Source organism: Homo sapiens, chromosome X (genome assembly GCF_000001405.40).
Source record: "Homo sapiens chromosome X, GRCh38.p14 Primary Assembly".
NCBI lineage: Eukaryota > Metazoa > Chordata > Mammalia > Primates > Hominidae > Homo > Homo sapiens.
In genome coordinates this window covers 112,504,035-112,576,123 of record NC_000023.11, presented here as the reverse complement: position 1 = coordinate 112,576,123, position 72,089 = coordinate 112,504,035, and the positions used below count along the sequence as shown (strand labels likewise).

General features: G+C 39.9%; 6 annotated features.

The window, feature by feature from the left end:
• Positions 38,944–39,455: an enhancer, noted in NCBI's record as "OCT4-NANOG-H3K27ac-H3K4me1 hESC enhancer chrX:111779897-111780408 (GRCh37/hg19 assembly coordinates)". NCBI's record gives its function as "activates a minimal SCP1, AML or CMV promoter by ChIP-STARR-seq in primed H9 embryonic stem cells {active_cell/tissue: H9 hESC(primed)}" and the evidence as "EXISTENCE:reporter gene assay evidence [ECO:0000049][PMID:30033119]".
• Positions 39,456–39,967: an enhancer, noted in NCBI's record as "OCT4-NANOG-H3K27ac-H3K4me1 hESC enhancer chrX:111779385-111779896 (GRCh37/hg19 assembly coordinates)". NCBI's record gives its function as "activates a minimal SCP1, AML or CMV promoter by ChIP-STARR-seq in naive and primed H9 embryonic stem cells {active_cell/tissue: H9 hESC(naive and primed)}" and the evidence as "EXISTENCE:reporter gene assay evidence [ECO:0000049][PMID:30033119]".
• Positions 39,456–40,479: a biological region, named in NCBI's record as "OCT4-NANOG-H3K27ac-H3K4me1 hESC enhancers GRCh37_chrX:111778873-111779384 and GRCh37_chrX:111779385-111779896".
• Positions 39,909–40,203: a silencer, noted in NCBI's record as "tiled region #9286; K562 Repressive non-DNase unmatched - State 24:Quies". NCBI's record gives its function as "represses a minimal TATA promoter and a strong SV40 promoter by Sharpr-MPRA in K562 cells {active_cell/tissue: K562}" and the evidence as "EXISTENCE:reporter gene assay evidence [ECO:0000049][PMID:27701403]".
• Positions 39,968–40,479: an enhancer, noted in NCBI's record as "OCT4-NANOG-H3K27ac-H3K4me1 hESC enhancer chrX:111778873-111779384 (GRCh37/hg19 assembly coordinates)". NCBI's record gives its function as "activates a minimal SCP1, AML or CMV promoter by ChIP-STARR-seq in naive and primed H9 embryonic stem cells {active_cell/tissue: H9 hESC(naive and primed)}" and the evidence as "EXISTENCE:reporter gene assay evidence [ECO:0000049][PMID:30033119]".
• Positions 40,480–40,991: an enhancer, noted in NCBI's record as "NANOG-H3K27ac hESC enhancer chrX:111778361-111778872 (GRCh37/hg19 assembly coordinates)". NCBI's record gives its function as "activates a minimal SCP1, AML or CMV promoter by ChIP-STARR-seq in primed H9 embryonic stem cells {active_cell/tissue: H9 hESC(primed)}" and the evidence as "EXISTENCE:reporter gene assay evidence [ECO:0000049][PMID:30033119]".

Here is a 72,089-nt window from a genome sequence, read left to right as displayed (position 1 = left end):
GCTCTTGAATTTCATATGAATGGAATCATTCAGTGTGTACTTTTATTGTGACTCCTTTCCCTTAGCATGATGTTTTTGACATATATCTATGTTTTAAGATACATCAGTAGTTTGTTTTTTAAATACTGTACTATATTCCATCGTGTGTGTATATATGTAATATGTGTGTATATGTATATATATGTATGTATATATGTATTACTCCATTTTCACACTGCTGATAAAGACATACCTGAGATTGGGTAATTTACAAAAGAAAGAGGTTTAATTGGACTTACAGCTCCATGTGGCTGGGGAAGCCTCACAATCATGGTGGGAGGCAAGGAGGAGCAAGTCCCGTCTTACATGGATGGCAGCAGGCAAAGAGAGAATGAGGAAGATGCAAAAGCAGAAACCCCTGATAAAACCATCAGATCTCGTGAGACTTATTCACTGCCACGAGAACAGTATAGAGGAAACTGCCCCCATGATTCAATTATCTCCCACTGGGTCCCTCCCAAAACATACGGGAATTATGGGAGTACAATTCAACATGAGATTTGGGTGGGTACACAGAGCCAAACCATATCATTCTGCCCCTGGCCCCTGCCAAAAAACCAATCCTGCCTTCCCAACAGTCCCCCAAAGTCTTAACTCATTTCAGTGTTAACTTAACGGTCCACAGTCCAAAGTCTCATCCCAGACAAGGCAACTCCCTTCTGACTATGAGCCTATGAAATCAAAAGCAAGCTAGTTATTTCCTAGATATAATGAGGGTACAGACATTGGATAAATACAACTATTCCAAATGGTAGAAATTGGCCAAAACAAAGAGGCTACAGGACCCATGCAAGTCCAAAATCCAGCGGTGCAGTCAAATCTTAAAGCTCCAAAATGATCTCCTTTGAATCCATGTCTCACATGCAGGTCACGCTGATGCAAAAGGTGGGTTCCCATGGTCTTGGGCAGCTCTGCCGTTGTGGCTTTGCAGGGTACGGCCTCCCTCCTGGCTGCTTTCATGGGCTGGTGTTGAGTGTCTGTGGCTTTTCCAGGCACACGGTGCAAGCTGTCAGTGGATCTACCATTCTTAGGTCTGGAGGATGGTGGCCCTCTTCTCACAGCTCCACTAGGTGGTGCCCCAGTAGGAAATCTGTGTGGGAGCTGCGATCCCACATTTCCCTTCCGCACTGCCCTAGCAGAGTTTCCCCATGAAAGCCCAGCCCATGCAGCAAACTTTTGCCTGGGCATCCAGGCATTTCCACACATTCTGAAATCTAGGCAGAGGTTCCCAAACCTCAATTCTTGACTTCTGTGCACCCACAGGCTCAAGACCACATGGAAGCTGCCAAGGCTTGGAGTTTGCACCATCTGAAGCCATGGCTAGAACTCTACATTATTCCTTTTCAGCCACAGCTGGAGCAGCTGGGACACAGGGCACCAAGTCCTTTGGCTGCACACAGCTTGAGGACCCCTGTGCCTGGCCCAGGAAACCACTTTTTCCTACTAGGACTCTGGGCTTGTGATAGGAGTGGCTGCCATGAAGATCTTTGACGCCCTGGAGACATTTTCTCCATTGTCTTGGGGATTAACATTTGGCTCCTCATTACTTATGCAAATATCTGCAGCTGACTTGAATTTCTTCTCAGAAAATGGGATTTTCTTTTCTACCACATTGTCAGGCTGCAAATTTTTCAAAGTTTTATGCTCTGTTTCCCTTTTAAAATTGAATGCTTTTACCAGAAACAAGTCACCTCTTAAATGCTTTGCTGCATAGAAATTTCTTCTGCCAGATACCCTAAATCCTCTCTCTCAGGTTCAAAGTTCCACAAATCTGTAGGGCAGGGGCAAAATGCTACCAGTCTCTTTGCTAAAACATAACGAGAGTCATCTTTGCTCCAGTTCCCAACAAGTTCCTCATCTCCATCTGAGAACACCTCAGCCTGGATCTTATTATCCATATCGCTGTCAGCATTTTGGGCAAAGCCATTCAACAAATCTCTAGGAAGTTCCAGCCTTTCCCACATTTTCCTGTCTTCTTCTGAGCCCTCCAAACCATTGCAACCTCTGCCTGTTACCCAGTTCCAAAGTCGCTTCCACATTTTTGGGTATCTTTTCAGCAACACCCCACTCCGCTGGTACCAATTTACAGTATTAGTCCTGTTTTCATGCGTTGATAAAGACATACCTGAGACTGGATAATTTACAAAAGAGGTTTAATTGGACTTGCAGCTCCATGTGGCTGAGGAAGTCTCACAATCACAGCAGGAGGCAAGGAGGAGCAAGTCCCATCTTACATGGATGGCAGCAGGCAAAGAGAGAATGAGGAAGATGTAAAAGCAGAAACCCTGGATAAAACCATCAGATCTCGTGAAACTTATTCACTACCACAAGAGCGGTATGGAGGAAACCACCCCCATGATTCAAAAATTATCTCTTACCAGGTCCCTCCCATGACATGTGGGAATTATGGGAGTACAATTCAAGATGAGATTTGAGTGGGGACACAGAGCCAAACAATATCTATAAATATATCTATACCTAATCTCACAATTTATCCATTCTACTATTCATGAATATTTGGGTTGTTGCCAGTTTTTGGCTCTTATGAATAAAATGGCTGTGAACATTTGCAACAAGGCTTTGGATAGTCATATAAGCTAAATTATCCTGGGTAAATATCTAGGATAGGAACCACAGGAGAGACATATGTTGAACCTTAACAGATAATACCAAATTTTTCCAAAGTGGTTGAACGAATTTAAATTTCCAATAACAACATATGAGAATTCCAGCTGTTCTACATCCTCCCCATCACTTGGTCTTGTCAGTCTTCTTTATTTTAGCCATTTGGTGGGGGAATAGTGGTAACTCATTTTGGTTTGAATTTATCTCTGTTTATATTTTCTTTTGTGGAATAGCCTCATTTAGGAGTTAGTGGCATTTCCCCCTTGCAAGGAGAACCAGTTTTGAAAGGTTGCAACAAATGTAAATACAGACACAGAGGAAGAGGGCCAGGGAGAAGCATCTCTATCTACCCCCATTTTTCACAGATTCTATCACAAAAACCTAACCACCAGTCACTAAGAGCTTAAAATCCAAACCTGTCACTGGGCCATAGAGGTGGAGTGGCTTTTACATGTAGATTACACAGTTTAGTTAAAGATACTGGTTTGGGGAATAAGAAGACTGCCTGAGGACACCCAAGCCCTCTTCAACGTAAAGCAGAAATCCAAACTAGTTGGTTCACAAGACGAAATATTTTATTTGGCTTTCATGGAGTTGTAGTTTTGAGGCCAGCACTTAAAAATTCAGGAATTTCATATGAAAATCATTTACATCTGTCTACAATCAGCTGGAGCTTAGTAGCAGCTGGTTCCACAGTCCTCACTACTTTTTTTTTGCTCTCTGACATAGAGGAGGCTTAGTGTCAGGTTTTCTGATGACAGACCCACAATATTCATTTATGTTACCCATTTTGTACATACAGGCAATTGAATTTGTGGCCTGTTGTAAAATACTGTGATGAAAAGGCAACAGACTCAGACTTTTTCAGGATATCATTTCCTAATAATTTACATGAATGGGAGAGTAGAGAGAGATAAAGTCCTGAGATAAATTGCTGTTCTTATCAGCTCCTTAGTACCCTAAAGTTACAAAGGTACTTCTCTACAATTTTACATAGCTCGAATATGCCAAACTAGCTAGAGAAACTTTTGTAAGCTCAAAGTGGCCCCTTTTCCATTACGAGACAGCAGTGTATTGCGACGTGGAGTTCAGGATCTCATCTTCTAATAACATAGAAGAACTGTGGATGCTCCTGACACAAGACAAGTGAGTTCAGTCTTTTTAAAACACAGCAATCTTTTAGAAAAGATCTTATTCTTGGGACTTTCAGAGGGTTTCATCCCTTCCTTGACCCAGTTGAGAATGACCTACCACTCCAGCTAACAAGGAAGTTAACTGGGAGAGGCAATAGTAGTGGCATCCTTCTTAAGTGTAGAGCAGGGGTTCAGTAGTTCAGTGCACCAGAAGCACATAAAGGGTATGCTGAATTCAAGATCGCTAGGCCATACCCTCAGGACAAGTCCTCTAGGGAGCTTGTTAAAATGCAGATTTTATTCATTAGGTCTGGAGTGTTGTCCCCAGATTCGCATTTCTAATAAGTTCTCAGGTGCTGCAAGTGCAGCGGTCCGGGGACAACACTTGGAGAACCACTGGTGAAGAGGGATAATTCACAGGTTACTATATTAAGGATTTATATTCCAGCAGGGTTAGACAAAAATTATAACACAATAGATTTAATTGAAGGTTCTTAATACATGCTCTCAGTTGCTAATTAGCCTGATTTTTTTTTTCTGTAAACAGCTCAGGAATTGGAAGGGTTTAATAGTTTTTTTTTTTTTTTTTTTTTTTTTTTTTGCTGTTATTGTTGTTTATTTGTTTTTTAGAGGGAGACAGGGCACAAAAGCAATCAGTGAATAATTGACTCAATTGAAACTGAGACCTAAATTCTTCAGTTCTCCCTGGGGAGTCACTTCAGTAGCCAGTCACAAACACTCTACTCTCTGGTTTTGTTGCTAAAGTTTGGAAGTCCCCATGATAGATCGGAAAGTGCTGGGCTTGCATGACATTGGAAGGGACCACTGTTAAACAGCAAGACCAGGCCAGTTCTAAAACTAGAATGGGCAAGCTGGAAAAATGACAAAATGATTCCTTTCTCTCCTTGGTGAGTTAAAAGGTAGGATCTTGCTCTCAAGAACTGCTCTAGAACCTCTCCCTAGGGCATTCCCTCTCTGTTTCTCTGTCTCTGTCTCTCTTTCTCTTATTTTCATTGCAGCCAACCATTCTAAGGTAGCCAATGTATATCTTTTTGTGTTCTTGAAAAATCTGCATTTTTTAAATTTATGTAAATGGTGTTATCAATCTCACTCTGCTTTTCCCAGTTAGATGGAAGATTTTATGATTCATCTACCTTGATAGGTGCACCCTTAACTTCAGCAAGCATCAGAATCACCAGGGGATGTTATAAAAATATAGATTTCTGGTTTACTTAAAATTTTTTTTTCAGTAGGTTCAGGGTAGGGCCTGGAAATCTGCATTTTAAACAAATTTATTGAGGTATAATCAGCTTACCATAAAATTCGCCTATTTTTAAGTATATACCTGTTTTAGTAAATTTGTGGAGTTGTGCAACCATTACCATGATCTAGTTAGAACTCTGCATTTTTTTTAGGATCAATATTAAAGATGGTTTAATGGCACCAGATGAAAAGTATGCCCAAGTGTAGAGGATCATATAAATTTCAACTACAGACCAGAAAGTTTCATATTTTTAGCAGCATAAATGGTAATATTCATTAGTTTAAGGTTTTCAGTTTCTCATTAGTCTTAACAATTTTCTTTTTTCTCCCAGATTTATGAGTCATCCATGAAAATCTTACAGCCTATTCTCATCTTTTACATTGTTGCCTACATTGTGTAAAAACTATAGTAACTGTTTTTAATAACTTTGCAATGTCTAAAAATATGTAAGGACAATGTACCACTGTCATATGGGATTTAGTAAACAATCTAGTTGAGTTAAGAATGTAGCCCTGGCCAGGTGTAGTGATCCCAGCAGTTTGGGAGGCCAAGGGAGGAGGATCTCTTGGCCTAGGAATTCAAGACCAGCCTAGGCAGCATAGTGAGACCTCATCTCTACAAAAAATAAAAATGAAATTAGCCAGGTGTGGTAGAGTATGCCCATAATCCTAGATACTCAAGAGGCTGAGGCAGGAGAATTGCCTGAGCCCAGGAGTTTGAAGCTGCAGTGAGCTACGACTGAGCCACTACATTCTGGCCTGGGCAACAGAGTGAGATGCCATCCTCTAAAATAAAAAAGAAAAGAAGAAGAAGAAAAAGGTTGTAGCCTCAACAGAGAATTGTTTATATGTCCAAAAGAGCACAACAAAAACATCCCCAACAATACCTAAACCTACACATAAAATATAGAATATCTCCAATATTTTTACTTTATATGGCAGCATGCCAATATATGCAAGAGAACATATTGATGGGGCAAAGGGAAAACCGATTTGGGCAATGACTTAATTAAATTAGTCAGGCATTAACATTCAGAGACCAGGTAAACAGCCATTTTAATCAGAAAAGCAATATGAGAAGAGGTCGTATGAAGCTGGGATTTACATACTTCATTCTCTGTTCCCGGTCATTTCATCCACAGCTTGACTGTTGTCAATCATGGCTCTTTGCCTTTGGAGTAGTACTATAAAGGTACAGAGAATGCCCATCTCAGTACCAAAATTTCACCATGAAAAATCATAATAGAAATGACAAAGCTTAAAAAAAAGTATGCTAGATGTCAGAAATATGTACCCTAATAATTTTTAAGAAAGCTTACCATAAATACTTCCAAAAACATAGAAATCTGCATTTTAACAAGCTTCCTAGAGCTTGTGAAGCAGCAGGTCTTTAGATTGCACTTTCAGCATTCTAGAGATGAAGAGTGTGTGTTTCGGGACTCCAACAGACCAGGGCTCAAAGGCCTGCTCTGCCACTTTTTACTAGATCTCCTCATAGCATCCAGCTCCTTTATGCTCTTACTCTCTTACTCCTCACTTGCCCTGTATGCTGGCCTTTTAGAATGTGTGCTTATGGCTCCCACTTCTCTCATTTATCTTTGCTTTCGGCCCTCTCTCACACACACCAACAATCCCCTGCTAGATGAACTCCATCTAAAATGCATATTCCAACTCAGACAGTTGCACATTCTCTGATTCCTGTTCTTTGAACTCACTTTAAACTGCACTTTCTAAACTCTGCAAAGTGAGACCATATGAAGGTTATACAAGCTTCATGTCACAGCATGGCATGTTGATCAGCCAGGGAGAGTGGCGCTGCTTGATTGGGAAAGACACTGTTTCTCCATGTGAATTAATAAGGCTGACCCCAAAAAGCCTTAACTGAATGGTTCCTGAGGAAGAGGTGAGCCATGGGTCTCAGTCAGTCTCCACCTATCTGCAGAGCTTCAAGAACAGTACAATAAAAAATTTGGATCTTGTGACCTCATATATAAAGCATTGTTTGTCAAAACACAAGGAACAATATCTCAAGTTCTGCCTGGGGCCTAATTCAGGAACGGAAACCAAACAGCTTCTGGCTTTCAGGTAGATGCTGGGATAGATATCACTCATAGGTGCAACAGACTCTGGGTCTACAGGCAAAATCCAAAGTTCCAGATTACTATAAAGTTTAACCTAATGAACCATTGAAAATTACTGAGAGATTTATATTAAAGTAAAAATATTTATTGAGCATTTATAATGCACCAGGCACATTAGTTTTTGAGTCCTTGGAGTATATCATTAATATCTAATAAATAAATTCAGTAAAGTTGCAAGCTACGAAATTAATATACAAAAATTAGTATTTCTATATGACAATAATGAACTAGCTGAGAAAGAAATCAAGAAGGCTCCAGAATAAAACCGTGTAGGAATGCACTTAACCAAGGAGATGAAAGATCTCTACAACAAAAACAAAAAACACTGATGAAAGAAATTGAAGTGGACACAAACAAATGGAAAGATGTTCCATGTTCATGCAGTGGAAGAAATAATATCATTACAATCATTGTACTGCCCAGAACAATCTAGAGATTCAATGCAACACCTATCAAAACACCAACGTCATTTTTCTTTTTTTCTTTTGAGAGAGTCTTACTCTGTTGCCCAGGCTGGAGTGTGGTGGCACGATCTCAGCTCACTGCAACCTCCACCTCCTGGATTCAAGTGATTCTCCTGCCTCAGCCTTCTAAGTAGCTGGGATTACAGGTGCATGCCACCACAGCCAGCTAATTTTTATATTTTTAGTATAGATGGGGTTTCATCATGTTGGCCACGCTGGTCTCGAACTCCTGATCTCATGTGATCCACCACACTCAGCCTCCCAACGTGCTGGGATTACAGGCACGGGCCACCATGCCTGGCCCATTTTTCTTGGAAATAGATAAAACAATCATAAAATTTGTATGGAACCACAGAAGAGCTCAAATAGCCAAAGCCATCCTGAGCAAAAATAACAAAGCTGGAGACATTACACCACATGACTTCAAAATATATTACAAGGTTATGTTAGCCAAGACATCATGGTTTTGGCATAAAAACAGACACGTAGACCAAGAGAATGAAATTGAAAATCCAGAAGTAAATCTACATATTTACAGCCAGCTGATTTTCAACAAAGTTACCAAGAACATACAATGGGTAAAGGATACCTTCTTCATTAAATGGTGCTGCGAAAATTGGATTGTCATATGCAGAAGAATAAAGCTGTACTCCTATCTTTCAACATATACCAAAATCAATTCAAGATGGTTTAAAGACTTAAATGTAAAACATGAAACTATAACACTACCAGAAGAAAACATAGGGAAAACACTTCAGGATATTGATCTAGATAAAGATTTTATGTCTAAAACTTCAAAGCACAGGCAACACAAACAAAAGTAGATGAATGTGACTATATTAAACTAAAAAGCTTCTGAACAGCTAAGAAAATAATCAACAGAGTAAACAAAGAACCTGTTGAATGAAAGAAAATATTGGCAAAATATTCATTTGTCAGGGGAGTAATATCCAAAATATACAGGCAACTTAAACAATTAAACAGTAAAGAAACAATTAATAATTTCATTTAAAAGTGGGTAAAGAACATGAATAGACATTTCTCAAAAGAAGACATACAAGTGGTCAACAGGCATATGAATAAAATGCTCTACATCACTTATCATCAGGGGAATGAAATTGAAAACCTTAATGAGATGTCATCTTACCACTGTCAGAATGGCTACTATTAAAAAGACAAAAAAAAATACATGCTAGCGAGGCTGTGGAGAAAAGGGAACCCCCCATATACTATTGGTGGGAACACAAATTAGCACAGCCACTATGGAAAACAATATGGAGATTTCTTTAAAAATTAAAAATAGAACTACCATGTGATCCAGCAATATTTGGTCAAATACCACTACTGACTATTTACCAGAAGGAAAAGAAATCAGTATATCAAAGGGATACTTGCACTCCTATGTTTATTGCAGCACTATTCACAATAGCCAAGATATGGAATCAACCTGTGTCTATCAGTGGATGAATGATGATATGATCTGAATTTGTGTCCCTGCCCAAATCCCATGTAAAATTGTAATCCCCAATGTTGGTGGAGGTGCCTGGTCAGAGGTGATTGGATCTTGGGGGTGGATTTCCCCCTTGCTGTTCTCATAATAGTGAGTGAGTTCTCATGAGATCTGGTTGTTTAAAAGTGTGTAGCACCTCCTCCTTTACCCTCTTCCTCATGCTTGAGCCACGTAAAACATGCTTGTTCATTTTAGCCTTCTGCCATGATTATAAGTTTCTAGATGTCTTCACAGCCATGTCTCCTGTACTGTCTGTGGAACCATGAGTCAATTAAACCTCTTTTCTTTATAAATTACCCAGTCTCAGGTAGTTCTTCATAGCAGTGCAAGAATCGGCTAATACAGAAAATTGGTACCAAGAGTGTTATTGTTATAAAGATACCTACAAAGCTTTGGATCTGGGTAGCAAGCAGAAGTTGGAACAGATTGGAGGGCTCAGAAGATGACAGGAAGATGAGGGAAAGTTTGGAACTTCCTAGAGAGTTGTTGAATAGTTTTGACCAAAATGCTGATAGTAATATGGACAGAGATGGCTAGGCTGAGGAGGTCTCAGATGGAAATGAGGAAGTTATTGGGAACTGGAGAAAAGATCACTTTTGTTATGCATTAGCAAAGAACCTGGCAGCATTGTGTCCCTGCTCTGGGGATTTGTGGAACTTTGAACTTGAGAAAGATGATTTAGGTATCTGGTGGAAGAAATTTCTAAGCAGCAGTGTTCAAGGTATGGCCTGGCTGCTTCTAAAAGCCTATGCCCATATGCATGAACAAATAAATGACCTGAAACTGGAACTTATATTTAAAAGGGAAGCAGAACATAAAAGTTTGGAGAATTTGCAGCCTCACCATGTGGTAGAAAATAAAAACCAATTTTCAGGAGAGGAATTGAAGCAGGCTGCAGAAAGTCACATAACTAAAAAGAAGGGAAGTACTAATAGCCAAGACAATGGGGAAAAGGCTCTGAAGGCATTTCAGAGATCTTCATGACAGCCCCTCCCATCAGAGGCCCTGAGGCCTAGGAGGAAAGAATGGTTTTGTGAGCCAGGCCCAGGTCCCCCGCTGCTCTGTGCAGCTTCAGGACATGGTGCCCTGAATCTTGGCAGCTCCAGCTTCGGCTGTGGCTAAAAAGGGTCACTGTCTCAGAGGGTAAAAACTGTAAGCCTTGGCAGCTTCCACGTAGTGTTAAGCCTGCAGGTGCACAGAGTGCAGGAGTTGATGCCTGGGAGCCTCTGCATAGATTTCAGAGGATGTATGGAAACGCCTGGATGTCCAGGCAGAAGTCTGCTGCAGGGCAGAACTATCATAGGGAACCTCTACTAGAGCAGTGTGGAGGGGAAATATGGGGTAGGAACCCCAACACAGAGTCCCCACTGGGGGACTGCCTAGTGGAGCTGTGAGAAGAGGGCCACCATGAACACTAGATCCACTGGCAGTTTGCACTGTATGCCTGGAAAGACACAGGCACTCAACACCAGCCCTTGAGAGCAGCCATTGGAGATGAGCCCTGCAGAGCCACAGGGGCAGAGCTGCCCAAGGCCTTGGGAGCCCACCGCTTGCATCACTGTGGCCTAGATGTGAGACATGGAGTCGAAGGAGATTATTTTGGAGCTTTATGATTTAATGACTGCCCTGTTGTCATTTGGACTTACATGGGGCCTGCAGCCCCTCTCTTTTGGCTGATTTCTCCCTTTTTGAAAGGGTGTGTTTACCCAATGCATGTACCCCTATTGTATCTTGGAAGTAACTAACTTGTTTTTTATTTTATAGGCTCATAGGTGGAAAGGACTTGCATTGTCTCAGATTAGTCTTTGGACTGTGAAGTTTTGAGTTAATGCTGAAATAAGACTTGGGGGACTGTTGAGAAGGGATGATTGTACTTTGCAATGTGAGAAGGACATGAGATTTTGGGAGAGGCCAGGAGCAGAATAATATGGTTTGGATTTGCATCCCAACCCAAATCTCATATTGAATTATAAACCCCAATGTTGGAGGTGGGAGGTGATTGGATCATGAAGGTGGATTTCCCCCATGCTGTTCTCATGATAGTGGGTGAGTTCTCATGAGATATGGTTGTTCAAAAGTGTGTAGCACTTCCCCCTTCACCTTCTTCCTCTTGATCCAGCCATATAAGATGTGCCTGCTTCCCCTTCACCTTCTGCCTTGATTGTAAGTTTCCTGAGGCCTCCCCAGCTATGCTTCCTATACAGCCTGCAAAACTGTTAGCCAATTAAACCTCTTTTCTTTATTTATCATTTCCAAAAAACTGATACAGATGCCTTTTATGGTAGTCAGAATCCTAACTACTATACATGGAGGGGCCGTATGGCAAGGAGTGCCAGTGGTAAGAGCAGTCCTAGACCAATAGCCCACAAGAAAATAAGAACCTCAGTTCTACAATCATAATGAAGTGAATTCTGGCACAACCACACCGACTTGGAAGAGGATCCTGAGGTCCAAATTAGAATGAAGCCCAGCTGACACCTGGATTTTGACCTTGGGAGACCTTGAGCAGTGAACCCAGCCACACTGTGCCTGGACTTCTGACCTACAGAACTGTGAGCTCTGTAGATAGGTGTTGTTTTAAGCCACTCATAACAAACTAAGTGGCAATTGATTGTGCAGTGACAGGAAATGAATACACAATTTTATGGAGAAAGCTTCTTCCATACTGTCTTCAAACTAAAATTGGTATCAGAATCACTTGGAAGGAATTGTTAAAACACATATTCCTGGGTCCCACCCCCAAAGAGTTTGATTCAATATGTCGGTAATAGATTCATTTAACAGACTCTTCAGATGATTCTTTTACTATTGGGTTGAGAACCATAATATGGGAAGCAAGCTAATTCATTGGTTTCTTCATATTCCTGAAATGCCTCATGGACTGCTTTGAGGTAGAAGAGAATTTTGGTGGGGGGATTGGGGGGCTGTTAAATAGGATGCTAGAGCAGAGTTCTTGGGCTCACAGTACAAGTTCAAGCAGAAGACTGCTCTTTCTTTTAATTTTTAGATGTCAGTTTTTACCTTCCCCCACCTTTCATTTATTTGATATATTAGGCTTTCAGGCAAGATTTCCTTTAAAGGGAGTTTACTAATACTTAGGAAAAAAATGTTGTAAAAACCTTAATGGTGAATTATGCCCTGAAAGTTTATTTATTTATTTTGCCAAGACCTGTCTTTGTGCTGGACAGAGTGTTGGATGTAAGGTGCTGGGGGAACATATATATGGAAGATGTCTCTTATCTTTTTTGCTTACCAATATATGTGCAGTGCCTAGTGAAGTATTTGTCATATACATTTTATAAGGTGCTCAATAAATGTTTGTTGAACAAATAAATGAATAGCACTAATTACATTGTGTTATAATTATTTTACCTGTTGTCTTTCTCGAACAAACTATGAGCTTATTGAGAGCAGAAACCATGTCTTGTTCATTGCTGTAACACCTGCACCTTCCACATGAATTTATACATAGTAGGCACCTAGTATTTGTTGAATGAATAAATGAATACAAATCAAGTATAAAAACTTGTCTATGGCAATATAGACTAAACATAGTAGATCCATAAACAGAACTGGCAGTTGCTGTTTTCTAACCTTGTACTGATTGCACAAGCCGTAAGACCCCCCTTCTTAAAAGAATGAGACATTTTTGGTGCACGGGGATTGGTCAATACTGCTGTGACCTCATCTTTTCCCGTCCTTGTGCTTTGGCAGGCTTGGTTTCCAGGTTTACTGACGAATGTACTGGACTATTGTTTCCTTCTTAGCAAACAGTCAGATGAGATGGATTGTAACTGGAATCTGAAGGGGATACTAGAAAATCTCCTGTGTCTTCTTCATATACAAATACCACTGGATGGGGGAAGTCTCAAACTGATATTCCTCCACTCAGAGTGAGTAACTTGAATTAGATAATCAGGTCCCTTTCGTCTACTATGTAGCTTTAACTTGCTGCCATTGAAAATTAAGGCTTTAGTGAGAGGACATTGTAGATCCTGGTCATTTACTGCAGAGGTAGGTTGGGCATCTAGAGGGCAGTGGGCAACATGAGCTGAGTGAGGGTCCAGAGACAATATGTGTTTGGCAGGGCATTAGCATGGAAGACACCAGCCATGATACCACACTTCTTACACTTTTTATTTTACCAAGAGTCTACTTGGACACAGTTAATAAACCATGCCAGGCCAAATATTTAAGCACCAACTTTGATATAAAAGATTTGGCTGCCTCTGATTGGAGTTACCACTGTATAAGGTATGACTCTACTAACCCTATACTTTCTCATCGTTTTAACCTACAGAGGATTTTTTTTCTTCACTTCTCACAGGTTGTATGAACATTGTCTGTAGGTCAAGAATCATTTTGCTAAGCATTGTACATTATCAGACCTGGGAACTTTATGCTGATTACTGGGGATGTTAGAGTTGAACACATGTCTTGAGAATGAATGGGGACAGCACAGCAGTATAGTTGGGAAAACACACGACTAAAAAATAGGAATCTCAGTTATGCTGTTTATTAGCTTCAGGAAAAGTAACGTACTTTAGCTTTAGTTTTTTCATCTGTTAAAAAAGCATAATAGCACCTACTATTACCCCACAAAGTTGTTGTAAATATTAATAAAGATTATGCATGACAAAGTCTAATGAAAATTATAAGAAGCTATAAAAATGGAAAGTATTTCTCTTTAAAATAATGGACTTTATAGAATGACCATATAATTTCCTTCTAAATCAGAATAAATTTTGAGTTTATATAGTTATTAACAGTTATTAATTGGTCTATAGCAGGCATAAAATGAGAATGTCCTAGGTAAATCCAGACTACAGTAACCCTTGCATTGATATTTATTTCATTCTGTCTTTTCTGCTTATCTCTTTCCTTGGCTCCTCTCTTACCCCTTAACTCTGAAATGCTCTTCTTTATGCTTTATTTCAGGTATCCTATACAGGAAAAGCAGGAAAACATATGTGTGTGACTGTCTGTGTGTGCATGTGTGTGTGCATTCTTTGAAATATCTGATCTAGAAAAAAGTTGAGCCATGAATAAACATGTCATTATTACAACTTAAAGATTCCCAAATAAATAGCACCAATGCTCAGGTTTGGCTAGTGATTGATTATTCAAATGGGCTCCAGATTTGCTCTGGGCTCTTTTTGTTCCCTCCTCTCTAATTCAACAGTCCTTCTACCTCTGACATGTTGCTAAGTATACTGCTAGGCAGAACCACCAAGGGTGTCTGGCAGCCTCCCCAGCTGAGCAGCCAGAGACAGAGGTCTGGGGTACATCTTGGGTGAGTACCCAGTGGAGAAGCAGAGAAGTAGATGATTTTTTAAATAATTTAATTTAATTTAAACTTCCGGGGTACATGTGCAGGATGTGCGGGATTGCTACATATATAAACATGTGCCATGGTGGTTGGCCGCACCTATTAACCTATCATCTAGGTATTAAGCCCAGTATGCATTAGCTATTTATCCTATGCTCTCTCCCCACCCCTGCAACAGGCCCCAGTGAGTGTTGTTTCCCTCCTCGTGTCAATGGGTTCTCACCATTCAGCTCTCACTAATAAGTGAGAACATGAAGTGTTTGGTTTTCTGTTCCTGCATTAGCTTCCTGAGAATAATGGCTTCTAGCTCCATCCATGTCCCTGAAAAGGACATGATCTAATTTCCTTTCATGGCTGCATAGTGTTTCATGGTGTACATGTACCACATTTTCTTTATCCAGTCTATCATTGATGGGCATTTGGGTTGATTCTATGTCTTTGATATTGTGAACAGTGCTGTAATGAACATAAGCGTGCATGTGTCTTTATAATAGAATGGCTTATATTCCTTTGGGAATATAAATAATGGGATTGCTCAGTCAAGTGGTATTTCTGGTTCTAGGTCTTTGAGGACTTGCCATACTGTCTTCTACAATGGTTGAACTAATTTACATTCCCACCAACAGTGTAGAAGTGTTCCTATTTCTCCACAGCCTTGCCAGCATCTATTGTTTCTTGACTTTTTAATAAATTTAATAATTGCCATTCTGACTGGTGTGAGATGGTATCTCATTGTGGCTTTGATTTTCATTTCTCTAATGATCAGTGATATTGACCTTTTTTTCATGTTTGTTGGCCACATAAATGTCTTCTTTTGAGAAGTGTCTGTTCATGTCCTTTGCCCACTTTTTCATGGGGTTGTTTTTTTCTTGTAAATTTGTTTAAGTTCCTTGTAGATTCTGGATATTAGATGTTTGTCAGGTGGATAGATTGTAAAAATTTTCTCCAATATTGTAGGTTGTCTGTTCACTCTGATGATAGTTTTTTTTTGTTTTTTGTTTATTTGTTTGTTTTGTTTTGTTTTGTTTTTGCTGTGCAGAAGCTCTTTAGTTTACTTAGATTCCATTTGTCAATTTTTGCTTTTGTTACAATTGCTTTTGAAGTTTTGTCATGAAATTTTTGCCCATGCCTATGTCCTGAATCGTATTGTCTAGGGTTTCTTCTAAGGTTTTTATAGTTTTGGGTTTTACATTTAAGTCTTTAATCCATCTTGAGTTAATTTTTGTATAAGGTGTAAGGAATGGTCCAGTTTCAGCTTTCTGCATATGGCTACCGGTTCTCCCAGCACCATTTATTATATCGGGAATCTTTCCCAATTGCTTTCTTTTGCCAGGTTTGTGAAAGATCAGATGATTGTAGATGTGCAATCTTATTTCTGAGAACTCTGTTCTTTTCCATTGGTCTATGTGTCTGTTTTTGTACCAATACAATGCTGTTTTGATTACTGTAGCCTTGTAGTATAGATTGAAATTGGGTAGCATGATGTCTCCAGCTTTGTTTTTTTGTTTGTTTGTTTGTTCTTTTTTTTTTCTTTGCTTAAGATTGTCTTGGCTATACAGGCTTTTTTTTTTGGTTCCATATGAATTTTAAAGTAGTTTTTTTTTCTAATTCTGTGAAGAATGTCAATGTAATTTGGTGTGAATAGCATTGAATCTATAAATTACTTTGGGCAGTATGGCCATTTTCATGATATTGATTCTTCCTATCTATGAGCATGAAATGTTTTTCCATTTGTTTCTGTCCTCTCTGATTTCCTTGAGCAGTGGTTTGTAGTTCTCCTTGAAGAAGTCCTTCACTTCCCTTGTTAGCCATATTCCCACATATTTTATTCTCTTTGTAGCAATTGCGAATGGGAGTTCATTCATGATTTGTCTCTCTGCTTGTCTATTGTTGGTGCATAGGAATGCTTGTGATTTTTGCACGTTGATTTTGTATCCTGAGACTTTGCTGAACTTGATCAGCTTAAGAAGGTTTTGGGCTGAGACAATTGGGTTTTCTAGATATAGGATCATGTTATCTGCAAACAGAGTTTGACTTTCTCTCTTCCTATTTGAATACACTTTACTTCTTTCTCTTGCCTGATTGCACTTGCCAGAACTTCCAACAGTCTGAGGAATGAGTGTGGTGAGAGAGGGCTTCCTTGTTTTTTGCCACTTTTCAAGGGGAATGCTTCCAGCTTTTACCAATTCAGTATGATATTGGCTGTGGGTTTGTCATAAATCACTCTTATTATTTTGTGGTATGTTCCATCAATACCTAGTTTATTGAGAGTTTTTAACATAAAGGGATGTTGAGTTTTATTGAAGACCTATTCTGTGGCTTTTGAGTAACAATGTTTTTTTTCTTTAATTCTGTTTATGTGATGGATTACGCTTATTGATTTACATATGTTGAACCAGCCTTGCACACCAGGAATGAAGCTGACTTGATCATGGTGGCTATGCTTTTTGATGTGCAGCTGGATTCAGTTTGCCAGCATTCTATTGAGGATTTTTGCATAGATGTACATCAGGAATATTGGCCTAAAATTTTTAAAAATATTTCTGCGCTGTTTTGGTATCAGGATAATGCTGTCCTCATAAAATGAGTTAGGGAGGAGTCATTCCTTTTTAATTGTTTGGAATAGTTTCAGAAGAAATGGTACCAGCTCCTCTTCATACCTCTGGTAGAATTCAGCTGTAAATCCATCTGGTCCTGGCCTCTTTTTCGTTGATAGGTTATTTATTACTGCCTTAATTTCAGGCCTTGTTATTGGTCTATTTAGGGATTCAACTTTTTCCTGGTTCAGCCTTGGGTGGGTGTATGTGTCAAAGAATATATCCATTTCTTCTAGATTTTCTAGTTTATTTGCATAGAGGTGTTTATAGTATTTTCTGATGGTTGTATTTCTGTGGGGTCAGTGGTTATATCCACTTTATAATTTTTTATTGTGTCTATTTGATTTTTCTCTTTTCTTCTTCATTAGTCTAGCTAGTGGTCTATCTATTCTATTAATTTTTTCAAAAAAAAATTAGCTCCTGGATTTGTTGATTTTGGAATGGTTTTTCAAGCCTCTATCTCCTTAAGTTCCACTCAGATATTGGTTATTTCTTGTCTTCTGCTAGCTTTGGAGTTTGTTTGCTCTTGGTCCTCTAGTTCTTTTAGTTGTGATGTTAGGATGTCAATCTGAGAACTTTCTAGACTTTCGATGTGGGCATTTGGGCTATAAATTTCCTGCTTACCACTGCTTAACTGTGTCCCAGAGATTTGGGTACATTGTCTCTTTGTTCTTATTGGTTTCAAAGAACTCCTTGATTTCTGCTTTAATTTCATTATTTACCCAGGAGTCATTTAGGAGCAGGTTGTTCAATTTCCATGTAGTTGTGTGGTTTTGAGTGGGTTTCTTGGTTTTGGGTTCTAATTTGATTGTGCTGTGGTCTGAGAGACTGTTTGTTTTGATTTCTTTTCTTTTGCATTTGCTGAGGAGCGATTTACTTCCAATTATGTGATTGATTTTAGAGTTAAGTGCCACGTGGTGCCAAGAAGAATGTATATTCTGTTGTTTTGGGGTAGAGAATTCTGTAGATATCTACTAGGTCTACTTGCTCCAGAGCTGAGTTCAAGTCCTGAATATCTTTGTTAATTTTGTGTCTTGATGATCTGTCTAATGTTGACAGTGGGGTGTTAAAGTCTCCCACTATTATTGTGTGGGAATCTAAGTCTCCTTGTAGGTCTCTAATAACTTGTTTTATGAATTTGGGTGCTCCTGTATTGGCTGCATATATACTTAGGATAGTTAACTCTTCTTGTTGAATTGAACCCTTTACCATTATGTAATGCCCTTCTTTGTCTTTTTTGATCTGCATTGGTATAAAGTCTGTTTTGTCAGTCACTAGGATTGCAACCTCTGCTTTTTGATGCTTTCCATTTGTTTGGTAGATTTTCCTCTATCCTTTTATTTTGAGCCTATGTGTGTTTTTGCCTGTTAGATGGGTCTCTTGAATACAGCACAGCAATGAGTCTTGATTCATTATCCAGCTTGCCATTCTTTTAATTGAGGCATTTAGTCCATTTACATTTAAGATTAACATTGTTATGTGTGAATTTGATCTTTTCATCATGATGCTAGCTGGTAGTTTTGCAGACTTGTTGATGTAGTTTCTTCATAGTGTCATTGGTTTTTGTACTTCAGTGTGTTTCTGCAGTGGCTGGTAATGATTTTTCCTTTCCATATTTAGTGCTTCCTTCAGAAGGAAGACCTTCAAGGCAGGTCTGGTGGTTATGAATTCACTCAGCAATTGCTTGTCTGAAAAGGATTTTATTTCTTCTTTACTTATGAAGCTTAGTTTGGGCAGATACAACATTGTGGGTTGGGAATTCTTTTCTTTAAGAATGTTGAATACCGGCCCCTTATCTCTTCTGGCTTATAGGGTTTCTGCTGAGAAGTCTGCTGCTCGTATGAAGGGCTTCCCTTTGTAGGTGATCTTGCCTTTCTCTCTGGCTGCGCTTAACATTTTTTCCTTCATTTCGACCTTGGAGAATCTAATGATTACATGCTTGGCGTTGATCTTCTCATGGAGTACCTCACTGGGGTTATCTGGATTTCCTGAATTTGAATGTTGGCCTCTCTTGATAGGCTGGTGAAGTTCTCTTGGATGATATCCTGAAGAATGTTTTCCAACTTGGTTCCATTCTCCCTGTCTCTTTCAGGTACCCCAATCAGTCATAGTTTTGGTCTTTTTACCTAATCCCATAGTCCTCGGAGGTTTTGTTCATTCCTTTTCATTCTTTTTTTCTCTAATCTTGTCTTATTTCAGCAAGATAGTCTTCAATCTCTGAAATTCTTTCCTCCACTTTGTCTATTCAGCTATTGATACTTGTGGCTGTATTGCGAAGTTCTCGTGTTGTGTTTTTCAGCTCCATCAGGTCATTTGTGTTCCTTGCTAACCTGGTTATTCCAATTAACAGTTCCTGTAATGTTTTATCATAGTTCTTAGCTTCTTTGCATTGGGTTAGAACACGCTCCTTTAGCTCAGTGAAGTTGGTTATTACTCATCTTCTGAAGCCTACTTCTGTCATTTCATTCATCTCAGCCTCAGCCCAGTTCTGTGCCCTTGCTGGAGAGGTGTTGTGATCATTTGGAGGAGAAGAGGCACTTTGGTTTTTTGAGTTTTCAGAGTTTTTTTGTTGGTTCTTTTTCATCTTTGTGAGTTCACCTAGTTTCAATCTTTGAGGCTACTGACCTTTGGATGGGGGTTTTGTGGGGACTTTGTCGATGCTGTTGTTGTTGTTGCTTTCTGCTTGTTTTACTTTTAAAAGTCTGGCCCCTCTTCCATAGGGCTGCTGTGGTTTGCTGGAAACCTACCCCAGACCCTGTTCACCTGGGTCCTTCCCACACCTGGAGGTGTCACCAGTGGAGGCTGCAGAACAGCAAAGCTGACAGCCTGCTCCTTCCTCGGGCAACTCTGTTCCAGTGGGGCACCAACCTGATGCCAGTGGGAATGCTCCTGTGACTGGTGACTGGTGACCCCCTTTGGGAGGTCTCACCCAGTCAGAAGGCGTGGGATCAGGGACCTGCTTAACAAAGCACTCTGTCTGCACCTTGGCAGAGGGGTGTGTTGTAATGGGGGAAATCCCACTTGTTCAAACTGCCCAGACTCCTCAGAGCGAGCAAGGGAAAAGACTAAGTCACCTGATCCACAAATACTGCAGACTCCTCTCCCCCCCAGGGCTCCATCCCAGGGAGATCAGAGTTCTATCCATAATCCCCTGGCTGGAGTTGCTGAAATTCCCACATGAAGCCCCTGCCTGGTGAGGAGGTATGGGTCCAGGTCTGGCCTAGTAAGGCAGTCTGGTCACAGTGTACCACAGCTGCTGTACTGTGCTGTGGGGAATTCCTCCTGGGTACAAACCACCCAGTCTCCCCTGCACTGGCAGGGGAAAATGGCAGACTGGAGTTGCAGTGGTGGCTGCCGCCCCTCCCGCAAGGAGCTCAGTCCTCTTAGGCAATAGGCAGCTGAAGTGATGGCAGCCACCACTTTCCCAGGAACTTGGTAGTCTTAGTCTCCAGCTGAGTGGCTGCCAAGAATCTGCACAGCTCTATGCATGGGACCCAAGGCCCTGGTGGCGTGTGCTCATGAAGGGATCTCCTGATCCATGGGTTGCGCAGATCTGTGGAAAAAGTGTGGTTTCCTGGGCGGGGTAGCACAGTCACTCACTGCCTCCCTTGGCTGGGGGTGGGAGCTCTCCTTGTCCTGTGCAGCTACTGGATAGGCTGTCAGTCCACCCCACTTTTCCTCACTCTCTGTGGGTTGCACCAACCAACTACTCAGCCCCAATGAGAGAACCTGGATACCTTAGTTGCTGGTGCGGGATTCACCTGCTGTTTTCATTCTTCTTGGTGGGAGCCTCTGACTGCAGCTGTTTCTAGTTGGTTATATTGGCCCCTCCACCCAAAGTAGCTGATTTTAATTCTTACAGCAGAAAAAGCAAGTGAACAGCATTGCTAAGGCTTTCAGCTTAGGGAGTGTCCTTGTCTTTTACTGTTGGGATTTACTCCAAAATTTCTACCCAGGATGGAGGAAGGAAGTCACCTTGCTTTTGGGGATTGAGAAGGCTACCCTCAAATGGAGATAAGTGAGAAACAATAAAGGCAAAGGCCAAGTGGCTTGCTGAGTTTCCACTTTCTCGTTCTCTTCATCATGAGCACCAAATCTGGAAGGCTGCATGAGCATACGTGAAAAAATTCATTGGTTAAAGTGAAATAAAATGTAGAGAACAATTAATCTGACATGGATTTAATAGTAGATGGTTCTTATATGGTTGTTCTATCAGCAGGTGCATACATTAAGCCATTGACAGAAATGAACATAATTGGAATTGCTTTTAGATAGTTGTTCAAGTATCTCTGATGACAATTTATAAAAACCCAAACTACCTTGGTTTGCCGCATGTTATGGTACACTCAGGCTAGTATAACAACCACCTAGCCAGTGTTTTTGCCTTCATTCTTCTCATCGTCCATGGTACCTAAATTATAATGCTCTTCTATTCAAAGACTGTAAATGGCTTCCTTTTGCCTTCTAAAATCTAACACTAGCTGATGTTCCCTGCTTGATCTTTTGCTACTCTCCTATTGGCACCCTTTCCTTTAGCCACATGGACAGGTTATTATCTTCTGAGCATATTTTTATGCCAAATTTTGCATGATGTTTCTATCCCTCTACCTACATTGCCAAACTGCATATTTAAAATTTTACCTCAATGAGTGGAAAGAATACAAGGCCAGATGACAATACATCTGGATACTAGTTGTATTGTCAATGTATTGTCAATAACAATTATATTGTTAATGGCACTGCCATTAACTTTCCATGTGACTATAAGAAAGCTAATTCATTTCTCTGAGACTCACCTTTCTAGGTCTCTAAGGTTGTTTCTAACTTGAAATTAAAAAGAGAAAATCATAGGGTATAAAAAATAATGCTACCTGTTTTCAAGGTCCAGTTCAAGTACCATTGTAACCCACAGCTCATGGCTTACAAAGTTATGAGCTTCCATAATGCTTCTTTTCTGAGCCAGTGTGTGTGTATGTATAAGATTACAAGATAGCTGCTTTAGCTCTAGTCTCATCCCCTCTGCCAAAGGGGGAAAAAGAGTAAAGTCTTAAGTCTCAATTTCCTCTGATTGTACCAACCATTGAATCAACAACTGTGGCTAAGGAATGTAATATACTGCTTCAGTTAGGCCCGGATCACATGTTCCACCCCCTAAGGCTAGGTGTGAACTGAAGTTGGGAAGGGGAAGACAAGGATCATTGCCAAAAGAAGGGGGAAACAGATTCTGGGGAGGCGAATGTCCACAACACTGTCTCATTGAATTTTTTCCATACTGCATTGTATAGTGGTTATTTGTATACTTGCCTTATAATCCCATTCATTCATCCAACGCGTATTTTTAAGCAACTATTATGTGCCAAGCATAGTGTTAACTGTTGCAGATTCAATGGTGAACAAGACTCAGTGCCCATCCTTATAGTATTTGCATCATAGTGGGGAAGACAAACATACAAATAGAGTAAACAAATAAAATGACTGTTAAGTTATAATAAGTATTTGAAGAAAACAAACAGGATGTTGAAAAAAATAATGGAGAAGAACTACTTTATGTAGAATGCTTAGGGAAGATTTGTCTGAGCTAGTGATAATAAAGGGGGGCCATTTAGGGAAAGATTTGAAAGTAAGGGTATTCCAGGTAAAAGAAAAAGAAAATGCAAAGGCACCAAGGAAGGAAGAAGCTTAGTGTATTCAGTGAACAGAAAGAACATGGGAGTGTCTAGTTCATAGTGAGAAGGGTAGTCTAGAATGAGTTGAGAGAGGCAGGCCAGATAATGTAGAGCCTTAGTGACCATGTAATTTCTACTTGTCTTTAAACTTCTTAAGAGAGAAATGATGTCTTATTTATTTTTACAACTTGCAGCCCTTATCTGTGTGTGTGTAGGGGGTGCATTCAAAATAAGACTGTGTATTTCTTATCATAATATCCTTGAACAAATAAGAAAAGCTTCCAGTAATTAATCCTGCCTATTGTCTGGAAGAAATCTACTTTCCACTCTACTTTTCTATCATGGCCTCAATTCTCTTGGGTTTTCCAAAAGTCTCCCTTGTAAGGACATTCTATCTCTTGTGGATTTTGTTTTGTTCTTGGGCTGGTGTTAAGATCTTTAAACATAAAGTCTTTGATAAAGACAAAGTATCATTGGCCTTTTGATATGAAGTGGCCATTGACTTAATCACACAAGAAAGAATGTAGTAATCTTCTAAAAATACTAAGAAATGCATTTAAGGCAGAAAATAAAACTCATGAGTAGGGTTGGGTGGCCTTGGGAAAACAGGTTTGAATAATTTCCCACGAGGTTGAGTAGCCAGGGTGGCAGGAGTCCCTCAGTGGCAGTCCCTCAGAAAAGTACACTAAGTGCAGGTAAGACTGCACAGATTATTTAGAAAGGCATAATTTCTCCCTACACAGGGAAGTTCAGCTATGATTAGGACACAGGGAAACAGGCAAGACAGTTAGCTATCATGGATCTTGGTTGATACCTGTGTGGAATTAGAAAATTATATTCCATAGTTTCTCAGGCATAGTCGTATCTTACACTAATTTCTATACAGTTTCAGCTTTCATTCTGTTTTGTATCTCTGGCTGGGGCTATTTTCTAAGCCCTGTTTATTGGAAAACACTAAATTTTCCCTTCACCTGGAAATTAGATGCTGCCACATTTCTCCATGTTGTCATTTATACCTAGGTAGTTCTAAAAAGAAGCTCTTGTTTTAAAATTCAGGAGTCCCTCCAACTTACAAAGGCCTTCATTGAATTGCAGTCTGTTAGCTGCGCTCCCAAAATAGGAATTCAAAAATGTGGTATTTGTGGTTTACAGGTTCGTAGGTGAGGGGGAAACGGAGAAAGAAAGGAGGTAAGAGGGGGTTTGTGGAAGAAGAGGCTCCATTCTTGCCCCTTCTGTTACCTGCATTTCCCCGAGAAGAGACTATAAAGCAAATGATGAGGTAGGAGTGGAGTTTCCTTCTAATAAGAAAATCGAATGCTCATTGAGTGTCTATTGTGGGGTCTTCTTCTGGAAAGGGAGAGGGGATTTCAATCAGCAGAGGAAAACTTTACATATTGAGAGAAAAAAGTGGTGATTTAAAGTGGTTAATGAAGTTAAGTAAAAAGTGACACATCAGGGTCATTTCCAAGATGGCCTAATAGGAACAGCTCCAGTCTGCAGCTCCCAGCAAGATTGATGCAGAAGATAGGTGATTTCTGCATTTCCAACTGAGGTACCTGGTTCATCTCACTGGGACTGGTTGGACAGTGCATGCAGCCCACGGAGGGAGAACTGAAGCAGAGTGGGGCATCACCTCATCTGGGAAACACAAGGGGTCAGGGGATTTTCCTTTCCTAGCCAAGGGAAGCCATGACAGACTGTACCTGGAGGGACAGTACATTCTCGCCCAAATACTGCACTTTGCCCACAGTATTAGCAACTGGCAGACCAGGGGATTCCCTCCCGTGCCTGGCTCGGGGGGTCCCACGCCCATAGAGCCTTGCTCACTGCTAGCACAGCAGTCTGAGATCGACCTGTGAGGCTACAGCCTGGCAGGGGGAGGAGTGTCCACCATTGCTGAGGCTTGAGTAGGCAAACAAAGCAGCTGGGAAGCTCAAACTGGGCAGAGCCCACCGCAGCTCAGCAAGGTCTACTGCCTCTCTAGACTGCACCTCTGTAGGGAGGGCATAGATGAAAAAAAGGCAGCAGACAACTTCTGCAGACTTAAACGTCCCTGTCTGACAGCTCTGAAGATAGCAGTGGTTCTCCCAGCACGGTGTTCAAGCTCTGAGAAGGGACAGACTGCCTCCTCAAGTGGGTCCCTGACCCCCGTGTAGCCTGACTGGGAGACACCTCCCAGCAGGGGCTGACAGACACCTCATACAGGCGGGTGCCTCTCTGGGATGAAGTTTCCAGAGGAATGATCAGGCAGCAATATTTGCTGTTCTGCAATATTTGCTGTTCTGCAGCCTCTGCTGGTGAAATCCAGGCAAACAGAGTCTGGAGTGGACCTCCAGCAAACTCCAACAGACCTGCAGCTGAGGGGCCTGACTGTTAGAAGGAAAACTAACAAACAAAGGAATACCATCAACATCAACAAAAAAGGACATCCAAAAAAATAAAAAATAAAAAAAAAAAAAAAAAAAGGACATCCACACCAAAGCCCCATCTGTAGATCACCAACATCAAAGACCAAAGGTAGATAAAACCACTAAGATGGGGAGAAACCAGAGCAGAAAAGCTGAAAATTCCAAAAACCAGAGCCCCTCTTCTCCTCCAAAGTATCACAGCTCCTCGCCAGCAAGGGAACAAAACTGCATGGAGAATGAGTTTGACGAGTTGACAGAAGTAAGCTTCAGAAGGTCGGTAATAACAAAATTCTCCGAGCTAAAGGAGCGTGTTCTAACCCATTGCAAAGAAGGTATAAACCTTGAAAAAATATTAGACGAATGGCTAACTAGAATAAAAAGTGTAGAGAAGACCTCAAGTGACCTCATGGAGCTGAAAACCACAGCATGAGGACTTCATGATGCATATACAAGCTTCAGTAGCTGATTCGATCAAGTGGAAGAAAGGATATCAGTGATGGAAGATCAAATGAATGAAATAAAGTGAGAAGACAAGATTAGATAAAAAAGAGTGAAAAGAAATGAAAAAAGCCCCAAGAAATATGGGACAAAGTGAAAAGACCAAATCTACATTTGATTGGTGTACCTGAAAGTGACGGGGAGAATGGAACCAAGTTAGAAAACGCTTTTCAGGATATTATCTAGGAGAACTTCCCCAACCTAACAAGGCAGGCCAACATTCAAATTCAGGAAATACAGAGAACACCACAAAGATACTCTTCGAGAAGAGCAACCCCAAGACACATAATTTTCAGATTCACCAAGGTTGAAATGAAGGAAAAAATGTTAAGGGCAGCCAGAGACAAAGGTCGGGTTACCCACAAAGGGAAGCCCATCAGACTAACAGTGGATCCCTTGGCAGACACTCTACAAGCCAGAAGAGACTGGGGGCCAGTATTCAACATTCTTAAAGAAAAGAATATTCAACCCAGAATTTCATATCCAGCCAAACTAAGCTTCATAAGTGACGGAGAAATAAAATCCTTTACAGACAAGCAAATGCTGAGAGACTTTGTCACCATCAGGCCTGCCTTACAAGAGCTCCTGAAGGAAGCACTAAACATGGAAAGGAACAAGTGGTACCAAAAACTGCAAAAACATGTCAAACTGTAAAGACCATTGACACTATGAAGAAACTGCATCAATTAACAGGCAAAATAAACAGCTAACATCATAATGACAGGATTAAATTCACATATAACAATATTAACCTTAAATGTAAATGGGCTAAATGCCCCAATTAAAAGACACAGACTGGCAAATTGGATAAAGAGTCAAGAACCATCAGTGTGCTATATTCAGGAGACTCATCTCATGTGCAGAGACACACGTAGGCTCAAAATAAGGGGATGGAGGAAGATCTACCAAGCAAATGGAAAGCAAAAAACAAAAAAAACAAAAAAAAAAAAAAAAAAAAAAAAGCAAGGATTGCAATTCTAGTCTCTGATAAAACAGACTTTAAACCAACAAAGATCAAAAGAGACAAAGAAGGCCATTACATAATGTTAAAGAGATCAATTCAACAAGAAGAGCTAACTGTCCTAAATATATATGCACCCAATACAGGAGCACCCAGATTCATAAAGCAAGTCCTTAGAGACCTACAAAGAGACTTAGACTCCCACACAATAATACTGGGAGAATTTAACACCCAACTGTCAATATTAGACAGATCAATGAGACAGAAGGTTAACAAGGATATCCAGGACTTGAACTCAGCTCTGCACCAAGCAGACCTAATAGACATCTACAGAACTCTCCAACCCAAATCAACAGAATATACATTCTTCTCAGCACGACTTCGCACTTTTTCTAAAATTGACCACATAATTGGAAGTAAAACACTCCTCAGCAAATGTAAAAGAACAGAAATCACAACAAACTGTCTCTCAGACCACAGTGCAATCAAATTAGAACTCAGGATTAAGAAACTCACTCAAAACTGCACAACTACATGGAAACTAAACAAACTATTCCTGAATGACTACTGGATAAATAAGGAAATGAAGGCAGAAATAAAGATGTTCTTTGAAACCAATGAGGACAAAGACACAACATACCCGGATCTCTGGGACACATTTAAAGCAGTGTGTAGAAAGAAATTTATAGCACTAAATCCCCACAAGAGAAAGCAAGAAAGATCTAAAATCAACCCCTAACATAAAAATTAATTGAACTAGAGGAGCAAGAGGAAAGAGCAAGACTAATAAAGAAGAAAAGAGAGAAGAATCAAATAGACGCAATAAAGAATGATCAAGGGGATATCACCACCAATCCCACAGAAATAAAAACTACCATCAGAGAATACTATAAACACCTCTATGCAAATAAACTAGAAAATCTAGAAGAAATGGACAAATTCCTGGACGCATACACCCTCCCAAGACTAAACAAGGAAGAAGTTCAGTCTCTGAATAGACCAATAATAGGTCCTGAAATTGAGGCAATAATTAATAGTCTACCAACCAAAACAAGACCAGGAGCAGATGGATTCACAGTCGAATTCTACCAGAGGTACAAAGAAGAGCTGTTACTATTCCTTCTGAAACTATTCCAATTAATAGAAGAGGGCATCCCCCCTAACTCATTTTATGACGCCAGCATCATCGTGATGCCAAAGCCTGGCAGAGACACAATAAAAAAAGTGAATTTTACACCAATATCCCTCATGAACATCAATGCAAAAATCCTCAATAAAATAATGGCAAACTGAATCCAGCAGCACATCAAAAACTTAGCCACCACGATGAAGTTGGCTTCATCCCTGGGATGCAAGGCTGGTTCAACATACGCAAATAAATAAACGTAATCCATCACATAAACACAACCAAAGACAAAAACCACATGATTATCTCAATAGATGCAGAAAAGGTCTTGGACAAAACTCTTGAGAATTTATTGAAAACTCTCCATAAACTAGGTATTGATGGAACATATCTCAAAATAATAAGAGCTGTTTATGACAAACCCACAGCCAATATCATACTGAATGGGCAAAACCTGAAAGCATTCTCTTTGAAAATCGGCACAAGGCAAGGATGTTCTCTCTCACCACTACTATTCAACATAGTGTTGGAAGTTCTGGCCAGGGCAATCAGGCAAGTGAAATAAATAAAGGGTATTCAATTAAGAAAAGAGGAAGTCAAATTGTCCCTGTTTGCAGATGACATGATTGTATATTTAGAAAGCCCTGTTGTCTCAGCCCAAAATCTCCTTAAGCTGATGAGCAACTTCAGCAAAGTCTCAGGATACAAAATCAATGTGCAAAAATCAAAAGCATTCCTATACACCAGTAACAGTCAAACAGAGAGCCAAATCATGAGTAAACTCCCATTAATAATTGCTACAAAGGGAATAAAATACCTAGGAATCCAACTTACAAGGGATGTGAAGGACCTCTTCAAGGAGAACTACAAACCGCTGCTCAGTGAAATAAAAAAGGGCACAAACAAATTGAAGAACATTCCATGCTCATGGATAGGAAGAATCAATATCGTGAAAATGGCCATAGTGCCCAAGGTAATTTTAGATTCAATGTCATCCCCATCGAGCTACCAATGACTTTCTTCACAGAGCTGAAAAAAAACTACTTTAAAGTTCATATGGAACCAAAAAAGAGCTCACATAGCCAAGACAATCCTAAGCAAAAAGAACAAAGCTAGAGGCATCACAGTACCTGATTTCAAACTATGCTACAAGGCTACAGTAACCAAAACATCATGGTACTGGTACCAAAACAGATATATAGACCAGTGGAACTGAACAGAGGCCTCAGAAATAACACCACACATCTACAACCATCTGATCTTTGGCAAGCCTGACAAAAACAAGAAATGGCAAAAGGATTCCCTATTTAAGAAATGGTGCTGGGAAAACTGGCTAGCCATATGTAGAAAGCTGAAACTGGATCCCTTCCTTACACGTTATACAAAAATTAACTCAAGAAGGATTAATGACTTAAATGTTAGACCTAAAACCATAAAAACCCTAGAAGAAAACCTAGGCATCACCATTCAGGACATAGACATGGGCAAAGACTTAATGACTAAAACAACAAAAGCAATGGCAACGAAAGCCAAAATAGACAAATGCGATCTAATTAAACTAAAGGGCTTCTGCACAGCAAAAGAAACTATCATCAGAGTGAACAGGCAACCTACAGAATGGGAGAAAATTTTTGCAATCTACCCTTCTGACAAAGGGCTAATATCCAGAATCTACAAAGAACTTCAACAAATTTACAAGAAAAAATCAAACAACTCCATCAAAAAGTAGGCAAAGGATATGAACAGACACTTCTCAAAAGAAGACATTTATGCAGCCAACAGACACATGAAGAAATGCTCATCATTACTGGTCATCAGAGAAGTGCAAATCCAAACGACAATGAGATACCATCTCACACCAGTTAGAATGGCAATCATTAAAAAGTTAGGAAACAACAGATACTGGAGAGGCTGCAGAGAAATAGGAACGCTTTTACACTGTTGGTGGGAGTGTGAATTAGTTCAGCCATTGTGGAAGACAGTGTGGCGATTCCTCAAGGATCTAGAATTAGAAATACCATTTGACCCAGAGATCCCATTACTGGGTATATACCCAAAGGATTATAAATCATGCTTCCATAAAGACACATGCACATGTATGTTTATTGTGGCACTATTCACAATAACAAAGACTTGGAACCAACCCAAATGTCCATCAATGATAGACTGGATTAAGAAAATGTGGCACATATACACCATGGAATACTATGCAGCCATAAAAAGGATGAATTTATGTCCTATGCAGGGACATGGATGAAGCTGGAAACCATCATTCTCAGCAAACTATCACAAGGACAGAAAACCAAACACCGCATGTTCTCACTCATCAGTGGGAGTTGAACAATGAGAACACATGGACACAGGTTGGGGAACATCACACACTGGGGCCTGTTTGGGGGTTGGGGGCTGGGGGAGGGATAGTATTGGGAGAAATTCCTGATGTAAATGACGGGTTGATGGGTGCAGGACACCAACATGGCACATGTATACCTATGTAACAAACCTGCACATTGTGCACATGTTCGCTAGAACTTAAAGTATAATATAAAAATCCAAAAAAAAGTGACGCATCATTTGATTCTATTTGGAACATTCCTGTTTGTGGTGAATGCTTGATAAAGCAGACTCTCAACAGGTGAGTCTGAAGCTACTATTCACCATATGCCCACATTTACCATGCACTCATTCAGCTAGATGTGGGGAATACACTGTAATATTTCAAAAGGATTGCCAGCATCATGGGTCTCTATATCAAATTCACCTCTAAGGGATTCTGCCACCTGAAGTGAGGTGGATATGGCTGTACCCAAAACTCTGGAAATAAGAGCTCTCCCAAGATTTCTGGTGTATCTGTGGGGGTAGGAATGGTGACAGCAAAAGAAATGACCACGGCCTTATCTAGCCACAGGAGTATGGCAGCTGAGCTGCTTTACTTGATTCATTAACTCTACATTCATTGATCATCTACTGTATGCCAAGTACTGGCCTAGGTGCTAGGATAAAAGAGATAAATAAGACATTGCAGGACTTGTATATGCACTTGGGAGAGACGGTCACGTAAACACATCATTGCAATGTGATGTATCAAAAGTTCAAGGTACAATGACAATAGGAATGAGGGGAAAAGCCACAAAGATAAGAGTCTTCAGAAAAATTAACTGACAAAGTGTGGTGATGATTCATCCCTGTGACTAAAGAAAGGAGTCGAGTTCTGTTTTATTCACCATTGTACCTCTAGCACCTTTTGGAAATGTAGCTGGATAGAGGACTACTCCTCTTCCTTTTTTCCTGTTATCCGTTTATCATTCAGCTTGCCTATTCTGTGCCAAACACTATGCAAGGTATTAGTGATATAAAATTATATAAGATACTGTTGCTTCCCTTGAAGAGCTCACAGTATAATGAAAGAGGAAAATGAGTGAACAAATAAATATTTAGATGTATCATTGATGCAATATTGTGGATGATGGATTAAGGAGTAACCCTGGAGATTATTGCAACAGATGAAAAATATTAATGTCCTAAACTGAGGCAGCAATACTGAGGATAAGTACAAGGAAAGGATAAACAAGGTATTTAGAACATAGATTTGGAAAAATGTAGCAAATAATTGGAGTGGTGGTAGGGGATGGTGAAAGGAAAAAAATAAAAATTGAAGTTGAATAAATCTTACATTTATAGCTTTGGTGACTGGATGCTACTATTAATACAGAGATAAAGAATTCAAAAATAAAAACAGATTTGGAACAAGAGTTAAGATCAGATATTAAGGCTTTGATTACAGAGTTGTTGAGTTTGATGTTTTTGTAGGATACCTCGGCACAGATGCCAACCAACTTTCAGATATTTGAGTCTGATGCTCAGGAAAAACATTAAAATCAGGGATAAAGATTCAGGAATCTTTAGCTTACTTATAATAGTTACAGTTGGAGGAGTGGATGAGATAACCCAAGAAGATTATGTAGCATGAGAAAAAAACCTGAGAAAAAACCAAAATATAAATATTGAGAAAAAGAAAAAAACTCCACATGCAATCCACTTTACAAAATGCTCTTTCCCTTTGAAAGAAGAGATAGAATAGTATTTAATGGGAGCCAGTGACTCTCTGTTTAACTTGGAATTCAGCATGCTATGTGCGTGTGGTTCATGGCATAGTCTACACCCCGTTTCTTCAGCCCTACCTCATAGGTCAGCCATGGTTGACACTGATTCCCAGTATGTGTGAATATTGTGAGGGGATTCTTTGAAACCAGGGACAAGTCGTGAGCAGTTTTCTGATGAAGGTTTTTTCCTGACATAGAAGTTATTTTCCCCTGGAAAAGAGATCCCAAAAGGAGATGATGGAAAAAGGAAACCATGATTATGATGGAAGAGGGATAGGGGTAGGTGAGAGTTTCAACCACAATCACTTGGCGTGCAGATCAAATGGCCTTGTGGTCAGGAACAAAACTGGAGCTTTCTTCTCATATGGGTTAGGATGTAGGCCTCGTGTGTGTGTGTGTGTGTCTTTGTGTGTGTGTGTGTGTATTCCTTCATGTTTGCGGCACATTCACAAATCCTATTATCTCCTTCTTAATACCAGTGGTGGATCTTGCCCATTCTTTATGGAAGGATTGACAGCCTAGCAGCCATCTGATGTCTGGATAAAAATATTTTAATAATTGAAAAGCTGGGTTACACAGGTTTTAGTTGCCATGTAAAGAATCAGAAATGATAGAATCACTTCATGCATTACCATCCTCTCTCTGAATAACTGATATTGCTTTAGCAAACTTGGAATTTACCTAAGTCAATTTTTTTCATTGGACTTTTAGTAGAACATAAAAACATGGTTGTGTTCACATTTTATTCTTCATCAGAAAGTATATAAGTTAAGACAAATTGTCTGAATGCAGTTGTTTTAATGTATTAAGGTATAACTTATACACAATAAAATGCACAACCACTTAGTGTTCAATTACATGAGTTTTGAAAATTATGTACACCCAAGCCTGATAATTTTATCAGCTGCTCCCATTTTCTCTGAATATATTTGCACAGGGCTTTCAGGAAAATTGTCTACTAGCTAACTCAAGACTTTCACTCAATTCTCCAAAATGAATAGGTCAGGGTGTGTCTGTTCCTTGACCTACCTTCTTTTCTTGGTCTGGGGGCCTGGGTCACTAAACTTGATGAGCTCTTTCTTGTGCTGCTACAGCCTTTTCATTTTGCCTATAGCAAGCAGGATGATTTTTAAAAAATTACATATGTGGTCTGCGTTATGTTTCGATCACAGATACTTTTATATAAAATAGGAAGCCCTTCCTTTTTCTCTTTCATAGCACCCTGTTTTTTCTCTTTATAGTATTTAACACCACCTATAATTATATTGTTTATCTTCGTATCTCCAACACTTAGGACCATGCCTGTCATAGAGGAGTTTTAAAATAATTAATTTTGGGCTGAACACATTAATTCAATCATTATTTCATTAACAAGTTGATCTCCCTACATTGACCCTTGCTCTCTTTAAATCCATTTGCAACCCTTCAGTCAGACTCACCTTTGAAAAATGTATAGCTGATTATGTGACTTATCCTGCCCAAAATCCTTCAATAGCTTTATGTTTGAACAAAGTCCAAATTTTTTAGTGTGACTGCTTTCCTCAAGATAGACTAAGTTGTGCAGTGGTAAAAAATTAACCCATAAATCTCAACAGTGATTTGTTTATTGATCATTATATATTACTGATATAGGCTGGGGAGAAAAAAGGGGGCTTGTTTCACACAGTCACTCAGGTGGCCAGGCAAATGGAGGCACCATCTTATAGCTCAACCATCTAGAGTATAGACACATTATATTTCAGAGACTTTGTTCTTCACAAATTGTTTCTCTACTAATAGCCTTTATCAAACCTAAGAGAACTAAATCCTAATGTAGTAAGGCAACTGTTGTATACAACACATTCATTTTTTTTCCTATGCATGTATAACGTTATTCATTATGAACTATCCTTAGGAGAATTAAAATGATAGTTACACAGATCATTTTCTGTGCTCTGTGGTTCAGTTGAGAAACATTGGTTGAGAAAGTCTGCAAATCTAGGAAACTTCCCGGCACATGATAGGTGGTGGATCTACATCTCTCTCTTTTTTTAAAAAATGAAGGAACCTATAAATGTTAGGTCTAGCAGGGATCTTGTAGATCATCTAATCTATTGGTTTCTCAACCCTGGCTATGCATTGAAATCACTTGAAGAACTTGTTAAAAATCACATTCTTAAGCTCCTCTTCTAGAGATTCTGGTTCAATACATCTGGCAGAAGGAACCAAGAATGTGCATTTTAAAATAATGCCTCCAGTGATTTTCATGCCGCCATTTAATTACTGCTTTCGGAGTATAGGCAGGCATTTGCATACCACCATTCTAGTTTAAACCACTCATTTTCACATTTGGAGTAGTTGTCTGCTAGATTCAGAACACAATTCAGAAAAAGAAATTAGTGTTTGTTTGTTGGGGAGGAGTTGGGGGGTAGGGGTCCAATGTCCAAGTCAGTTTCTTATAAGGCAATAGTCTTACCCTTGAGTTTTAAAAACAATTCCTGCTAGAATTAAATTGAGCCAGAAGAAGTCTAGATGCTTTCCAAGGTCTTCTTGAGGTCTAATATTCTGGGAAATTGGACTTTTAAGCCAGAGCTTCACTCCCAAATTAAGGAAAGCAATTGGAGCAACTGCTCTTAGGAATTATACCATCTTTTCCAAAAAGATGGGAGAAAGAGCAGGAATAAATCTAGCTGTGTTGGAAAACACTGTGCAATTATGTTTGTTTCCAATCTCAGATTAACCAAAAGTCCCGGAAAAATCACACAGAGACCCTTCAGGAGTCTACCAAGACAGTTTATTCCTATGCTCATCTACTCAACCTGAAAAAAATCAACTGTAAATCCAGGATTATATTCTGGGTTATATTCATTGGCCTAACACTGGTCTTTCCTTTTTTCCCCAGGATTATGTCTTTCAAAACATGCCAAGCCCAGAAACTTAGCTATGGTCTGAAGCTTCCTGGGATATTTGGCTGAATAATGGAGCATAGCCTGTTATTGTTTAGGGCCTGCACAGAGGGCTCAGAAAACATGCTGGGGTAGACAGGTGCCAGCTCAGTGGAGAGTTTAAGTGTTTGGCTCACTTTTCCAATCTCCGCTTCATTTCACCCGTCATTAGGAGAGAAGAGCTTTTCCTTGTTATTGGAAATAAAACAAGTTTTGAAACAGTTCCAATGTACAGTTCCTTACATGCGTCCCAGCAAGCCACAGCCTAGAAGACTTTGTGTGTTTGGTGCAATCATTTTTCTTCATGGTTTCCAGGACATGTGTATTAATATAATAAACTTACAAAGCACGATTTATATAGTTCATAGACCAACATTTCCCAAACTATATTCTGATATATTCCAGTCTTTCAAGATGCTCTGAGAAAATGAATTCCAGTGTGCAATAAATTTGGTAGAGCTGCATGTTTTAAATCTGATCTTGTTACTTTGCATATTATCCTTAATAAGGCACTGAGAAGCCCTGACGTGAGGAAACCTGTTTATCTCTGTTAAACTCATCAGGTTCTCATCACATAAACATAGTATCTTCCCTTAGAGGAATACCTTTTGATATATTGTGGATTGCTACTTGGAAAATGCTTTCAAAGACTAAATGACATTAGGAACCTCTGGAAATCATCCAATGCAACATGAAACTTGCATTCGGGGCTTATTTGTACTGTAGACATGAAACCATTTCTGTCATTCCCTAGGTCAGAAAGGAAAAACAAATATTTTATTTATTGAAAAGGCCAGTACAATTATACAGTAATGAGCAGTGATATTTCTGTAACACTTTCTTCTCAAGGAATTTCCTAAGCAACATGCAATAATTTTTCAAAAGGGTGTTGCATTAGAAATCCAAATACCTGCCTTCTGCACCAGCTCTGCCACTAACTAGCTGTGTGCCTTTATACCAGTTGATTAACTTCATGGGTATCAACTTGCTGATCCATAAAATAGGAACCACAATGCCTTTCTTATCCACTCCATAGGCTTCTTGTGAAATTCAAACAATGAAATATATCGGATAATTATTTCCTATTATTGTGAAAGGGCACAAATGACAGTGAGGCAGGGCTACTAAGGTGAGACCTAGGACCAGTAGAGAACTGGCATTGTAGCAGGGTCTGTGATGATTTGCATAAAGCACTGTGTTGTCATTGCTCTAGAAGGACTAGAAATAAAAAATAAGGCAACATCATTTTGGGCCCAAATTTTGCAAATCTCTTTCACCCCATCCCCGACCACCCCATTTCAACAGATCAAAAAAAACCATGATTTAAGGTAGCTGGAACATAGGTACTGGAAGCACTTGCATGTTGTCTCAGCTCTGACTTTCATCTTGCCCCACATCACCCCCCAACTTCTATCCCAGTAAACAGTGAACAGGTTCAGCGACTGTTGCAGGCACTCTGCCTTCCTCTCACCATCCTGCTCAAGTTAATATTCTTCATTTGCCTCCTTATTGACTTCCTCTATGATTCACACAGCACATCTAGGAGGCTACAGACCTAATAGGGACCTTCTATTTCCCCTTCCCATCCAAGTCCCTGTGATTCAAGTGAACACTTGGGAAAGAGGTCACAGGGAAAATTTCTGTCCCTCCAGGTAACTGGTAAATATAGATGTCTGGGCTGACTAGACCATGATACTGACTCAGGCTGTGAATTCCTTTGAGTTTGTTACTCAAAAGAATTGGATCTTAGTTGAAGCATCCTTCTCTATGTCCTTGATTCTGTTTCCATTATGCGTCCATGGTAAACAATAGGTAAAGGGCAAAAGGCTTTTATAGGATCTTGTTTCTAAAATAGTCCCCTTCCCTGCTGCCTTATAATGATCAGCACTGTAATCTCATATTTGCTGTCACTTGTATCCTCAAAATGTTAAAGGCCCACATCACTGTCACCCTTGCATGAGCACAGAGGCTGCTTTTTCTGTTTTATCAGTTATCCATTGATGTGGTTTGGCTGTGCCCCCACCCAAATCTCATCTTGAATTATAGCTCCCATAATTCCCACGTGTCACAGGAAGGACCCAGTGAGAGGTAATTGAATCATAGGGGTGGGTTTTTCCAACGCTATTCTCATGATAGTGAATAAGTCTCACGAGACCTGATGGTTTTATAAAGGGCAGCTCCTCTTCACATGCTCTCTTGCCTGCTGCCATGTAAGACGTAACTTTGCTCCTCCTTGCCTTCTGCCATGATTGTGAGGCCTCTTCAGCCATGTGGAACTGTGAGTCAATTAAACCTCTTTTATTTATAAATTACCCAGTCTCAGGTATATCTTTATTAGCAGCGTGACAACAGACTAATAGATCCATCGTGTGTAGCAAAATACCCTAAATGTTAGCAGCTTACAACATCACACATTTATCATTGCACAGTATCTGTGGGTCAGGAATCTGAAGGTGGCTTAGTTTGGTTCTCTGACCCATAGTCTCTCAAAAGTCTGCAAACGAGGTGATGGCCAGGGCCACAGGTACCTCCATGTTCTAGTGGGAGAGTGCTTTCAAGCTTACTCAGGGGTCGTTGGCAGGATTCAGATCTTGGGGGCGGTTGGACTAAAGGCCTTTGTTCTTCACTGGCTGTGGGCCAGAGCCAGAAGATGCTCTGTGTTCCTTGCTATGTGAGCCTCTCTGTAGAGCAGTTTGTAACATGGAAGATAGCTTCATCAATGTGAGCAAGCAGAAGAGAGCAAGAGAAAGTGTACAAAGACAATGGAAGTCAAAATCATTTATAACTGAATCTCAAAAGTAATATTCCTTCATTTTTGTTATGTTCTATTAGTTAGAAGCAAGTTACTAGATCCAGTCTACAAACTAAGGGAGTAGATTTAACAACAGAAGGGAATTACACAAGAATGCAAATCCTAGAAGACAGAGATCATTGCAAGGGGTGGGGAATCTTAGAAGGCTACATACCACACTGTCCTGTATTAGGCATGTGGAAAATTCTGGAATTTGGGCTCCTCTTCGCTCCACAGATTTGATCATCTGGGCTCTACTTCCCTGGCAGGATTCTTTAACCCTACTTTTGATCAGTTGTGCTCGAGCATGTCCTACTCCCTTTAATTTTCTTGCCATCTTTTAGTATGTCATCCCTGTGTGTCCTCTGACCATTCTTTGAAGTAAGCCAGAATCCTGTTACTGTTGTTTAACAATCAAGGGATATGGGATCTAAAATTTCCTCCATAGCTTCTAGTCCCTTTTTCTTGATTAAAGAGAAAACACAAACCATCAGTAATCTCACTGAAGAGTTTTATGTCACTCGTTCCAACTTCCCACACCAGAGGTACATACGCCTTCTATTCCTTAATCATAACAGACTTGCTGTTCCACTAGGCAATGAAAAACAATCCCCAAAGGATAATAGGGCTATTCTGTGTGAGAAGAGCCTAGTTTTTTATTTATTGAAGCCAAATTAAAACTGTTTCCACAGGAGAGGGATTATCTCCAGCAGTCTGCAGAGTTAGTTTTCTATTCACCATAAATCAGGCAAACAACAAATATTTATTAAGTCCCTATAGTAGGTCCAACACTATTCTAGGTGCTTGGAGTATCAAGAAGAGAAACAGAAGACACGTTGACTTCCATCAAAGACATGAGAGTCTGTTGTTCCCCCAAAGCACAGCTTATTTGGATTGAGACCAGAAACAAAACATTAATTTCAACAACATTCTGGAGACCTGTGGAGCTATGCCTTAAAGAATGGATAAGATTTCGTAGGCAGGGGGAATAAGGAGGGGAGAATAGCACAAATGTAAATGTGGAACTGAGAAAAGGTTGAGATGATAATTTCCTTTTCATTTTATTTGTCTTCATTAATCTCTTCTCATTTTAAAAAATCTTCTCGATGGCAGGTGACATAAGCAGTTTGAATTTTCCTGTAATTCTTGCTGATAGGGAAAGGCCACTTCCAGCTCAAACATTGGTCAAAGTTGCAGTCTGCCCATTTTTATGCTCTTTTGTCACCATTTCTTCTGTTCTATAATTGCTTTTTTTCTACTTTGGATTCAACTGCTGACACTTGGTCCAGATTTGAAAGTTGCCCCACACTTCCTCTTCTGTTGCCCATCTTTCTGTATTCTGCCACCGCTTCTATTTTATAAACATTTATAAAGTGCCCACTCTAAGCCAGGCCTTATGCTAAGTGCTGTGAGTAAATAATAGAGATGAAAAAGACATGGACCTTACCCTCAAGGATTTCACAGTTCAGAAGCGTATGGGGACAAATAAGATGACAAGAATAACTCCCACACAAGAAAAATTGGCCAGTACCATGGGGAATGCTAATGCACATCACTATGAGGAATATTCCTCATTTGGGTGTATGGTATTTGGTTTTTACCTATGCATTTTGTAGGCCTCAATTCTGCCATGTTTTGAAATAAAAAGTCTGTATGTTTGCATCTGTCTGTATGTGTGTGGTTTCCCTGTTTGGCTGTTGCATGGCCTCTATTCTGTCTTAACAGTGGCCAATTAATCTCTGGAATGCCTGGAATGTCACTTCCTAATGAGCTGATGCTGTAGACTGTGGTCCATTCTCCAGAGGGCTTTGGTCGTGCTGGGATGAGGGTGGGGGTGGGAGAGCAGTTAAGACAAAGATTTCCTTTTTGGCCAGGAAGCATCCCTTTGATGCCACACCTGGGACTAGTGGGCAGCACAATCAGTGGAAAACAGCAATTAAACCAAGCCATTGGCACCAGTGCTCTGTCAGGCCTTCCCATGAAAAGGCGTTCCTTTCATTTTTGCAGGACTGAGAATTGAAGTCTCATCAGAATGAGTTGTTTCTTAATCCAACAGAAAGTAGGCTACTTTGTGCTGACATTTGGGTCATAATGAAAATGTGATAAGACAGTAGGCACAAGGCAGAACCTGGCTGTGCTGGGCCGATAACAGCACTATGCAATAGATGGTATGTGGCTGTGGAAAATTTCATGCGCGTCCGTGTGAAGAGACCACCAAACAGGCTTTGTGTGAGCAACATGGCTGTTTATTTCACCTGGGTGCAGGCGGGCTGAGTCTGAAAAGAGAGTCAGTGAAGGGAGATAAGGGTGGGGCCATTTTATAGGATTTGGGTAGGTAAAGGAAAATTACAGTCAAAGGGGGTTTGTTCTCTGGCGGGCAGGAGTGGGGGTCGCAAGGTGCTCAGTGGGGGGTGTTTTTTGAGCCAGGATGAGCCAGGAAAAGGACTTTCACAAGGTAATGCCATCACTTAAGGCAAGGACTGGCCATTTACACTTCTTTTGTGGTGGAATGTCATCAGTTAAGGTGGGGCAGGGCATATTCACTTCTTTTGTGATTCTTCAGTTACTTCAGGCCATCTGGGCATATATGTGCAAGTCACAGGGGATGCCATGGCTTGGCTTGGGCTCAGAGGCCTGACATTCCTGCCTTCTTATATTAATAAGAAAAATAAAACAAAATAGTGTTGAAGTGTTGGGGCAGTGAAAATTTTTGGGGGGTGGTATGGAGAGAGAGAATGGGCGATGTTTCTCAGGGCTGCTTCAAGCGGGATTAGGGGCGGCGTGGGAACCTAGAGTGGGAGGGATTAAGCTGAAGGGAGGTCTTGTGGTAAGGGGTGATATTGTGGGGATGTTAGAAGAAACGTTTGTCGTATAGAATGATTGGTGATGGACTGGATACAGTTTTGGATGAATTGAGAAACTAAATGGAATAACAGAAGGAGAAAAACAGGTATAAAAAGCCTAAGAATTGGGACGACTCAGGATATCTGATTAGAGAGTGCCTAAGGAGATTCAGCATAGTCCTGCCAGCAAAGATTATTTATTTACTTCAAGAGTTAAGAGTGGCAGTTTGGGGATAGCACTAGGAGATATCAGCTGTGATGGCTTGGAAAAACACTGTAAACCAGCAGTGTAAACAAGAGCAGGGCATGTATGACTAGTTGAGAACTGTGAATAGGAGTATGACTAGACAGAAGATAGTAGGGATGACAAGTTTTTTGGGGCACAGTCTAAGTTGGTCTGGTGTCTGGAATGAGACTGGGGCCTAATAAAAAGGAGCGTCTATACAGGAGCTTAAATGGGCTGTACCCTGTAGCATTCTGAGGACAGGCCTGAATTCTGAGAAGGGAAAGTGGTAAAAGTATTGTCCAGTCCTTTTTGGTGGCTGAGCTTGGTGAGGTGTGTTTTTAAAAGACCTTTAGTCCATTCTACTTTTCTTGAAGACGGAGGACTGTAAGGGATATAAAGGTTTCACTGAATACTAACAGCCTGAAAAACTGCTTGGCTGATTTGACTAATAAAGGCTCAGCTGTTATCAGACGGTATTGAGGTTGGAAGGCTAAACTGAGGAATTATGTCTGACAGAACGGAAGAAATGACTATGGTGGCCTTCTCAGACCCTGTAGGAAAGGCCTCTACCTATCCAGTGAAAGTATCTACCTAGACTAAGAGGTATTTTAGTTTCCTGACTAGGGCATGTTGAGTAAAGCTAATTTGCCAGTCCTGGGTGGGGCAAATCCTCGAGCTTGATGTGTAGGGAAGGGAGGGAGCCTGAATAATCCCTGAGGAGTAGTAGAATAGCAGATGGAACACTGAGAAGTTATTTCCTTGAGGATAGATTTCCACGTGGAAAGGAAATGAGAGGTTCTAAGAGGCGGGCTAGTGGCTTGTACTATAGCATAACCTGCCTTTGCTGGTGTGTGGCGATTAGGCCTGGTGGAACCGCCATCAATAAATCAAGCGTGATCAGGGTGAGGAACAGGAAAGAAGGAAATTTGGGGAAATGGGGCGAATGTCAGTTGGATCAGAGAGATACAGTCATGGGGGTCAGGTGTGGTATCAGGAATAATGTGGGAGGCCGGATTGAAGTCTGGGCCAGGAACAACGGTAATTGTGGGAGACTCAACAGTGAGTGTAGCTGAAGGAGCCGGGAAGCAGAAAGTATATGCATCAGGTATGAGGAAGAAAATAGATTTTGGAAGTTATGAGAACTGTAGAGAGTGAGTTGAGCATAGTTTGTGATTTTGAGGGCCTCTAAAAGTATTAAAGCAGTGGCAGCCACTGCACACAGACATGAGGGCTAGGCTAAAACAGTAAGGTCAAGTTGTTTGGACAGAAAGGCTACAGGGTGTGGTCCTGGCTTTTGTGTAAGAATTCCAACCGCGCTAACCATGCCTAGGAAGGAAAGCAGTTGTTGTTTCGTAGAAGGTGCTGGGGTTTGAGAGATCAGTCGGACACGATTGGCAGGGAGAGCACGTGTGTTTTTATGAGAATTATACCGAGATAGGTAACAGATGAGGAAGAAATTTGGGCTTGATTGAAGTAATGGGGGCTGTCTGTGAAGCTTTGCGGCAGTACAGCCTAGGTAATTTGCTGAGCTTGATGGGTGTCAGGGTCAGTCCAAGTGAAAGCGAAGAGAGGCTGGGATGAAGGGTGCAAAGGAATAGTAAAGAAAGCACGTTTGAGATCTAGAACAGAATAATGGGTTGTAGAGGCAGGTATTGAGGATAGGAGAGTATATGGGTTTGGCACCATGGGGTGGATAGGCAAAACAATTTGGTTGATAAGGCACAGATCCTGAACTAACTTGTAAGGCTTGTCTGGTTTTAGGACAGGTAAAATGGGGGAATTGTAAGGAGAGTTTATAGGCTTTAAAAGGCCATGCTGTAGCAGGCGAGTGATAATAGGCTTTAATCTTTTTAAAGCGTGCTGCGGGATGGGATATTGACATTGAGTGGGGTAAGGGTGATTAGGTTTTAATGAGATGGTAAGGGGTGCATGATCGGTCGCCAAGGAGAGAGTAGAGGTATCTTATACTTGTGGGTTAAGGTGGGGGGGATACAAGAGGAGGACGCAAAGGAGGCTTTGGATTGGGAAGAAGGGCGGCAATGAGATTTAGCTGTAGTCCAGGAATAGTCAGGGAAGCAGATAATTTAGTTACAGTGTCAGCCTAATAAGGGAACTGGGCAGGTGGAGATAAGTAAAAAGGAGTGCTTAAAAGAGTATTGTCTAAGTTGGCACCAGAGTTGGGGAGTTTTAAGAGGTTTAGAAGCCTGGCCATCAATACCCACAACAGTTATGGAGACAAGGGAAACAGGCCCTTGAAAAGAAGGTAATGTGGAGTGGGTAGCCTCCGTATTGATTAAGAAGGGGATGGGCTTACCTTCCACTGGGAGAGTTACCGGAAGCTCGGCGTCCGTGATGGTCTAGGGGGCTTCCGAGGCGATCGGGCAGCGTCAGTCTTCAGCCGCTAAGCCGAGAAGATCTGGGAAGGAGTCAGAGAGCCTTGGGCCAGAGTTCCAGGGGCTCTGGGAGTGGCTGCCAGGTGAGTTGAACAGTCTGATTTTCAGTGGGGTCCCACACAGATGGGATGCAGCTTAGGAGGAATCCCGGGCTGCGGGCATTCCTTGGCCCTGTGGCCAGATTTCTGGCACGTGTAGCAAGCTCCTGTGGGAGGAGGTTCTGGAGGAACGTCTGGCCACTGTGGTTCAGGCATTTGGAAGTTCTTATGTGCTGGAGATGTGGCTGGGATTTGTCTCACAGTGGAGGCAAGGAATTGCAACTTTTTTCTATTATTGTACACCTTGAAGGTGAGGTTAATTAAATCCTGTTGTGGGGTTTGAGGGCCAGAAATTAATTTTTGGAGTTTTATTTAATGTCGGGAGCAGATTGGGTAATAAAATGTACTTTGAGAATAAGATGGCCTTTTGACCTTTTAGGGTCTAGGGCTGTAAAGTGTCTCAGGGTTGCTGCCAAAGAAGTCATGAACTGGGCTGGGTTTTTACATTTGATGAAAAAGAGACTAAACGCTATCTGATTTGGGATAAAGAAAAAGGAGCATTAACCTTGACTATGCCTTTAGCTCCAGCCACCTTTTTAAGAGTAAATTGCTGGGCAGGAGGGGGAGGGCTAGTCACCGAAGGAAACTGTAAGCCGGACCAGGTGTGAGGAGGGGAGGTGATAAAAAGATTATAGGGTGGAGGAGCAGAGGCTGAGGAAGAATTGGGACCTAGCTCGGCCTGGCGAGGAGCAGCCTGGGGAGGAAGGGAGAGGTCAGATGGGTCTGTAGAAAAGGAAGATTAGAAAGACTCAGCAACGCTTGGGGTTGGTACAGAGGGAATAGGCGGGAGGGAAAGAAAGAAGATTTGGGATGAGTTGCACTGGGCACAGAGACTAGGAAGGGACTGATGTGTAAAAGAATGCCTGGACGTCAGGCACCTCAGACCATTTGCCTATTTTATGACAAGAATTATTTAGAATCTTGCAGGATGGAAAAATTCAAAGTGCCATTTTCTGGCTATTTGGAACTACTGTCGAGTTTGTATTGGTGTCAAGCAGCATTGCAGAAGAAAATAAGGCATTTAGGTTTTAGGTCAGGTGTGAGTTGAAGAGGTTTTAAGTTTTTGAGAACACAGGCCAAGGGAGTAGAAGGAGGAATGGAGGGTGGAAAGTTGCCCATAGTGAAGGAAGCAAGCCTAGAGAAAAGAGAGAGTAGAGAAATGGAGGTAAGGGGTTCGGGGGTTCTTACCTTCCAGAAAAGTGGGAAAAGGGGTTGGGGCACAGAGATAAGAGGTTGGGGCATGGAAAAAAGGGATGGGGTGCAGAAATAAGGGGTTGGGGCATGGAAATAAGGGGTCGGGACATGGAAATAAGGGGTTGGGGCACAGAAATAAGGGATTGGGGCACAGAGATAAGAGGTTGGGGCATGGAAATAAGGGATTGGGGCACAGAGATATGAGGTTGGGGTACTTGCCCCTCCTCTAGAAAAGCGGGACTTGCTGCTAAGAGTGAAGGAGAAGGGGTTGAGGGGTACTTGCCTCTCCCCCAGAAAAGCAGAGAAGGGGTAGAGACAAGGAGAGAAGGGGTTGGGGTACTTGGCCCTTCCCCAGAAAAGCGGGACTTGCCGCTAAGAGTGAAGGAGAAGGGGTTGAGGGGTACTTTCCCCTCTCCCAGAAAAGCAGAGAAGGGGTAGAGACAAGGATAGCAGAGGTTGAGGTACTTGCCCCTTCCCCAGAAAAGCGGGACTTGCCGCTAAGGGTGAAGGACCAAGGCAGGCGTCCCTGCGTGGTCTGACACCCTTGAAATGTGGGTGTATAATCAGAGAGGCATCTCTGCAATGATTAAACACCAAGGGAAGGCTGCCTTCCCAGTCCGTGACCGGCGCCGGAGTTTTGGGTCCACGGATAAAACGTGTCTGCTTTGTCTCTCCCAGAAAAATGAAAGGAATTGAAATTAAGAGAAGGGAGAGATTGAAGAGTGGAAAGGAGAAAGTGGTTGAGGGACAGTGAGAGAGGTTGGAGAAGAGAGTAAGAAGAGGCTGCTTACTTGATTTAAAATTGGTGAGATGTTCCTTGGGCTTGTCGGTCTGAGGACCTGAGGTCATAGGTGGATCTTTCTCACAGAGCAAAGAACAGGAGTACAGGGGATTGATCTCCCAAGGGAGGTCCCCTGATCCGAGTCACGGCACCAAATTCCTGGGTTTCAGCACCAAATTTCATGCGCATCCATGTGAAGAGACCACCAAACAGGCTTTGTGTGAGCAACATGGCTGTTTATTTCACCTGGGTGCAGGCGGGCTGAGTCTGAAAAGAGAGTCAGTGAAGGGAGATAAGGGTGGGGCCGTTTTATAGGATTTGGGTAGGTAAAGGAAAATTACAGTCAAAGGGGGTTTGTTCTCTGGCGGGCAGGAGTGGGGGTCTCAAGATGCTTAGTGGGGGAGCTTTTTGAGCCAGGATGAGCCAGGAAAAGGACTTTCACAAGGTAATGTCATCACTTAAGGCAAGGACTGGCCATTTACACTTCTTTTTGTGGTGGAATGTCATCAGTTAAGGTGGGGCAGGGCATATTCACTTCTTTTGTGATTCTTCAGTTACTTCAGGCCATCTGGGCATATATGTGCAAGTCACAGGGGATGCGATGGCTTGGCTTGGGCTCAGAGGCCTGACAGAAAACAAGACCTGTAAATACAGCACACACTTGACATAAGGGCAGTAGGAGAACTTTCAGAATATATCTGTTAGGAAAATGGATCCACCTGTCTATCCAGTCTCCTCAAACTTGTAAGCATTACTGCACACTAGTGCCTGCTAAGTCCTTGGCAATCACCAGGATGAAAGGGAATGGACACAGAGCTGCAAGGGTTATTAAGTTGCTTGTCATTCTACAAATGGAGAGAAGAACCTGTGGTATGATAGGGGTAGAAAATGGCTGGCTAGGTAGTACTGAAGAAATCTACTATCTGCTGAGTCAGGATAGAGACAATAGGCACATTTTATAAGGACCAGATGTAGTTTCTGTTCTATTTGCAAGCTGTAACTGTGATAGTGGTCCTCAAAATGAAAAAAATCACTTACTCCAGAACCCTAATTTTATGATTCATTGGATGAGGCCCTGTAATATGTTTTTTTTTGGAGAAAGGTTCTTTTCTACCCATTGAGAACTACTGCTCTAGGAAAAATCCAGACCTTGGTTCTAATTTAAAGGGTCCTGGTTGGGTGACTTGAAGTTACTTACCTCCACCTCATTGTACAGCCCTGATTCCGTTTAGTTCTAGTGAACTAGGGACTTTGGTATTTCTCTTTGACCAAAGCCCCCTCTTCACACCCCTGTTTCAATAACTGCTTACTTCTCCAGTTTCCTTAACACAAATTATTGGAAAGGGAATTTGTCCAGAACTGAAGTTCTTCTAAAGGAGTGCTTCTCTAATTTCTGAGTACATCAGAATCAGGTGTATTCTGCCAGATCAAATACGGGACACCCAGTTAAATTTGAATTTCAGATAAACAACAAATAATTTTTCAGATTAAATAACAAATAATAGTATAAGTATGCCACTTGCAACATTTGGAACATATTTGTAATAAAATATGATTTGCTGTTCATCTGAACATAACATTCAATTGGACATTTTGTATTTTTATTTCTTAAATCTGACAACCCAACTTTGGCAGCTTATTAAAAATGCAGATTATTGTGTTCTACCCCCAGAATTTTAATTTTCATGTCTGGGGTAGGGATTTTTTAACATGTAAACATGTACATTGAGACAGGTAGCTAAAGTATACACATTATAAAACCCATTTTTAATACTAGAGACATGTTTGTGGCCCCTGTTCCATGGTACTTCTTGGGCCTAGAGTCCTTCCCTAGGATCATAGTTCTGTATTTGGCTCTGTTCCAATTCTGGATAGCCCAAGTTCCCAGTACTTGTCCGTCTATGCAAGGAAGCATATCAGTACAGGAAGGTGTTTCCCAAGGCCCATACCTCCGGAGAATAGAGGGAAATGGTGTAAATAATTTAAAATACTCTCAACTGATGATGATATAATAATAATAAAAATGATGTTAACAACTATGATTTATATAGCACTTACTGTGTGCCAGGTACTGTTTAAGTGTTTTTACATATGTTAACCCCTTTAATCCTCACAACCCAATAAAGTAGATACTATTATTATTCCCACTTTAAGTTTTTTTTTGTTTATCAAAATCCCCATTTAGCTAGGCAGTTTTATCTATTTATAGTCACCTTCAATCAAATTCTTGGAGAGCAGGGTCCAGTAATGGCCCTAAATCAAATGTGAAATGGGCATTTTGTTTTCCTTATCCCTCACACTCCCTATTGGACACCTGCCTCCAGCCCTCAATCATTTTTTTATATTCTCTAATTTCTTCCTCATGTCCCACAACCTAACTCAGCTCTCTGATTTCCCCAAGTATCACTGAAAACTCAAAAGGCACTTACTAATAAGGTCCTTCTTGTTCTCAAAACAACTCAACAATAGCTACCTTGCTGAGCAAAGGATTTGGCAAGTGTGTGTGTGTGTGTGTGTGCATGTGCGTGTGCGTGTGTGTGTGTGTGTGTTGGGATAAGGGTGAGATGTAGTATTTAAGTAAAACTTTCTAGGCAAATCTAGGCAGTTCCAGGGAAAATGGATGGCCCTTTATTACTGTTCAAATGAATTATATCTGACAGTTCTTGTAAATAGAACAAACAGGAGGCTTGTTTCCCAACTCAAAAAATGGAGGTAAAATTACCCCTAAGTTTGAGCCTAATGCTAATAAGCTGACTTATATGCATGTCTTCTCTGCTCCCTAGAAACAGTCCCTGACTCAAAGAAAATCTTCTACTTTAGCTGCAGATCTTGGAATAGAACACTTCCTGTCTTTGTCCTAATTAATACCTCAGTTCAGCTGAGTGTAATTGGCCTAGAATACAGAGCTATGTTCAGTGTCTCTTGGGTTGGTTGCACAATATGAGTTCAACTGAAGCTACAGAAGAACTTGTCAGCAGCAGGCTGAAAGCCTAAGAAATAAACCTATTCCTGAAGGATTGGGGAGCAGTAGAATGCTTTTGGAAGACACAAAACAATACAAGAAATACATTGGTGAAGCTAAGCAGGGTTATTGTGGCCTCTTTCCATAAGGAGTGTTGGAAATAATTCATTCATTTATTCATCTACTTATCATTCATCCATTTATTCAACAAATATTTAACGTGGGTCTACTATGTGTCGACCACTATTTAAGGAGCAAGTGATGTTAGTATGAAAAAGAAAAGGTTCTAGCTTTTATGAAGCTTACATTCTAGTGAGGAAAGATCTGGTGTAGAATCCAGTGATTTAGAGTCAGTAATATGGATCAGGACCATGGCTTATTGACGCATTGAAGTCACCACAAGCAATGAGCCTAGGGTCAATAGTGGCCTAAGGTCATTGTCTAAGGTCGAAACTAGAAGGCTGAGCTAAACATCCCCATTTGGACATCCTTCTCCCTTATTTCTTCTAAGTCAAAGCCTCCTTGTCGCTCAAGGTCTACCTTCTGTTGCATTCACTCCCTAAAGCCTTCTTCATGAAAACAGCCCACAATAAAATCTCCTTCTTTTGCTTTCTAAGTCTGCAGTCTTGCACTTAATTATGGAAGGTCTCATTTCCTAGTCATTTTTTTTTTTATCTGTGCCTAATATCTGTTCTTACCTTGCTGGTAGTGAGGTGGCTGTAGCTGATAAATTATACACAAAGTAAATCTGATTCTTTCCCATAGGGATCCAGGATCCCATAGGATCTGACTCTGTCAAATTTCCTGCAGATACTAGTTCATCCTGACCCTAGAATATGTCAGTGCCCATCTAAGGAGTCACAAAGACAATTCACTCTTACAAAGGGTCCAGAAACTCCTTAAAGCCAATTTTGTTTTTTTTTTTTTGTGTCTTAAGGGGAAGTGACAATCTATGTTGTCCAGGGGGGCTGGGGTATAGGTGTGTTGGTAATGCTTATCAGTCAGGGATCTTAGTTGTGAAGAACCAAAACACAAACTGACAGTTTAAGGATAAGGTAAATTATTAAAAATAAATTATTTGAGGCTCTTGAGAAGCTCACAGAATCTCTGAGAAAGCCAGAGTACCAAAGTTGGAGGCAGTGCAGTCAAAAATAACAATCAAAATCACAATGTAGAAATGGAGATACCACTGGCAATACTGCTGGACATGAAGACCACAGCTTGAATGGTAAAGAAGAGAAAGGCAGACCCTGTATTGAGGAAGCTTTCCTGGTGCTATCACTGAGGCCTTCGTGTTGCAAGGAACTGGTCTAGAACTCATAGCTAGGTCTTGGTGTTCTCTTGTTGAACATGGATAGTTTCTCAGACTATCACCTCAGATAGAGGTACTCTGTGAGGGTGACAGATCAATGCAAAAACATGAACATTGCCCAAAACCACAAAAATGACCACCTCCCCCCTAGCCAATATGAGTAATTGCTGCTTCTTTACAAACTGCAAGCTTAGCCTTGGGCTAGTCTTTGCCACTCCTAGGTGACATTTATTGTGAAACCAAATCATAGAATTATCCCCACTTCCTGACAGCATCCAATCTAGAGCAAAGCCCCACTTCCTTAAACCCTCACCCAAATCATCTAACACAAACCTCAATCTTGTAATAAGTCCCCTCTATCATTCTCCCTGAACTGTGCATTTGCCCTTGCAGCAATGAGGGATAAACCCAACTTGTTCAACTACCCAGATGTGTTCCTGGCAGTCTTTGGCTACAGGGCATTGACAACTGCCAATATCACTTATTGTGAGCACCAGATGCTACCACTAGAACCATTGTGACTGCTGCTTCTGCCAACTAAATGGGACTGACACTGCCATGGCCAGAATGGACTCCATACAGTTTCTGTTTCTCTGCATCACTAACTTCTAATTCAAGCTCTGAGTAAGCACATTGGGTTGAAGGAGAATGGATCACAAGCCTCAACTCTAGCAGCAGGGAGGCTTGAAAAGCAATTATCTGGTTTCTTTGAGGAGTCTGGGATTTTTAAGGTGAGGAATTCCCAAAACAGGGGAAGGGTGTTCAAAATAGCTGAGCAGTTCTAGATGACATTGTAAGTTCTCCACCCAGATCCCCAGGGATCCCAGTTACTGGTCTGATGTGCTCATCCTTCAGCTGTGGTGGGTGCTGTTGCTAAAGGCTCACACTTGTTACCTTCTTGGTAGGTTTATCCTTGGGTAAGTTGAGCCATATCACCTGAAGGTGCTCGAGAGTTATGTCTTTCTCCTAAGCCTGTCCATAGCTGATGAACTAATTAGGTTAGCAGTACAAAATTCCCAACCCTTTATCTCAAAATAGGACAGACTTTTCAGAGCATTTTTTACGTGGGATAAGATGAAGTTAACTGTGGGATAAGATTAAGACTAGATTTCATCTGAAATTACATCCTTGTTTAGCCCCGTCTCCTTTTTTATCCTGCTTCCCTAATTCTCTCACAGGATTCTCCTGAGAGTATTCTCCTAATACATCACTTATATCAGAATATCTCTTGGTAAAGATCTATACACTGAAAACTATAAAACCTTGATGAAAGAAATTAAGGAAGACACAAATAAGTGGAAAGATATCTCATTATGTGGATCGGAAAATTAATATTGTTAAAATGTCCATACTGCTCCAAATGATGTACAGATTCAATGCAATACCTATCAAAATTCCAATGACATTTTTCATGAAAGTAGAAAAAGAAATTCTGAAATTCATATGGAACCATAAAAGACCACAGCTGGAAGCATCACACTCTCTGACATCAAAATATACTACAAAGCTATTGTAACTAAAACAACATGGTATTTGCATAAACACAGTCACAGAGACCAATGGAACAGAAGGGAGAGTCCAGAAATAAATCCATACATTTATGGTCAATTGATTTTGATAAAGGTGTCAAGAGCACACAACTGGGAAAAGAGAATCTCTTCAATAAATGATGTTGGGAAAACTAGATATTCAAATACAGAATGAAATCAGACCCTAATCTCACACAATACACAAAAATCAACTCAAAATACATTAAAGACTTAAATGTAAGACTTGAAACTGTAAAACTACTAGGAGAAAACATGGCAGAAAACTCCACGACATTGGGCATGGCAATGATTTTGTTTGCATATGAACCCCAAAGCACAGGCAACAAAAGGAAAAATAAACAAATGGAATGACAGCAAACTGAAAAGCCCATGCACAGCCAAGGAACCAATCAGCAGAGCAAAGACAACATTCAGAATAGAAGAAAATATTTGTGAACTATACATCTGATAACAGGTTAATATTTGAAATGTAGAAGGAACTCAAGTAACTTGACAGTAAGAAAACAAAAATCCAATTTAAAAAATCAGCAAAGGATCTGAATAGACATTTCTCAAAAGAAGACATAAAAATGGCCAATAGGTATATAAAAATTACTCAGAATCACTAATCATTAGAGAAATGCAAACGAAGAACCACAAGGAGATATCACCTCACACTTGTTAGAGCAGCAGCTATTATTAAAAAAACAAAGAAGTTTTAGAGAGGGTGTAGTGAAAAACCTGTGCACACTGTTGGTGGGAATGTTAATTAGTATGGCCATTGTAGAAAACAGTGTGGAGGTTCCTTTTAAAATTAAAAATAGAACTACCTTATGACTCAGCAGTCCCACTGTGGGGTGGGTATGCATCCACGGGAAATAAAATCATTATCTTGAAGAGTTATTGGCACTTCTACATTCATTGCAACATTATTCACAATAGCTAAGATATGGAATATATGTAAGTGTCCATTAATGAATAAATGGATAAAGAAAATATGGTGCCTATACACAATGGGATACTATTCCACCTTTAAAAAGATGAAACTCCTGTCATTTGTGACAACATGGATGAACCTGGAAGACATTATGTAAGTGAAATAACCCAGGCACAGAAAGAAAAATGCCACACAATCTCACTTATATGTAGGACCTTAAAAAGTTGAATCCCTAGAAGTAGAGAATAGAATGGTAGTTACCAGGGGCTAGGGGCAGTGGTAACCCTGCTCCTGGGGGCTGGGGAAGATATTGGTCAAAGAATACAAAATTCCAGTTAGATAGGAGGAATAAGTTCAAGAGATCTACTGAACAACATGGTGACTGTAGTTAATAGCAATGTATTGTATTCTTGAAAGTTACTAGGAGAGTAGATTTTAAGTGTTTTCATTGCACACAAAAAAGCATGTTCGATAATACATATGTTAATTACCTTGATTTAGCCATTCCACAATGTATACATATTTTGAAACATGTTGTGTATGATAAATATATACAATATTTATTTGTCAATTAAACAAATTAATTTTTAAAACAGAATCTCTCCTGGAGAACCAATCCTAAGACAGTGGCCAAAAAGAATGTCTAATGTCCTCTTGATTTCACATTTTTGGCTGACTAGTAACAACGTATATCCTTTTTTCATACTTAAACTTCACAACAATAAGTGCCCCACATAACATAATGCAATTTTTCCTTATATAAGTGAAAACATGCAAAAGGGTGGCATCTCAAATTCTGACCAGTTACTATAGCTAGCTCTAAGTCCAGGATCTTTGGATGGCATATATTCATCTTCTGGTTCCATCACAATTTCATCTTGATAGTCTGTACACTAGAGACTATGTTATAAAGTTAATCACTATATGTAAAATAGTAGAATGGGAGGGTGCTATGATTTGGATATTTGTCCCTCCAAATCTTATGTTGAAATTTGATCCCCAATGTTGGAGGTGGGGCCTAATGGGAGGTGTTTGGGTCATGGGAGCAGACCCCTCATGAATAGATTAACGCCCTCTTTTAGAGGTGAGTTCTTACTCTATTAGCTTCTGTGGGAACCGGCTGTTAAAAAGAGCTTGGCATCTCTGCCCCACTCTTGCTTCCTTTCTTGCTATGTGATCTCTGCACACTCTGGCTCCCCTTCACTTTCTACCATGAGTAGAAGCAGCCCGAGACTCTCACCAGATGCCCAATCTTGAACTTTTCCAGGCATCAGAATTGTGAGCCAAATAAACCTTTTTTCTTTATAAATTACCCAGTCTCAGGTATTCCTTTATAGCAACACAAAACAGACTAAGAAGGAGAAAGGGATAAGTCACAGCAAGAACAAAACTCAGGCTGATGTTATAGTCTTCTTTTTGTAACTTTTCCTCTACTATTCAGTCCATGTTTTCTTGGCCCTCAATCAGCACCTAAGCTGATCAAAGTTCTTACCTTAGGTATGACCTAAACCTTCATTCCTAATGTATCACAGTCTTCAGTGGTCCTGCCTGCATGTGGTTGTTCAGATCTTCACTTTTAACTTTTACTACTGAAATGGCAGCAGAAAGAGGTGCCTGGAAGGATCCTCTGTGTCCAAAACATACTCTTCTCTACCTTCACTCCACAGCAGCAATCTCATGTGATACCATCCAGCCCTGAAACTCCCACTTTGGCTGTTGTTCTAATGGCATAAGCAGTCCAAAATAGACAGGTGGCTGTCTCATCTTCTGGATAATAGAGATGTTGTTGTCTATCCTAGAGGAGGCATATCCCCCTCAAGTACTGAAACCTAAACCATGGAATCATACACTTTTGTGAATTAGCTATTAGATGTAATATTGATAAAAGCCACTTCAACTTCCACCTGTTGGTTCCAAGAATACTGGTTATGACAGAAACAGCACTGTCTTTTGGCTGCTGATTCATATCATATGACATTTCCTGTAGAATAACACCTCCAGTTTTCCGAAGTTGGCTCCTAGAGACTCTTTAACTGAATTTGTAATAGGCTGTTGAACTGTTCTGCCAGAATATCTGTTCCTGGTTTATAAGGTCTGTGATACAATGACTATAAAATGGACATTAAGTAAGTCTATGGGTGGTAGTGCTGATAGAAACATTGCAGGCTGGGAAAGCAAATCCTCATCAGAGTAAGTAATATTTACATTGAGGACAGATGGCTTCCCCCTCCACAATGGAGGGCATTCACAGTAATCAACCTGCTACCTGGTGGCTATTTGGTCTCTGCAGAATGGGGCCCAACTAGGGGCTTAGCACGGACCTCTGCTGATAGCAGTTTGGGCATTCTCTAGGGACAATAGCTGTCAACTCAGCCTTTATGAAGGGGTGTCCATGTGGTTGATTCATTGCATAACCTCTGTCTCTGTCCCCGTGGACATGATTCATAAGCTCATTGAGTAAGCACTGTGGGGACTGTGAAAAGAGGCCAATGACATCCAAGATTAGGACTTTTCATTCACTTGATTATTGAGAGATTTCTCCAGAATGGTAGCCTTTTGTTGAGCTATGACCTGAAATATAACATTCTCATTAAATGGTATTATACAAATGCTAGTTCTGTAAATCTGACATGATGTTGAGGGTCAGGTATTACAAAACCAAACAATAAAAAAGCAAGCTCCAAACCAAGGTAAAAATGTGGTTCAGAGATCTATACTCAGCTTCATTGGAATGCCTAAAGTAGGAAGCATTTGAGTGATGATTAAAGATTAGCATGTAATTGACAAGGTTAGGCCCCAGAAGAGAGGAAAGTTTTCAGAGGTGGTTTGTTGACAAAGAGGTAGACAGATCATTGAATTTCAAATCTGAAAATCTGAATGTGATTCTCAGTTCTGTCATTATGAGCTATGTGAAGGTGGGCAAAGTGCTTAATCTCTCTTGGTTTGACCCTCCTTGTCTATAAACTAAGGTTAATAGTTTCCTCACTCACCTCATGGGGTTTTAAGATCCAAAATGTGATAATGTAGTGCCACACGAATTTAAAATAAATTCTTGCCATACAGAAAGAATTTTCATGAAATCTGTTTAACATGGAAGGGAAAGAAAAAGTATCAGGCCATATGCCATGAATTCCTTGGGCCATGGTCCAGGCCGATGGACAGGGTCCATAATTTCTAATTTCTTTTTCCCTTAGCTTTAGACCAAGGGGACAGTGGAGCTGGCAGAAGTGCCGTACTTTGGCAGAGTCCGTCTGAGAGAAGGCTTGCAGTCTATTTCTCTCTGTGCCCTTTGAGTTATTCTCAGTAATTGGAAAATTTAACATGTACTCACATGTTCTGTATTAATAACCCTCTTGATGGGTGACTCTGAAAACCATGGGAACAGATAATGAGGAAACCACAGAGAGTTTTTATTGGCACTAGAGCCAAATGAATTACTTTTTTTTAAAAAAATGATATTCTAAAACAACCACCTTTTTTTCTACCTCAAATATTGGAACAGATCTTCAACAGTACAGAGTGAAAGAGTGAGGAATAAATGATGAGTGTGGTTCCTTGAACTAATATAGATAATCAATTCAAATAACTAACAAAAATAGTCCACGTGGCTGTGTATATGTATGTGTAAATAACCCATCTCATGTGTGTAGCATCACCCTTCCTTCCCCCACAAAACCCACACTGCCATGCATTATGATGCAAATTTAATAGGTTGTTGGGGAAACAGAGGACTCCAGAGAAAGTGGAAACTAATGACCTTGTAGAAGAAGAGAGGCCTGATCCGAGCCTTTACAGAATGTATAGATTATGGATGAGAGTAAAGAGCAAAATTACTTTTGGTTAAAACTGCTGGGTTTGCTATTATGCTGGTAGCTATGTCATCTTCCTAGTTGTGCAATGCTACATTATACACAGCTACAAACTATGAGCAGAAAGCACTTGTTTTGACACTTTATTGAGTATCTGTGACATGCCTTTCTCAAGGTCTTGGTTCTCCAGCAGCTTAGAGTGAGAGCAGCAGGTGATACTGTCACATATCTCAGATAACAAAAGCCAAAGCAATAGGGGCTTTTGAGTTAAAGCCCTCTGTGTTTTAACTTCAGTATGTGCTTTCTGATCCTTTGCTCCTTCTTTCCAAAAGAAGTCATATAACTATTAAGAGGCAGAGCCAAGATCCACATCCAGGCTTCCAACCTTCAGATCCTGAATTTACATGACCCAATCTCTGCTTGCTGAGATTGGTGACATTGTATGGGTTGGCTATCTCCTCAATTTTGCAAACCTCCACCCAGGCTTAGCAAAAAACCTACAGGTTATTTTACCACAAGAGGTCATCCACTATTACTGACCTACCACAAACCTCATTCTTTTCCATTCCCTATACCTGAACCTTGAGGTGTTTCCATCATATTTTTAGACCTCTCCTGAGATTATGTTGCAGAGAACCAGCACCAATTACATCCAGCTAAGAGCCATTGAAGTATAGGTCTGCAAGTTTTGTGTGTAGAAGATAGGGTTCTCAATTACATTCTCTCTGCTCCTGTGTCCCGCATCCTAGAAAATCATGAAACTCATGAAGCAAGGCATAGAGCTCAGGGGGATTTGCCATTAGTTTTCAGAGATAGAAGCTTTAATATGGCTCTGTAGAGCAATGAGAGATGATGAGGATACTGCATGTTATTTTAACAGACACCAAGGGTTCTTTCTGACTGTCCTTTGCATTAGACTAGCATGCCATTTCAATACATAAGGATTTATTCAGCAAGCACCCCGGGCCCAGCAGTGTACTAAATGTTATGGGAGATTCAAAGTCCAATAATGGTTCCTACCCCTGGAGCTTTCAATCTAGTTGAGAAGACATGACACACATTTAACAGAAAAATATAAAACACTTTATAATTAAGTAAAATTGTACATGTAATCTCGTACTTTCCATCTCATTTGTGTACCATCACACATGATGGTATGAAAGATGCTGTGGAAAGTCAGGATGAAGAGGGACAAATAATAACACCTAGTGTTTACTGAGCACCAATATATGTGACACATATTTTCTAAGTTCTTAAAACTATTAACTCTTTTAATCCAACAATTTTATTGAGCATGATACTATTTTTATGTCATCTTAAAGATGAGAAGATTGAGATACACAACAGTCAGGAAATATGCCCAAAGTCACAAAGCCGGCAAGTGGCAACATCTGGATTTCAACCCATGACATGTGGCTCTACAATCTGTTACCTAGTGCTCTATTCTGCCTGCATTCTGGTGAATTAGTTGAGGTAGACTTTATAAATGGCATAGGACTGTCTTTAAGCTGTATGGTCTACACTATAACAAGGCTTGAAGGATGGTGTAGAAGAGATGGCAAATTTGGTCAAATGCTTTTTCAGTATCTATTGAAATAATCATGTGGTTTTTGTTCTTGGTTCTGTTATGTGATGTATTACACTTAACGATTTGCACATGTTGAACTATCCTTGTGATATGGTTAGGCTCTGGGTCTCCACCCAAATCTCACATTGAATTGTAATCCGAAGTGTTGGAGATGGGGCCTAGGGGGAGGTGACTGGACCATGGGAGTGGTTTCTAATGGTTTAGCACCATCCTCTTAGTGCTATCTCATGACAGAGTTCTCACGAGATCTGGTTGTTTAAAAGTTTGTAGCACCTTCCCCTTCACTCTCTCTCCTGCTCCACCATGTGAAGAGGTGCCTGCTTCCCCTTCACCTTCTGGTTGTAAGTTTCCTGAGTCCTCCTCAGCCATGCTTCCTGTACAGCCTGTGGAACTGTGAGTCAATTAAACCTCTTTTTTCATAAATTACCCAGTATCAGGTAGTTCTTTATAACAATGTGAGAACAGACTAATATGCCTTGCATCCCTGAGAGGAATCCCACATGATCATGGTGAATGATGTTTTTAGTGTGTTGTTGAATTCTGTTAGCCAGTATTTTGGGGAGGAGTTTTGCATCTATGTTAATCAGTGAAATTGGCTTGAGGTTTTCTTTTCTTGTTTTGTCCTTCTCTGGTTTTGCTACCAGGATAATTCTGGCTTTGTAGAATGATTTTGGAAGTATTCCCTATTTTTCAACTTCTTTGAAGAGTTTGAATAAAATTGGTACTTTTTTTCTTTAAATGTTTGGTAGAATTCAGCAGGGAAGCCATCAGTTCTGGGCTTTTCTTTGCTCGGATATTTTTTATTACAGCTTTGATCTCATTGCTTGTTATTCATCTGTTCAAGCTTTTATTTTCTTCATGGTTCAATCTTGGGAGGATATAGTGTCCAGGAATTTATTCACTGCCTATAGGTTTTCCAATTTGTTGGCATATAGTTGTTCATAACAGTCTCTAATGATTTTTTGTATTTCTGTGGTCTCAGTTGTTATGTCTCCTCTTTGTTTCTGGTATTATTTATTTGGTTTTCTCTGTTTTTTTCTTAGCCTAGCTAGAAGTTTGTTGATTTTATTTATCTTTTCAAAAAAGCAACTTTTTGTTTCACTGATATTTTGTATATTTTAGTCTCAGTTTCTTTTATTTCAGCTATGATCTTTATTATTTATTTTCTTCTAATAATTTGGCATTTGTTTTGTTTTTGCTTTTCCAGTTCCTTGAGGTACATTGTTGGGTTGCTTATTTGAAGTCTTTTTTTTCCTACTTTTTTGATGTAGACATTTATTGTTATAAACTTCTATCTTAGTATTTTTTATGTTGTATCTCATTGACTTTGGTATATTGTATTTGCATTTTCATTTGTTTCCAGAAATTTTAATATTTCCTTATTAATTTCTTCATTGACCCACTGGTCAACAGGAGCATTTTGTTTAATTTTCATGTATTTTTGATGTTTTGAAGTTCCTCTGGTTATTAATTTATATTTTTATTCCATTGTTGTCAGAAAACCTACTTAATATGATTTCCATTTTTGAATTTCTTCACACTTGTTCTGTAGGCTAAGCTACAGCTTATTCTGGAGGACGTTCCATGTTACAATGAAAAAAAAAAGTGTATTCTGCAACAGGTGTGTGATATGTTCTGTAAATGTCAGTTAGGCCTAATAGGTCTAGTGTGTAGTTTAACTCCATGGCTCTTTGTTAATTTTTTGTCTGAATGATATGTCTATTACTGAGAGTGGGCTGTTTAAGCCCTCTACTATTATTGTTTTCAGTCAATCTCTCCCTTTATAACTATTCATGTTTGCTTTATGTACTTAAGAGCTCTGGTCTTCAGTGCATAGATATTTATAATTGTTATGTCTTCTTGCTTAATTGACCTCTTTACCATTATTTAGTGACCTTTTTTCCTCTTCTTACAGTCTTTCATTTGTAGTCTATTTTATCTGATATAAGTACCACTACTCTCACTCTTTTTTGGTTTCCAGTTGCATGAACTATCTTTTCCTACCCCTTCACTTTCGGTCTTTGTATGTCTTTATAGGTGAAATGGCTTTCTTGTCAGCAATATAGAATTTGGTCTTTTTTTTCTTTTTTTTTTTTGGACAGAGTTTTGCTCTGTCTCCCAGGCTGGAGTGCAGTGGTGTGATCTCGGCTCACTGCAAGCTCTGCCTCCTGGGTTGATGCCATTCTCCTACCTCAGCCTCCTGAGAAGCTGGGACTACAGGCGCCCACCACCATGCCTGGCTAATTTTTGTATTTTTTAGTAGAGATGGGGTTTCATCATGCTAGCCAGGATGGTCTTGATCTCCTGACCTTGTGATCCACCCTCCTCGGCCTCCCAAAGTACTGGGATTACAGGCGTGAGCCACCATGTCCGGCCTGGAATTTGGTCTTATTTCTTTATCCATTCAGCCACTCTCTATTTTTAAATTAGAGAATTTATTCCATTTACATTCAGTGTTATTATTGATTGGAAACTACTACTGCCAGTTTGTTGCGTGTTTTCTGGTTGTCTTGTAACTCCTCTCTTCCTGTTTTCCCTGTTTTCCATTTCCCAAAACATACAGAGAAATGATTTTCTCTGGTACTATGTTTTAATTCGTTGCTTTTTATTTTTAGAGAATCTATTACAGGTTTTTGCATTGCGGTTGCAATAAGACTTACATAAAATATCTTACAGATATAACAAATTATTTTTAAGAGACACCAACTTATATTAGATCACAAGGAAAATAATAGAAACAGAAAAAAAATTTAAAACCTCTACACTTTAATTCCATGGCCCCTACAATTTGACTTTTTGTTGTTTCAGTTTAAATATATTTATATTGCCTATCTCTTAACAAATTGCTGTAGCTGTTATTGTTTTTGATAGATTTGTCTTTTGAATTTCCTACTAGAGTTTTGTGTAAATTGCATGCCACAATTACAGTAATAAAGTATTCTGAATTTGTCTGTGTACTTACTTTTACCAGTGGGTTTTTTAACCTTTAAATGTTTTATTTTGCACAGTAGTGTTTTTTTTCACTTGAGATTGAGGAATTCTCTTTGCATTTCTTTTTTTTCTTTTTAGAGATGTAGTCTCCCTCTGTTGCCCAGGCTGCAGTGCAGTGGTGCAATCACAGCTCACTGCAGCCTCAATCTGCTGGGCTTATGTGATCCTCCTGCCTCAGCCTCCTGATAACCTGGGACCACAGGTGTGCATCACCATGCCCTGGCTATTTTTGTAATATTTTTTGTAGAGACAAGGTCCCACTATGTTGTCCAGTCTGGTATTGAACTCCTGGACTCAAGCAATCCTCCCATCATGGCCTCCTAAAGTGCTACAGGCATGAGCCACCATATCTGGCTCTCTTTAGCACTTTTTATAAGACAGGTGGTGAGTTCTCTCAGCTTTTGCTTGTCTGGGAAAGATCTTTTCTTTCCTTCATGTTGGGAGGTTAATTTTGCTGGATACAGTATTCTTGAATGGCACTTTTGTTTTGTTTTTGTTTTTTGTTTTTCTTCTCATGTACTTTGAAAATGCTATCTGACTCCCTCCTGGTCTGCATGGTTTCCATTGAGAAGTCTGTTGCCAGAAGAATTGGCACTCCTTCATATGTTATTTGCTGTTTTCCTTGCTGCTGTTAGGATCTTCTTTTTGTCCTGGACCTCTGAGAGATTGATTATTATATGCCTTGGGGTGGTCTTATTAGGGTGTAATCTATTTGGCATTCTCTTCCTGTACCTGGATATTTATCTCTTTCTCAAGTTTTGGGAAACTTTCTGTTGTTACTTCTTGATTAACTTTTCTACCCCTTGCTCTCGCTCGACTCCCTCTTGAAGGCCAATAATTATTAGATTGGGTATTTTGAGGTAATTATCTATATCTTGTATGAGATCTGTGTTCTTTGTCATTCTTTTTTTTTTCTTTCCTCCAAGTGTGTATTTTCAAATGGCCTGGCATGGAGCTTACTGATTATTTCCTCTTCTTGACCCATCCTGATGTTAAGAGACTCTAATACATTTTTCAGTTCAACAGATGTATTTCTTATTTCTGTTTGTTTGCTTGTTCTCATTATTTGAACTCCCTCATTAAATTTATCTCATAAATTTTCTGCATTATCTTAGAGATCACTGAGTTTCCTTAAATGCTACTTTTAATTATTGGTCAGAGAGCTCACATATCACCAACTCACTAGGGTAAGTCAATGGCTTCTTGCTTTGTTTAACCTTCCCATATTCTGGTTCCCTATTTGCTGGTGTGTCTTGTGGATGTAGTCTATGCCTTTGCATTGAATGATTAGTTATTCATTTTAGTCTGTCTGGCTTGTTTTGTTCTTTATTAGATATATTTGCTTAAAGATTCCTGGTAATTGACTTGCTGAATTACTTTTTTTCCTGCTAGATTGCTGCCTCCTTTTTGTCACTAGATTATGCCTTAAGCCAAGGTTTGTCTTGGCTGAAGTAAATGATCAGAGGGCTGCTTGTCCTAAATGCAGGAGGCCCCAAATGGAATATCCTTTCAGCATGGGAAGACTGGCTAGGGGTTCATGGCCAGGAAACCTGTGGAACATACCTCCTAGAACTTCTTTCATTTGATATCTCCTTAAGGCTGAGTTACAGAGCAGTTTCCAGGGCTGGGGATGATAGACTGACCTCTTCACTTTGTCTTCAGCTATCCTCAGGGATATTTCTCCATTCAGGCACTTGTGATGCTTTCCATGGGTTGAGGCCAGGGCAGAATTCCTGCTAAGGAACCCAAGATGGTGGGAAAGTTGGTTGTCCACCTCACTCTCAATTTTTCTAATGTAGAAATCATGAGTTGGGAGGAAATTTTCCATGCACTTGGTGCTGAGCAGATTGAGGGGAAGAGTATTGCAGATATAGAATGCTCTTATCATCTCTCAGAGTTTCCTCACTTCTCTGTGGCCCCTGAGACTGTCTTATTCTCATATTTAAGTTTTGGCATATTTCTGGTGATAACCTTCGTGTTGTATATTTGTTTACAGTTTTCTGTTGGTGGGGGTGGGCTTGTTTCTACACTTCCATTTTGGAATTGGAAGGTCTCTGCTGGGCATCTTTATGCATGTTATTTCCCATAAAATTGACTACAGGTCTATGAGATAGGTATCACTTTTTTTTTTTTTTTGACAAGGTCTCACTCTGTCACCTGGGCTGGAGTGCAGTGGCATGATCATGGCTCTCACTGCAGCCTCAACCTCCCAGACTCGTGATTCTCTCGCCTCAGCCCCCTGAGTAGCTGAGACTACAGGTGTGTGCCACCATACCTGGCTAATTTTTTTGTATTTTGTGTAGAAATTAGGTTTCACCATATTTTCCAGGCTGGTCTTCAACTCCTGGACTCAAGCGATTCATCTGCCTTGGCCTCCCAAAGTGCTGGGTTTACAGACATGAGCCACCGTACCCAGCTGGTATCACTTACTTTCATTTTCCAGATAAAGAAATATAAGCCAAGAGAGATTAAGAAATTAGGCCAAACACACAACTCATGACTACAAAGCCAGGACTTGAAATCAGCTTTGTCTGACCCCCCGGGCCATTTTCCTCCTGTTACATCACACTGTCTCAATGTGATTGCAACTATGCAAACAATCCACTGCATAGCAAAAGCAAGCTTCAGGGAGGCCACATAGCAAAATAGTAGTAGTGCTTGTCTTAGGGAGGATGTGCTACAGATTTTTATTTTTTACTTTTAGCTATTGCCTATGTATATAATTAAAATCTTATATTGTTTACAAAATAATAAAGAATAGTAGAGGAGAGAGAGAGAGAAAGAGTGAAAGAGAGAGAGAGGTAAATAAAAAACCAAGATGATAGAAAGAGAACTCTTTCCATTTATAAGGAAAGTTTCCAAGGACTAGGATCATGCCTCATTAAGCTGCTATGTTAACCTTGATTATTACAATATTAACCTTACCTGAAATGGCAAAATATTTTTCCTTATACTAGTTTTTTTTTTTTTTTTTTTCCCAGAAAAGCATTTGGTGAGTGGTTAAAAAGGCCTGAATTTACTTGCCTGAGACAATTTGCCTACTGCCTTTAGCTTAAACTAGAGTCTCAGGACTGGAGAGTAATATGTACCATAGCTAGCAACAGGGAGTATCTGGGAGTTAGCGAAGCTATCTTGTTTTTTGGCTATCCTGTAAGACAACAAATTTAATAGCGCCCCCTGGCCAGAATCCCTCAGAAGGGATACTGGGAGATAGCTTATCCTACACAAGCACACTCTAAAATCCAGTCCCAAGATTCATATGTGTTATTTCTGCATAGCAAAAATGTAGTCTGGTTGAAGTGATTGACGAGTTGGTGATTTTCAGTATAAAAGGCTTTTCTTTCCTAAAGAAGGTTTGAAGGCAAAGTAAGTATTGGATAATATCATCATCATCAGCAGCATTAACATTATTTGAGTACATAATATTTGTTACACGCTGTTATAACTGATTTACATGTCATTTAAGACTCACAACAACTCTTGTAATATAGGTAATACTATTGTTACCATCCTTATACTAGAGGAGGAGAAGGGAGTTGAAAGACAAAGGGACTTTCCCAAGAGCATACAATTGCTTAGTAGAGAAATCTCTTCTCCTACCTTTAACACTGACAGATATTTTTGCCTAATTACATCTGAATTAAACCTGGAAGGAGGAAAATGACATAGGATTATTTTCTACACCCATCACGAATTCACTGCCTGTAGCGTTGATTTTGTCTCTAAAGTGATGGGAGCCAAAAAGGCATGAGGATTTAAGATGTAGGCAGTTGGTGGCGGGTGCGGTGGCTCACGCCTGTAATCCCAGCACTTTGGGAGGCCGAAGCGGGTGGATCACGAGGTCAGGAGATTGAGACCATCCCTGCTAACATGGTGAAACCCCATCTCTACTAAAAATACAAAAAAATTTAGCCGGGCATGGTGGCAGGCTCCTGTAGTCCCAGCTACTCGGGAGGCTGAGGCAGGAGAATGGTGTGAACCTGGGAGGCGGAGCTTGCAGTGAGCCGAGATCGTGCCATTGCACTCCAGCCTGGGCGACAGAGCAAGACTCCATCTCAAAAAAGAGGAAAAAAAAGATGGAGGCAGTGGGTATTATCTGGCCTTTCTTACCTAAAATGCCTGCACACTTTCTGCCTAGCTCTCAAAGATGTTTTTCTACAGAAGGCTCTCTTGGTATATCATGGTCTGTTTCATTTTTGTGAAAGGATACATCATCAATCATAATTCCTGCTCTTAAGGTGCCTACCATCTAGACAAATGGTAATGATGTGTATGGATAGCATAATTATTTTCACTGTGAAAATTGTGGGGAAAATGCACAGAGATGCAATCCTAAGTTCATTGAAGCAAAGAAGGAACATTTTAATAAATTGAGGGTTGGGGAGAGTGAGTGTGAAGAGGGTTAACCTGTTTGAAGTTCAGGATATCACCTATTTGGAAAGATCATGCCCAAAGAGATTTTGCACTAAGTTTTTACTACCTGAAGGAAGTGAATCATAGAAACCATCTGAAAAAAAGAATGAAAGGATACAGAAAACATGGCAAGTAAAGGTGTGAAAGAAATCTTGATATTGAGAAATAAATTTTAATCTTTCTTTCCTCCTCCAAGAAGGCTTGGAAGAGGAAATGAAAAGCTTGAGTATGGATGTATTCAGGGGAGAAAACATATAGCTCAGAGAAACAAGAACTTGTTTTTATGAAATAGAGAAGGCAGAAATAAAATGAGAAACAGTTAAGAAAGTTCTCATACTCAGGCTGAGTGGTAAATGTGGATATTGAATGTTTTAGAGTAGGAAGAAACTAATGAGGCACTCTGGACTGAATTAATCAGTTGTATTACATCCTCTGAATACCTCTACTTGCAGGTAAAGGCTAGCTTCTTACTTTGATAATAACTAGAATTTATCACATACTTTTCATGTGCCAGAATCTGGCTACATGTAGTATCTCACGCAACGTTTAAAACAACCCCACAAAGCACAATCCCTAACAGATGGGAAATTTGAGGCCTGTGAAGATTAAGTGACAGGTCCAAGTTCACACAGATTGTAAGCAGTTGAGCTCAGGGTTGTTTGACTCCAAAGTACACTTTCCCTTCCAGACTCTCAATCCTTGGCAATACACCAGTATTTTCATCCTTTACAATATGAGACAGACCCTGAGAAAATAGTATCGTTGGCAGACAGGCTGGCAGCTCTCTGATGAGTCTTCTTGTGAAGGATGTTGGCAATTATTTATGAGTCCATCTACTTCTATTATTGAAATCTACACACAATCTGAAGTAACAGTGTCACCCTACTCTCCTCACAATTAAATTTCTTACCAGGATGCTCCATAAGAAATAATGCTGACTTTTTAATGCATGATTTCTCTCCTAGGAAAAACATCTGAGTATAAGTCAGTGAACATATAGAAAACAGGAGAAAGGAAGAGAAACGAAGGAGGCATTCTAGCCATTAAGACTCCACTAGGCCATTAAGACATCATCAATGGCTCCCTATTAGCTACACAAAAAAAATAAAAACATAGATCCAGAAAATGCTGAGTACCACCCAGTAACAGGTAATATTAATAACATGGAGCGAGACAAAAGATATTTCTTCTAAGAGACTAGACCACAAGGTTTTTCTTAAAATTATTTTTTATAGCAACCTCTAGTGGATCCAGAATCCCTAGGGTTTCATCATTCAAATCCTATTATAACAGATATAAATAGGCCCAGTCTGTGAAGACTATAATAAATACCTAACTCTTCAGTACCCGGATACTGAGGAACATCCAGGAGCATCAAGACCATCCAGGAAAACATGACTTCACCAAACAAACTAAATAAGGTACCAGAGATCAATCCTGCAGAGACAGAGATATGTGACCTTTTGGGAGAGAATTCAAAAGAGCTGTGTTGAGGAAACTCAAAGAAATTCAAGGTAACACAGAGAAGGAATTCAGAATCCTACCAGATGACTTTATCAAAAATTTGAAACAATTAAAAAGAAGCAAACAGAGATTCTGGAGTTGAAAAATGCAATTGACTTGCTGAAGAATGCATCAAAGTCTCTTAATAGCAGAACTGATCAAGAATTAGTGAGCTTGAAGACAGACTATTTGAAAATACAGTCAAAGGAGACAAGAGAAAAAAAGAACAAAAAAGATTGAAGCACACCTACAAGATCTAGAAAGCCTCAAAAGGACAAATGTAAGAGTTACTGGCCTTACTGAGGAGGTAGAGAAAGATATAGGGGTAGACAGTTTATTCAAAGGGATAATAACAAACTTCCTAAACCTAGAGAAAGATATCAATATCCAAGTACAAGAAAGTTATAGAACACCAAGCACATTTAACCCAAAGAAGACTAACTCAAGGCATTTAATAATCAAATTCCAAAGATCATGGATAAAGAAAGGATTCTAAAAGCAGCAAGAGAAAAGAAAAAAATAACATACAATCGAGGTCCAATATGTCTGGTAGCAGACTTTTCAATGAAAACATTACAGGCCAGGAGAGAGTGGCATAGACATATTTAAAGGGCTGAGGAAAAAAACTTTTACCCTAGAATAGTATATCCGGTGAAAATATCCTTCAAACAAAAAGGAGAAATAAATACTTTTCCAGACAAATAAAAGCTGAAGAATTCCATCAGTACCAGACCCGTCCTTTAGGAAATGCTAAAGAGAATACTTTAATCAGAAAGAAAATGACATTAATGAGCAATAAATAGTCACTTGAAGGTACAAAACATACTGGTAATAGTAAGCACACTGAAAAATGTAGAATACTATAACACTGTAACTGTGGTGTTTAAACTGCTCTTATTCTAAGTGGAAAGACTAAACAATGAACCAATCAACAAGAATAACTACAACAACTTTTCAAGACATAGGCAGTACAGGAAGATATAAATAGAAACAACAAGAATTTAAAAAGCAGAGATGATGTTAAAGTATAGAATTTGTATGAGTTTTCTCTTTCCTTGTTAGTTTACACCATCAGGGTGAAGTTGTCATCAGTTTAAAATAATAGGTTATAAGATGTTATTTGCAAGCCTTATGGTAACCTCAATCCAAGAAACATGCAAAGGATATACAAAAAATTAAAAGTGAGAAATCAAAATGTACTATCAGAGAAAATCATCTATACTAAAAGGAGGACAGGAAGGAAGGAAGTAAGAAAGAGAGCACCACAAAACAAACAGAAAACAACAAAATAACAAGTGCAAGTCCTTATTTATCAATCATAGCATTGAATATAAATAGACTAAACTCTCCAATCGAAAGACCTGGTTGAATGGATTAGAAAACAAGAACCAATGATATGTTGCCTAAAAGAAACACACTTCAACTATAAAGACACACATACACTGTAAATAAAGTGATGGAAAAAGTACTCCAGGCAAATGGAAACCAAAAATGAGCAGGAGTAGCTATCCTTAGATCAGACAAAATAGATTTCAAGACAAAAACTATCAGAAGAGACAGAGAAGGTCATTATATAATGACAAAAGGGTCAATTCAGCAAAAAGATATAACAATTATAAATATATGTGCATCCTATGCTGGAGCACTCAGATATATAAAAAAATGCTATTAGAGAGAAAAAGAGAGACAGACTCCAATAAAATGATACCTAGAGACTGCAAAACCCCACTTATAGCCTTAGGAAGATCTTTCAGACAGGGAAAATCAACAATGCAACATTGGATTTAATCTGTACTACAGACCAAATGGATCTAATAGATATTTACAGAACATTTCATCCAATGGCTACAGAATACAATTTTTTTTTCTCAGCACATGGATTATTCTTTTTTTTTCAATTTTTTATTTATTATTATTATACTTTAAGTTTTAGGGTACATGTGCACAATGTGCAGGTTAGTTACATATGTATACATGTGCCATGCTGGTGCACTGCACCCACTAACTCGTCATCTAGCATTAGGTATATCTCCCAGTGCTATCCCTCCCCGCTTCCCCCAACCCACAACAGTCCCCAGAGTGTGATGTTCCCCTTCCTGTGTCCATGTGTTCTCATTGTTCAATTCCCACCTATGAGTGAGAATATGTGGTGTTTGGTTTTTTGTTCTTGCGATAGTTTACTGAGAATGATGATTTCCAATTTCATCCATGTCCCTACAAAGGACATGAACTCATCATTTTTTATGGCTGCCTAGTATTCCATGGTGTATATGTGCCACATTTTCTTAATCCAGTCTATCATTGTTGGACATTTGGGTTGGTTCCAAGTCTTTGCTATTGTGAATAATGCCGCAATAAACATACGTGTGCATGTGTCTTTATAGCAGCATGATTTATAGTCCTTTGGGTATATACCCAGTAATGTGATGCCTGGGTCAAATGGTATTTCTAGTTCTAGATCCCTGAGGAATAGCCACACTGACTTCCACAATGGTTGAACTAGTTTAAAGTCCCACCAACAGTGTAAAAGTGTTCCTATTTCTCCACATCCTCTCCAGCACCTGTGGTTTCCTGACTTTTTAATGATTGCCATTCTAACTGGTGTGAGATGGTATCTCATTGTGCTTTTGATTTGCATTTCTCTGATGGCCAGTGATGATGAGCATTTTTTCATGTGTTTTTTGGCTGCATAAATGTCTTCTTTTGAGAAGTGTCTGTTCATGTCCTTCGCCCACTTTTTGATGGGGTTGTTTGTTTTTTTCTTGTAAATTTGTTGGAGTTCATTGTAGATTCTGGATATTAGCCCTTTTTCAGATGAGTAGGTTGCGAAAATTTTCTCCCATTTTATAGGTTGCCTGTTCACTCTGATGGTAGTTTCTTTTGCTGTGCAGAAGCTCTTTAGTTTAATTAGATCCCATTTATCAATTTTGTCTTTTGTTGCCATTGCTTTTGGTGTTTTAGACATGAAGTCCTTGCCCATGCCTATGTCCTGAAGGTAATGCCTAGGTTTTCTTCTAGGGTTTTTATGGTTTTAGGTCGAATGTTTAAGTCTTTAATCCATCTTGAATTGATTTTTGTATAAGGTGTAAGGAAGGGATCCAGTTTCAGCTTTCTACATATGGCTAGCCCGTTTTCCCAGCACCATTTATTAAATAGGGAATCCTTTCCCCATTGCTTGGTTTTGTCAGGTTTGTCAAAGATCAGATAGTTGTAGATATGTGGCGTTATTTCCGAGGGCTCTGTTCTGTTCCATTGATCTATATCTCCGTTTTGGTACCAGTACCATGCTGTTTTGGTTACTGTAGCCTTGTAGTATAGTTTGAAGTCAGGTAGCGTGATGCCTCCAGCTTTGTTCTTTTGGCTTAGGATTGACTTGGCAATGCGGGCTCTTTTTTGGTTCCATATGAACTTTAAAGTAGTTTTTTCCAATTCTGTGAAGAAAGTCATTGGTAGCTTGATGGGGATGGCATTGAATCTGTAAATTACCTTGGGCAGTATGGCCATTTTCACGATATTGATTCTTCCTACCCATGAGCATGGAATGTTCTTCCATTTGTTTGTATCCTCTTTTATTTCCTTGAGCAGTGGTTTGTAGTTCTCCTTGAAGAGGTCCTTCACATCCCTTGTAAGCTGGATTCCTAGGTATTTTATTCTCTTTGAAGCAATTGTGAGTGGGAATTCACTCATGATTTGCCTCTCTGTTTGTCTGTTGTTGGTGTATAAGAATGCTTGTGATTTTTGTACATTGATTTTGTATCCTGAGACTTTGCTGAAGTTGCTTATCAGCTTAAGGAGATTTTGGGCTGAGACAATGGGGTTTTCTAGATACACAGTCATGTCATCTGCAAACAGGGACAATTTGACTTCCTCTTTTCCTAATTGAATACCCTTTATTTCCTTCTCCTGCCTAATTGCCCTGGCCAGAACTTCCAACACTATGTTGAATAGGAGTGGTGAGAGAGGGCATCCCTGTCTTGTGCCAGTTTTCAAAGGGAATGCTTCCAGTTTTTGCTCATTCAGTATGATATTGGCTGTGGGTTTGTCATAGATAGCTCTTGTTATTTTGAAATACGTCCCATCAATACCTAATTTATTGAGAGTTTTTAGCATGAAGAGTTGTTGAATTTTGTCAAAGGCCTTTTCTGCATCTATTGAGATAATCATGTGGTTTTTGTCTTTGGTTCTGTTTATATGCTGGATTACGTTTATTGATTTGCATATATTGAACCAGCCTTTCATCCCAGGGATGAAGCCCACTTGATCATGGTGGATAAGCTTTTTGATGTGCTGCTGGATTCAGTTTGCCAGTATTTTATTGAGGATTTTTGCATCAATGTTCATCAAGGATATTGGTCTAAAATTCTCTTTTTTGGTTGTGTCTCTGCCCGGCTTTGGTATCAGGATGATGCTGGCCTCATAAAATGAGTTAGGGAGGATTCCCTCTTTTTCTATTGATTGGAATAGTTTCAGAAGGAATAGTACCAGTTCCTCCTTGTACCTCTGGTAGAATTCGGCTGTGAATCCATCTGGTCCTGGACTCTTTTTGGTTGGTAAGCTATTGATTATTGCCACAATTTCAGAGCCTGTTATTGGTCTATTCAGAGATTCAACTTCTTCCTGGTTTAGTCTTGGGAGAGTGTATGTGTTGAGGAATTTATCCATTTCTTCCAGATTTTCTAGTTTATTTGCGTAGAGGTGTTTGTAGTATTCTCTGATGGTAGTTTGTATTTCTTTGGGATCGGTGGTGATATCCCTTTTATCATTTTTTATTGCGTCTATTTGATTCTTCTCTCTTTTTCTCTTTATTAGTCTTGCTAGTGGTCTATCAATTTTGTTGATCCTTTAAAAAAACCAGCTCCTGGATTCATAAATTTTTTGAAGGGTTTTTTGTGTCTCTATTTCCTTCAGTTCTGCTCTGATTTTAGTTATTTCTTGCCTTCTGCTAGCTTTTGAATGTGTTTGCTCTTGCTTTTCTAGTTCTTTTAATTGTGATGTTAGAGTGTCAATTTTGGATCTTTCCTGCTTTCTCTTGTGGGCATGTAGTGCTGTAAATTTCCCTCTACACAGTGCTTTGAATGCGTCCCAGAGATTCTGGTATGTGGTGTCTTTGTTCTCGTTGGTTTCAAAGAACATCTTTATTTCTGCCTTCATTTCGTTATGTACCCAGTAGTCATTCAGGAGCAGGTTGTTCAGTTTCCATGTAGTTGAGCAGTTTTGAGTGAGATTCTTAATCCTGAGTTCTAGTTTGACTGCACTGTGGTATGAGAGATAGTTTGTTATAATTTCTGTTCTTTTACATTTGCTGAGGAGAGCTTTACTTCCAAGTATGTGGTCAATTTTGGAATAGGTGTGGTGTGGTGCTGAAAAAAATGTATATTCTGTTGATTTGGGGTAGAGAGTTCTGTAGATGTCTATTAGGTCTGCTTGGTGCAGAGCTGAGTTCAATTCCTGGGTATCTTTGCTGACTTTCTGTCTCGTTGATCTGTCTAATGTTGACAGTGGGGTGTTAAAGTCTCCCATTATTAATGTGTGGGGTCTAAGTCTCTTTGTAGGTCACTCAGGACTTGCTTTATGAATCTGGGTGCTCCTGTATTGGGTGCATATATATTTAGGATAGTTAGCTCTTCTTGTTGAATTGATCCCTTTACCATTATGTAATGGCCTTCTTTGTCTCTTTTGATCTTTGTTGGTTTAAAGTCTGTTTTATCAGAGACTAGGATTGCAACCCCTGCCTTTTTTTGTTTTCCATTTGCTTGGTAGATCTTCCTCCATCCCTTTATTTTGAGCCTATGTGTGTCTCTGCACTTGAGATGGGTTTCCTGAATACAGCACACTGATGGGTCTTGACTCTTTATCCAATTTGCCAGTCTGTGTCTTTTAACTGGAGCATTTAGTCCATTTACATTTAAAGTTAATATTGTTATGTGTGAAT